General features: G+C 56.3%; 17 protein-coding genes across 17 annotated transcripts; 8 read left to right on the top strand and 9 right to left on the bottom strand.

Moving 5' to 3' along the window:
* Nucleotides 1-3043: 3043 nt before the first annotated feature.
* MFIFM68171_06050 (Dihydrodipicolinate synthetase) lies at nucleotides 3044-4177 on the bottom strand (the record flags this gene model as incomplete). The annotated part of the gene is made up of 1 exon (XM_071061470.1): nucleotides 3044-4177. One exon carries the CDS (start codon nucleotides 4175-4177, stop codon nucleotides 3044-3046), a length of 1134 nt encoding a protein of 377 aa, XP_070917571.1.
* A 6838-nt stretch (nucleotides 4178-11015) lies between these two features.
* MFIFM68171_06051 (Molybdate-anion transporter) lies at nucleotides 11016-12721 on the bottom strand (the record flags this gene model as incomplete). The annotated part of the gene is made up of 2 exons (XM_071061471.1): nucleotides 11016-11657; nucleotides 11762-12721. 2 exons carry the CDS (start codon nucleotides 12719-12721, stop codon nucleotides 11016-11018), a joined length of 1602 nt encoding a protein of 533 aa, XP_070917572.1.
* A 759-nt stretch (nucleotides 12722-13480) lies between these two features.
* On the bottom strand, nucleotides 13481-14904 carry MFIFM68171_06052 (D-xylose 1-dehydrogenase (NADP(+), D-xylono-1,5-lactone-forming); the record flags this gene model as incomplete). The annotated part of the gene is made up of 4 exons (XM_071061472.1): nucleotides 13481-13795; nucleotides 13850-14550; nucleotides 14607-14740; nucleotides 14792-14904. 4 exons carry the CDS (start codon nucleotides 14902-14904, stop codon nucleotides 13481-13483), a joined length of 1263 nt encoding a protein of 420 aa, XP_070917573.1.
* Nucleotides 14905-16067: 1163 nt separating this feature from the next.
* Nucleotides 16068-18112, bottom strand: DBF4 (Cdc7p-Dbf4p kinase complex regulatory subunit; the record flags this gene model as incomplete). The annotated part of the gene is made up of 3 exons (XM_071061473.1): nucleotides 16068-16169; nucleotides 16224-17588; nucleotides 17654-18112. The coding sequence occupies 3 exons, from the start codon at nucleotides 18110-18112 to the stop codon at nucleotides 16068-16070; spliced, it is 1926 nt and encodes a 641-aa protein (XP_070917574.1).
* Nucleotides 18113-18981: 869 nt separating this feature from the next.
* ICP55 (aminopeptidase) lies at nucleotides 18982-20549 on the top strand (the record flags this gene model as incomplete). Its single annotated transcript, XM_071061474.1, has 2 exons — nucleotides 18982-19165; nucleotides 19228-20549. The coding sequence occupies 2 exons, from the start codon at nucleotides 18982-18984 to the stop codon at nucleotides 20547-20549; spliced, it is 1506 nt and encodes a 501-aa protein (XP_070917575.1).
* A 660-nt stretch (nucleotides 20550-21209) lies between these two features.
* On the bottom strand, nucleotides 21210-22736 carry MFIFM68171_06055 (BHLH domain-containing protein; the record flags this gene model as incomplete). The annotated part of the gene is made up of 4 exons (XM_071061475.1): nucleotides 21210-21401; nucleotides 21455-22148; nucleotides 22204-22631; nucleotides 22683-22736. The coding sequence occupies 4 exons, from the start codon at nucleotides 22734-22736 to the stop codon at nucleotides 21210-21212; spliced, it is 1368 nt and encodes a 455-aa protein (XP_070917576.1).
* A 2137-nt stretch (nucleotides 22737-24873) lies between these two features.
* On the top strand, nucleotides 24874-25395 carry ATG12_2 (Ubiquitin-like protein; the record flags this gene model as incomplete). The annotated part of the gene is made up of 2 exons (XM_071061476.1): nucleotides 24874-25278; nucleotides 25333-25395. 2 exons carry the CDS (start codon nucleotides 24874-24876, stop codon nucleotides 25393-25395), a joined length of 468 nt encoding a protein of 155 aa, XP_070917577.1.
* A 170-nt stretch (nucleotides 25396-25565) lies between these two features.
* ECM31 (cell wall bioproteinsis and architecture protein) lies at nucleotides 25566-26502 on the bottom strand (the record flags this gene model as incomplete). The annotated part of the gene is made up of 2 exons (XM_071061477.1): nucleotides 25566-26177; nucleotides 26236-26502. The coding sequence occupies 2 exons, from the start codon at nucleotides 26500-26502 to the stop codon at nucleotides 25566-25568; spliced, it is 879 nt and encodes a 292-aa protein (XP_070917578.1).
* Nucleotides 26503-28314: 1812 nt separating this feature from the next.
* On the top strand, nucleotides 28315-29480 carry ubc8 (ubiquitin-conjugating enzyme E2 H; the record flags this gene model as incomplete). Its single annotated transcript, XM_071061478.1, has 7 exons — nucleotides 28315-28347; nucleotides 28427-28437; nucleotides 28503-28547; nucleotides 28675-28712; nucleotides 28797-28911; nucleotides 29087-29268; nucleotides 29335-29480. 7 exons carry the CDS (start codon nucleotides 28315-28317, stop codon nucleotides 29478-29480), a joined length of 570 nt encoding a protein of 189 aa, XP_070917579.1.
* A 766-nt stretch (nucleotides 29481-30246) lies between these two features.
* saf4 lies at nucleotides 30247-31383 on the bottom strand (the record flags this gene model as incomplete). The annotated part of the gene is made up of 1 exon (XM_071061479.1): nucleotides 30247-31383. The coding sequence occupies one exon, from the start codon at nucleotides 31381-31383 to the stop codon at nucleotides 30247-30249; it is 1137 nt and encodes a 378-aa protein (XP_070917580.1).
* A 927-nt stretch (nucleotides 31384-32310) lies between these two features.
* MFIFM68171_06060 (uncharacterized protein) lies at nucleotides 32311-33919 on the top strand (the record flags this gene model as incomplete). Its single annotated transcript, XM_071061480.1, has 3 exons — nucleotides 32311-32810; nucleotides 32863-32952; nucleotides 33022-33919. The coding sequence occupies 3 exons, from the start codon at nucleotides 32311-32313 to the stop codon at nucleotides 33917-33919; spliced, it is 1488 nt and encodes a 495-aa protein (XP_070917581.1).
* A 287-nt stretch (nucleotides 33920-34206) lies between these two features.
* MFIFM68171_06061 (uncharacterized protein) lies at nucleotides 34207-35183 on the top strand (the record flags this gene model as incomplete). Its single annotated transcript, XM_071061481.1, has 2 exons — nucleotides 34207-34340; nucleotides 34502-35183. 2 exons carry the CDS (start codon nucleotides 34207-34209, stop codon nucleotides 35181-35183), a joined length of 816 nt encoding a protein of 271 aa, XP_070917582.1.
* Nucleotides 35184-35817: 634 nt separating this feature from the next.
* Nucleotides 35818-38157, top strand: MFIFM68171_06062 (uncharacterized protein; the record flags this gene model as incomplete). Its single annotated transcript, XM_071061482.1, has 10 exons — nucleotides 35818-36110; nucleotides 36166-36271; nucleotides 36326-36468; nucleotides 36526-36610; nucleotides 36670-36730; nucleotides 36788-36901; nucleotides 36959-37007; nucleotides 37068-37247; nucleotides 37337-37962; nucleotides 38054-38157. 10 exons carry the CDS (start codon nucleotides 35818-35820, stop codon nucleotides 38155-38157), a joined length of 1761 nt encoding a protein of 586 aa, XP_070917583.1.
* Nucleotides 38158-38442: 285 nt separating this feature from the next.
* Nucleotides 38443-40224, bottom strand: MFIFM68171_06063 (Cytochrome P450 monooxygenase gloP; the record flags this gene model as incomplete). Its single annotated transcript, XM_071061483.1, has 3 exons — nucleotides 38443-38614; nucleotides 38683-39917; nucleotides 39994-40224. 3 exons carry the CDS (start codon nucleotides 40222-40224, stop codon nucleotides 38443-38445), a joined length of 1638 nt encoding a protein of 545 aa, XP_070917584.1.
* An 870-nt stretch (nucleotides 40225-41094) lies between these two features.
* On the top strand, nucleotides 41095-43421 carry MFIFM68171_06064 (DNA repair metallo-beta-lactamase domain-containing protein; the record flags this gene model as incomplete). The annotated part of the gene is made up of 9 exons (XM_071061484.1): nucleotides 41095-41140; nucleotides 41190-41295; nucleotides 41358-41484; nucleotides 41535-41640; nucleotides 41698-41956; nucleotides 42017-42062; nucleotides 42117-42484; nucleotides 42530-42876; nucleotides 42931-43421. 9 exons carry the CDS (start codon nucleotides 41095-41097, stop codon nucleotides 43419-43421), a joined length of 1896 nt encoding a protein of 631 aa, XP_070917585.1.
* A 761-nt stretch (nucleotides 43422-44182) lies between these two features.
* MFIFM68171_06065 (Arabinosidase) lies at nucleotides 44183-45450 on the top strand (the record flags this gene model as incomplete). The annotated part of the gene is made up of 4 exons (XM_071061485.1): nucleotides 44183-44566; nucleotides 44623-44779; nucleotides 44836-44867; nucleotides 44935-45450. 4 exons carry the CDS (start codon nucleotides 44183-44185, stop codon nucleotides 45448-45450), a joined length of 1089 nt encoding a protein of 362 aa, XP_070917586.1.
* Nucleotides 45451-48999: 3549 nt separating this feature from the next.
* MFIFM68171_06066 (Velvet domain-containing protein) lies at nucleotides 49000-50471 on the bottom strand (the record flags this gene model as incomplete). The annotated part of the gene is made up of 2 exons (XM_071061486.1): nucleotides 49000-50315; nucleotides 50384-50471. The coding sequence occupies 2 exons, from the start codon at nucleotides 50469-50471 to the stop codon at nucleotides 49000-49002; spliced, it is 1404 nt and encodes a 467-aa protein (XP_070917587.1).
* Nucleotides 50472-62645: the final 12174 nt, after the last annotated feature.

The following is a 62645-nucleotide window of genomic DNA, read 5'->3' on the forward strand; positions in this document are numbered from 1 at the left end:
ACCCGCCGCAAGGAGCCTCAGTCGAATGAGGTGGTGGGTCTCGAGAGTGAGTGCTTTTTCGAACTTCAAGAGCGCTCCATAAACCGGTGCCATAGAAGGACCTGCCGGATAAGGCAATCAACCAAATCTTGCCAGAATCGATTGGTCAGGCATACACACGCCGTCAGGACAGGATGGCCACAGCTACATGACCAACACCGTCCCACGCACTGTGAAAAAGCCTGTGGATTTCCATAGGAATTGGCAATGGCCGATTAACCAGTTTGGGAAACCGTGATTTTCCTGGGGCTGCACCAATACCTGCTAGCGGAGTCAGAAGGCTCGCCATTTTCGTTGACGGCCTGGCCCGAAATAAGGCTAAGAGAACGAGATCCTTTGGAAGCGAATCAGGTAGGATCCTCCGTCGAGTTTCTTCGGTAGATGTCACCACGTAGCCAACCCTACGCCCCGTGGATAACTGATGTTTAGCCTCGCCGGGGGTCCGTTCCGTGGCCTTGCCGGTACCGGTTTCGACGCCACCGCCCAAAAATGCGTAGCTATAGGGGCTCAGATGGCTGACTGAGCCGCAGTCCACGAGTGCCGCGCAAGGCAGATTGCAGATCTCGGCCTGCAGATACCAAGGCCAAAAACAAACTTTGTTGGGCATGAATTACCGCAGCAGGACGAGGGAGCGGGGATTCACAGCTTCACCGCCCAGCCACTGGGGGCTATGTTTGTCTCGTCGTTTGATCAAGGCAACAAGTTTAGGAAGTCGATGTTGTTTCACAAGACCCTGCCTTGCTAACGTGGGCTTCACTCCGTGAGACGACATCTGTGATCTCTGAGCACGGGCTTCCCAATCACTGAGCGAACACGGAAACGGTGAGGAATAACAGGCCGTGACATACCCGGCTCTCTCGAGCAACTGTTATTTCCGGGCCATGTCTGAAGCTTTGCGCTGGTGTTGCCGCCGTGATGGCAGAGAGCTGCAGCTTCGGTGGGGGCAAAGTTGCAGTGGCCAACCCGCAGCAGCTCGCGTGCTTTGCGCGTCGAAGAGGTATGCACGTCGTCGACGTCGTGCGGTTGGCCGCCGTTAAGACGGCCAGGGCGGGGAGGTTGAGCAGTCCCGGCCGTGGTTGCCGCCGCGGATCCAGACAGTCGGGCTCTGACCGGGTCTGACTTTTCTTCTTTCTCTGCCGGTAGCGCCCTGTCGCTGATTGTCGGTAGCGTGGGGGTTGCAAATGCGCTCCTTGCTGCGTCTCGGTCATCAGTTCATCGGTTGCATGCAGGCGGGAGATGGCATGACTAAAACTTGAGAACGGAGGATAAGAAATAGGAAAGGAACGGAGCCCAACGAGGCTCCTGCACCACCGTGCCCGACGGCAACGGTGGCTTGCGCCTTACACTAGCCAAGGATTTCTCGAAAACGCCGCCGTATCTCTGACAGTCGCTCTTGCATGCTACCCTACACTTGGCATTGAATGCATCCTGCGTGTGTTCTGGCGATGGCGGCCGTGTTTTCTCCTCCCTCCCCCCCCCCCCCCTTCCCCTATCTTACCGAGAAAAGCGCGAGTGCTGCTTCCAGCTGTGCTACGACCCGCGACGGCCTTCCATGCTTTATGAAACCCCCACCTGTTCTCCTCATGGGAAATGCTTGGCCATTTTGACGGAAATGCCCTCCTGAGTGACTCCCTTGTCGTGATGTTAAGGTGGCATGCCGCCGCAGCCAAGACTGAAAAAAAAAAGGGGGGGGGGAAGGAAGGGGGGCGGACGGGGCGTTTCCCACCGATACGGGGCAAGTTCCGCCCTGCCACCTATCGCGCCTAGCCCGGTTGAGCGGTTCCTCTTTTACCTAAGCCCACTTCGGTTGCATGGCTTTTGATTCTCGCTGTGCACCGCCCGAACCCGATTCCTGGGGCCGCAAACTTGCGCAGACTAAGAGTCAGACTGGGCCGCCCGCCGAATCAGTGCAGAGTGGCTGAATCCCGCGGAGGCAGCAGCTTGCAGCCAGTTGGATGAGAGCTTGGTGGCTTCGTACTTACACCGGGGGTTCCAGGGGGCGGGACTCCAGGCTTTCAATGCCGAAGCCGGCGGCGAATCAATTGGCGATTGATCGCCTGCGGTGAGTGCCAGTTGTGCGCTTGTCCACCATCTGCAAAGTGTTACCCCATCCCTCCTACCCTCCCTTCTCCTGTCGTGTAAAGAGGGGTAACTAGAAACAAAGCAACTATCGTCGTCGAGGGGAGAAGCTGAGATAGAGAGTAACCCTCCTTCAAGACGCTGGCTGGCTGATGGGGGTGGGCCGGCGATCGGGCCCGGGCCTGTGATGCTACCCAAAAGCTGCCGCTGTTTGGTTTGGGCCCAATGCCATGAGGGGAAATAGCGAGAGGGTGGGAAAGGGGGGCTGTTTGATGCTAGGTTTTCTGCATTCGTCTCCTGCCTGTGTGGCTAGTTGCAGGCCACGTCTACGACGGTTCAGTCCGGCATACTGCGCATCTTTGATAGATCTCGCTAGCAACCGAGATCGACCTGGTTTACGTGGTTACCTTGGCTATCTTGACCGGCACCGGATTTGGTATTAGAACTGGCTAGAACTATGTTGCAGGAGGATAAACACTAAGAGCGGAGGCAACAATGGGGGGGAAAAAAATGGTGGAAATAAAACGCAAACAAAACTTTTGGCTGGGCCGTGTCCAATGCCCATTATCATCGCAAAACTAGGCGAAAATGTTATCAAAAGAGCAAGCGAAATTCGGAAGAAACCCATTCAGAACCCTTCGTTTTCCCAACGCCGAGAGACAATCATCTCTATCTCGCTTTTTCCAGGCCTCTTTCCCCTTGCCCGCTTCCCGAAAGAACACCGTCAATAACGCCGAGATGTGTTTGTGTACCCCGCCCAAACGGGGAAGCTCCTCTATGCCATCTCCCATTCCCAAAGAAAAACCTGGCTGGAAACGCCATGATCTCTGCTCCATTTGACAAGACATTAATAATGCATCGGGGGTGTCTGATGGCAGCCCAAAGTTACCTGCGCTTTCGCGCTGCTGCTGCGGGCTTACGGCCGTTAAAGGGATTTCTCCAACATGAATAAGTCTCTGAACCCTTCCCTCCAGCTCTTCTCCTGATCGCTGGTTGGTTTGGGCAAGGGGCTCCTGGCATAGCCGCCATAGCCCATCCAGCTCTGCAGTCCGGACTTGACTCCGACAACGCCGCCTTGGATGGCCGTCCAGTCGCCCTGGGCAACGATCTCCTGCATTTCCTGAGCCGCGGCGTATTCGCCTTGGTTGTAGAGCTCCATCGTCTTGATGCACGCCTTGGGCGCGATGTTGGCCAGGCCGGCGAGGATGCCATGGCCGCCGCCGGCCAACGACTGAATGGTGAAGTCGGCCGAGCCCGCGAGAACCAGAAATTCAGGGCGCTTCGGGTCGTGCGTCTTGGACATTTTCCGGGTGGCCGCGGCCACGCGGTTCAGCTTGCCCGTGTTGCCGCACGTGAGCTTCACGCCCACGATGTTGGGGTGCTCAGCAAGCCGGACAATGACGTCCGAGGAGAGGTCAAGTCCGCCCACGGCGCCCGGGAAGTTGTAGATGATGATGGGGATGGGCGACGCGTCTGCGACGGCCGTGAAGTACTCAATGACGGTCTCGGATGCCGGAGAAAACAGCGGAGCGTAGTAGGACGGCGGCAGCACGAGCGCGTAGTCGCCGCCCACCTCCCACGCCTCACGGCAGTATTGGATAGTTTCCCGTGTGCTCTGAGAGCCGCAGCCAACAATGACGGGCACATGTGAGAAGCCCGAATCATTGAGCGCCTTGCGTGTGGTTGCTGTGACCAGCTGTCTCTCCGCGTGGGTGAGATGGACGGCCTCCCCGTTGGAGCCTTGCGTGGCTAGGCCGGTAACGCCAGCGCGAGCCAGCCGGATAGCATGCCGCGCAATCGTGTCTGTGTCCACGTCCTCGGTTCTCTCATCGAAGAAACACATGGTCGGCACGTAGACGCCGGGCGCTAGCGGCCGCGTCATGTGGAAATCTGACGCCTCAGAAGCGCTGCTGTATGAGCTGCTTAGCGGCGAGTGAGGCTCCACTGCGTCCAGGTTGCCGGGCATGAGACCCGATGAGGCCATGGAACGGAATGGGATTCTGTTGAAACCGGCAGTGAAGCTGCCGCTGGGGGAGGGAGCGTCATTGTGAGGAGACATGGCGTAGGGAGAGGTCAGATGAGAAGATTGGAAGTGGCGGTTCGCTGAGTGGAAATGGACAGGGAACGATCTGAGAACGTGTAGGGAGGCTTGCAATATGAACGAGATACAAGGAGTGTCCGCCGTCCAACTCCGGGGGGAGCAGACGGTATTTGTATACACGAGAGGATCGTAGAAGAGGAACGGCTGGTGGAACGAAGGGGCAATGTCGAGGACACGGGGGACCAAGACAGGGGATGGGTGCCCATGGCAAGGAGCCGATGGATGGGTCGATGCCCGAAGTGAGTGATGAAGTGGGTTTCTTTTTCTTTTGTCATGCTAGACACCCTAGCCCTCGGTCGGCAGCGTTCGATGAGTAGGCTCGCTGGAGACTGGGCCGAGGATGGCGCGAGGTACCGGGCATGTCAAACTGAATGCTGGCCAGAGGGCAGCTGTACCTATCCGTACATTCGGAGTAAGAATGACGGGAGGGTGAGAAAGCTGCCATGATTTGCGCATAAGGCAAAAGCACCACCTCGTCGACGACAGGGATAGGCCCCCTCCCTCTTCTTGGCATGCCCAGGAGGACCTGCGCACAGTGCGCATTCCAGACCTCGCGCACAAATCTGGGGTTCGCTGTCTGGAGCCGGAGAGACAGGGGCAGGATCCAGGATCAGTACAAGGAAATGTGGACACTGGTGTGTGGGGGTTCAACTCGCCCGGATTGAAAGGAACCACAAAGACAAGGCTGTCTTCAGCGCTAAACTCGACAGGGGAATGCTTCCCTTGGGAGCATGCTCTAGTGTATCCATCGAGAGCATCCGAAGAACAAGGCGGCAGGCAACCCAAACTGCGAGCCTTACACATTGCAGCTTATACCCGACCGATACCTGTTAGAGGCAGCCAGGTGTGTACTTGTCTGCTCACAAGCACAAGCATTGAGGGATTCGCCGAGATGATGTCAAGTCCGGGGTACGCGCTCCTGCCGACCTTTGCGTATTGGTGGACCCCCAGCGTCCTGAATGACGCCGGTGACGCTCCCGCTGTTGATCAGGTGACATGTGTGCACACTGTCAACGTTATGCTGCGAGCCACGTATGTGCTGGTGAATCGTGAAGGAGATTGGGCGAAAGAACCTCTCCATTGGCCGACTTCAAAATTGGCTACTCTCGCGGACGGATCTTACCGAAGCATTGTCTGTACTGAACGGCGAGAAAATGTGGCGGAAATATCTGTCAAGTGGCTTAGAAGAATGCTGCGGAAGACACGGGCGGTCAATGGTCCTGTCGTTTCGCCCTGCGGGAACATGTTGTGCATATGTTTCCCAAAGAAAAAGGAATTCATGGAAGCGTCCGTTGCCGGAACTGGGAATTTTCAAACGCCACAAGGATTGACCTACGTGATTGATTGGATGGCGGCGTCAGCCTGGACTGGCCGCGCGGTGTTGCATCACCATTGTTTTTCTTTTTCTTTTTTTTTATTCTTTTTAATTTTTTTTTTTTTTTTTACACTCCATTTTCTTTTTTCGCCCGTCTACCCTCGGCCCTAAAATCTGAAGAGGCTCAGCGGCGGATACGGCGACCGACTCCTTGCAGATTGGCGGCCTTCGCCCTGGCATTCTCGGAATAGCAACCAAAGCTCATGAAATTCGCCCGGAACGCTCGATTAGGAACAGGCGACTGATGGCTGAGCAGGATACCAGCAGAAAAAGGTCTGCTGATAGCTTTGCTTTGCCAACCAGTAAGGGTGATGGTCATCAGGACATGCCCGCAGCTGCCAGCGATGTGGGCTTTGACTTCCGGAGTAATTGGCCCAGTTGGTGGCTCGACAGCCGGCCGACGGACATCTTCGGATGAGACGGTAACATGCGATGGCGGCCCACGACGAGCGGTCCGTCTGCACTGGCGATGTTTACGCCTTTGGCCACCACGTCGATAGGTGTCATTGCGCCAACAACAACGTCAACAATCCGCCAGCGAGTAGAGCGGACGCAGACCTGTATCCGTTTCGTTGTCTGCGACTGGCTGTTTCGGGGTCAATTGGGGAGCAACGATGCGCACGGAGGGGTAGTGAGGGGTTGCCGGAGGGGCACCTGACACGGTCTCGACACGGTTTCCGACCATTCAGACCCACTCCCAAGGCTTCCTCCCGAGTGCTCCTGCATCTGGATCCAGTCTGGCTGACGAGACGCAGTACTTCTGCCCGACTCGCTGCAAGATGACTTGTGAGTTGGTGAACCTCTCTCTAGAGCTTGCCGAGTCAGCTCTAACACTGCATTGGGCGGAGATGGAAACGGGCGCCTTAGACAGACGACTCGGGCGGCCGAAACCTTCCATTCGCGGAACCAACAATACTTCGACCAGAGGTGACACGGCAGTGAGCGAGTCTTGATTTTGGAGAACTTCCAAGTCTTGTCATCTGAAGTTCGCCCGCTGGTCAGTGCGCCATCCCGCACAAGCCCTGGTCTGAAATCCCGGGTTCCAGCAACTCGGTTCTGGGTCGGGAGACGGTAAATCGGTTGGCCAAGTCTGTCTTGACCCTCGTCTCGTATTCTGGCTCCCAGTCGTCAATACCTTGTCTTCGGCCAGACCAAGCGATTCCAGACTAGCGAGGATGGAATTGCCCGAGTGAATAGTTCCGACTTGCTTCTTGCCAGGCGCCAATGACTAGCAGAGAGACTTGTTTTTTCTGGTGAAATTGAGTTAATCCTTGTCGGCGTTCCCCAAACTAGGGAATGTGCATACCGTGCTATACACTGTGTCGTCTGCAGATCTGTGGAGTTCCAATAACCGAGCTCATTCGCGGGGAAGTGCGTCGTAGAGATCGCGTGACCAGCCCCGGGTTCAGGTACCGGATCAGATCAAGAACGATGCTGGCATACGGCACTGTAGCTCCGTTCCCCGCGAATCAATGGCGTTGCCGATCTCAGTCGATGGATTGAGTCTTCGGCCAGGGAGTGGATATGCTGTGCCTCAACCCTTCCTTTTCGTGTCCGATAATTGAGATGCACATGGTCCCATGCTCGATGAAACTACTCCAGTACGGATACCCGCTCTGGGCCCCAATGGTTTTGTTGACCCCCACGTTCTTTTAATAAGCTCCGTATGAAGCGAGGTTCTCGATACAGTACGCGTCGTCCGGGCGGTCTCCTGATTCTTTCCTCCATCCGGCGGCCATAGAGCGCAAGTCGAACCGACCGACGTCTATTCGGCTTTGCTTCCATATACACGAGACAGTGTAGGATTCATAACATCTCGTGTTGGTTTCTGCCTCCAATTCCACCAACTGGATTTGTAAACACATCTTACGCATCAAGGACGAGAATCCAATACTAACCCACCCCAGCACCCATGCACTTTTCACTTGTGCTTCTATCTCGATTTCCTTTAATCACTCCATCAAACACCCATCATGGAACTCGCGTTCGACTCCATCACCTACGACGACGCCCGAACCAGCCCCGCGACCTTATCCCCTTACGATCCTATAACTCAGAAAAAGTCTTGAGCCACCTACGTCAAGCCGTAGGCGGAGGTTGTGACGCCCTGACCCTCCAATATAAGACAGGCCACTTCCACCCTGACTTCATCACAATTATTCCCTGGCTGGCTTTGCTCACGCGACGATAACCCGGATCCTCTTCTGGGGCTAGCCAATGGGAGAATAGAACGATGTCATACATCTGTTCCGGCATGCGGGCCCCGTGGCTCTGGATCCATCAGCCCTCCGACCGAGCCTCGGTGCCTGCCGAGAACCGTGTCCCGTGCTTAGCCGCATGCGCCAGACCAGATCTACGACCTGCCGCAGCAAGAGGAATGCTCGCATTCTAGACGCAACGCTTAGTAGACACGAACCACTCTAGTACTGAGGTTGGCGGGGATCTCTTTGAACCTAAGCACCCCAACCCCTCCTCTTGAAGCCCTACTGCCCCATTGGTTGCGTCCGTCCCGGGAGGCTGTCCCCATTCCTGCGCCGAAAGGACTCAGCATCCCAGCTGGCGTCTACCTGACGGAAAAGGGATGTCATACTGCTAGATTCTCTGCAAGCCCAAGTTAAACTCGTACGGGGCAGCGACCTGCTTGGCTAGACGTTTAACCAAATAGCAGAGATGTTTGACCACAACGGTCCGCTTCCCTACCCGATCGAATGCCTTGAACTACGCTAGACCAGAGGATTGAATGTGCTCGACATGGCCGGGGTCCAATGCGTTTCCAAGGGACAAGGGACAAGAGCGGCTCTACGTTCTTCTGCTCTTCGGCAGCCACCATATCCTGATCGAACCCCGGCGCTTAGTGGACGTAGACAAGTCGCTAGCGTCTCTTACCTAAACTAAAATCAGTGACTGCTTTTAGAAGATCGTGATGAGCCGAAACAGGGGCTAGTCTAGCTTCGACCAATTATCCCCGAGCGAAACCAGCAAACTGAAAGACCTCCCATTTCTTTCATCGCATTGATCGAGTTAGTCGACAACTGAGACGGACAATCCTTTGACCAGATTGACAAGGCCAATATCATCATTTCGATATCAGACTTACTCCATCCGTCCGAGGTTCTTATTTGCGCCGAAACAAAGCTGGTGCTTCTGTAGGTATCAAGTATCAAAAGTGTAGGGCGTTATGTAAGGGTTTGCTAACAGAACATGCTGTGGCTCCAAGTTGGCGTTCCACTGTGCCACCGAGTGCCTCTACTAGTAGTTGCTCGCATGTCAAGTGCCCCCGCACGCGCCCAACAGACCGGCACCTGCAAGGTGGCAGTCGATCGGATACATGCACAGTGTGTGCACTCGTTTTCGATGAACGGCTCAGGTCGGATGGAGCCCAGGGCTGGCATGGATGACTTGGCGACGGTGCTGTCCGATCGTCCCATGGGACCCCCCACGGGCAAACTCCAAAGGAGGCGAGCTTTGGTGGGGGCGGGGGCTGCGATCTCAGTTAGGTAATGCCCTATAATTGTCGTAGTCATATAAGCAGCTGGTTCAGGGAGGCCCAGTACCGTCGGATTCACCGCCAGTTTTACGAGACAGCCGTCGTTAGCGGCTCGACACACAAGACTCGACTCAGGTCAGCCGAATGCAGCTGCAATGGAGCTGCAGCAGGCTGTCACGAGTTGCGCAAAAAACGCTACATATTCGCAGGACTCCACTGTCTCACAGGGGCCACTCTGCCAGACAGCAGCGCATAGCTATGCCCGACTACTGCAGAGCGCTGCATAACAACGCACATGTCACGAGCGGGAACGCGGGAGCTAAACACAAAGCGGAAACAACTTTGTCATAGCCACCTACGCAGCGCGAGCGGGGAAGGGGCTGGACTCAGGCGGCATGCTTCGACTCCTCCCCTAGAACTGTAGTAGGTGGAGCGGGGCCAGGGCGTTTTGCCTCTTGTTGGTGCCCCTGACTGATTGGACCGTCGAGGATTTCCGCGGATGATCGCGATTCGCTAGATATTATTCATCGCCGTTACCCCTTCCTCTCGGCCCTTAATGTTCCACAGACCGGGCTGGCTGTGAGCACTTTGTTCGGGTTCCACGCGGGGACGACCTGGGGACCTTTGGGCTCGGGCCAGGATTCGGGCCCCGCGCCGGGCCGGGTCCATCCCCACTCTGGCAGAACACATCCGGAGCGGGGCAGCTAGTAAAAGAAGATGGCGATTCGGCTCGGCAGTCGTCGGGCCAACGACGCGCGGCGCATCTTAAGCAGGATGGGCTGATGCTTTTTCATGATTCACATGTGTGCGACAGCTGGGGCTTCCGACAACACGGAGTACTATACTCCATGTTCCGCCGACGCACGGCTGCCAGGAGACCCGGGCTCGAGGTGGGGGCTTCGGGGCCGGCTGCCAATGTGCTGCTTGACAACATTCCTAGCTTGGGCGTTGTGTTGGGCGGCGTGTCCTACAACTGCATGGCCGCCGAGAGACCGCCCGCGTAGCTTGTACTGTACGAAAATCCTCGGTCGAATTCCCGACCTTGGTCAAACCCCTGATTAATATGTAAGACGCGAGCAACAACGACCCCCACGGCAATGGGCGCGCCGACGTCATGCCGCGTTTTCTAAGCAGGGGACGGGGCGAAATCGGACCCGAATTTTCGAGCTCAGCTGGTCTCGTTTGACGCTCCAACCCCCGAAAGCAGGGTTTTCATCACAGTGATCAGTTCCCAGCTAGACGAGTCGGAGAATGGGCACTGTTGAGAAATGCCGGCATTTGGCCCTCCGTCCGCGGTCCTTACCCCTTTCCGCACACTGGCGTCCCTGGCATACCAATGAGACGATTCGAATTGTCAATCAGACTTTGCATACCGGCTAGAGACACGAGAAGGCGGGCGTAGGTGGTGCATGGTCCGAAGCTGCAGGTCCCGGATGCCGCATTCGCGCGGGACGGAACAGACAGGGAAGCTCTGGCTCGACTGGGTGGGCGTGGGCAGGCACCGTGGCTCGTCCGGACGGCCCGCATATCACGCCCGGCCGTGCACACCGCTATTACAAGGGTGCAAATGACGGTGGTGATTCGTGACTCCGGGATGTTTTCACCACCAGCCGCGGAGCTGGTTGTCCGATTGCTCTGTAGCTCCTCCACCACAATGGGTTAGATTACCACGGACTGGACAGCAGGTCGAAGCGAGCGTGAACTAGCTAAAGGTCATATACCCATTCCAACCAGAGAAAACCCGACAGATATACTCGACGAGGCGATGCAAAGGCAGCTTTGCTCACTGTAGCAACATGTCCAAACAAACACGCGAGAAAAGGGGCAGGAACTGTCGTAGGGGAGGACCCCCATTTTGCTGGCGACGACGAAGGAGGATATTAATACATCACGGTTTTTAGCCTCTAACTTGCCCGTACCCCCTTCACTCTCATCTACAGTGGGCCTTGCCTCGCCATCATAATCCACAATGCCCCAGACGACGCCAATAACAATGCGGCGCAGACCGAGAACACCCTCCCATGGGCGTCACCGTCTCCCGTAAACAGTAACGAGACCACCACAAAGACGTTCAGGGGGATCCGCAACATCCCATAAACCTGCGCGCGCACGCCATCGTCAATGAGTTTCCCCTTCAGGAAACCCATACACGGCCAGTACATGCCCACGGCGGCCTCGAACAGGCAGAACACCCAAAACGCGGACTGCTCAGACCGGGGATTCGCCGACAGGAAGAAGCAGCCGGCCGACGCACCCAGGATGGCCACAAGCAGACTGACATGACCCATCAGCCGCTTCTCAGTGATAATGTTGAAGGCCAGAGACGAGGCGAGCGTCGCAGCCATGAAGCTGGAAAAGATGACGCCGTACGGGAGGTCACCCTGGGAGGACTGGACCGACTTGAGGGCGGGCGTCCAGAAGAAGACAAAGAGGTACATGGATCCTTCGAAGACAGTTGACGCAGCGCCCAGAGCGAGCACACGGGGGTTAGACAGGACCGTCCGGAAGTTGGACTTTGTCGTGCTGTCTTTTTTCTCCTTGGTCTTGTCCCCACCTGTCTGGCCGTAGTTTTCTTGCTGCTAGCCGTCAGCCATTCCTCCTCCTTTCCCGAACCAAACCCTCTTTTATCCCACCACAGAAGGGGAGAGAAAACGAAATGAAAGTGTTCAGGACAACTCACCCAACTCGCCGCGATGACGACCGCAGTCAGACCCAACACCGCTGCCGCCGCCCAAAACGGCGCCTTCCTCGTCCCCGCGCGCGCAACCAACCACTCGCTCCCCACCCCACAAGCAATCGCCACGATGCTATTCAAGCTACTCATAATCCCAAACACCTTCCCCATCTCCTCCTCCGCCCCTACCTCTTCCTCCCCCTCCTCGTCCTCCTCTTCCCTTTCCCGCTCCGCCACATGATCACCATCCCCGTTCCCAGCCCTCCTTCTACTCCTCCCCCTACTAGTAGTACCAGTAGCAGCAGCAGCAGCAGCAGTAGTAACAGCAGCAGCAGTAACAGCAGCATCAGCATCAGCATCAGCATCGGCCGCCGCCACCGCCGCCGCCGCCGCGGCAGAAAAGTCGCCGACGAACCAGCTCTCGAACGCGCAGAACAACAGGCCGGTGCCGACGCCGCCGAGCACGCGGCCGAGCACCCAGCCGATCGCCCAGGGGCTGGCGGCGGTCAGGGCGCACGAGAGGGCGTAGACGGCGCAGAAGGCGAGGCAGGCGGCGCGGCGGCCGCGGCGGTCGGCCCAGGCGCCGACGACGAAGCCGCTCGCGGCCGACGCCACGAAGCCCGTCGCGAACAGCAGCGGCACCGCCGCCGGCGGCACCCCGTGCTCGTCCCGGTACAGCGGGTACAGGAACGGCCCCTGCAGCCAGTCCGACGTCATGGCGAGCGCGTAGGCCGTCAGGAACGGGACCGCGTTATACCCGGCTTTCTTGCGCGGCTTCTTAGTGGCTCCATGATTGTTATTGTTATTAGTGCTGCTGCTGTTATGATTCTGCTTGGGAGGATTTTCTTGGGGTCCTGCTTGGGGTGGGGGTTTGTTGTTGCGCCGGCGGCGCTGGATGGAAAAGAGGACTGCGCAGAGGGCGAGCAGGAAAGAGAGGTTGAGGGTGTAGATATCTATGGTGATCATGGTTTGGTTGTGGTTAGGATGGTTGTTGGTGTTGGCAGTGCTGAGCGGGTTGCTGCGCCTCAAAATGAAACGGGTTGAAGTTGATAAACGGAGAAAAGGTGGGTGAGTAAGAGTCGGCCACTAAGAAAAAAAAAAACCCAAAAAACAAAACAAAGTCTGTATGGTGGAGCAAAAAGAAAGAAAGTGCCAAAAGAGAAAAGAAAACAAGTAATGAGAAACGAAACAAGTGGCCTTTATCTGATCTCTCAATTACCCGGCTTGGAGGCGGCAAGGATGGGCAGGATCGCAGCTGTGTGCGACGTTCCGTGTTTGGAGTTTGGCTACGAACGGGGCACGGCTTGCGCCTCTCAGCACTTAGCATCAGAATATCTATAAAAAGTGTCCAAGTGAGAGATTCTGGAGGATTTCAGCTCCGAGCTTGATAATTCCAAAGACCAGGTTCTCTCAATGGGGTCTCTCGCCTACACGCAACACTAACATGGGTACGGATAAGGTTGTCGATGCATATACAAGCCTGAAAACTTGAGACAGATTCGCTCCATACCTCCGGGTCCCTGCCAATTGACAACCGAGACATCACGCCTCACAACACAATCACTATTGAGGACAAGAGTGGTTAATTAATGCTACTAGAGTAACGTTAAGGCTCTGAGCCCAAGGAGTTCCAGTGACACTACAGTGTACTCGATACTCGATGATAACTTAACAATGCCATCCCAATCACCGCACCATCGAAACACAAGACGACCGTAGCCCATCTCACACCTCCTCCTCCAGCCTAAAGTTGCTCGTCGGCCGACGCGGCAGTCCCGCCTTCTCGTACGCCATATCGGTCATTCTCATCTGGTTGATACCGTCCGCGCTGCTGAACCCAACCCCCGTGCCCTCGCGCCCACGCACATGGTTGACAAACTCGTCCAGCTGGTACTTGTACGGCGTCCAGTAGGGCGCTGAAACCCGGTCGATACCCGCCGCTTGCAACGTGTAGGCCTCCTTGGTTCTCTTCTCAGTCCATTTCCGGACCACCATGCCATCCGTCTTGTTGCGCACGACGAACTCATCCTTGACCTCGATCTGATGCGAGATACACCCCTAGACGTTACCAGACATCTTCACTTCCCGGGTCACCAGCTTCTCCTGTCCCTCCGGTAGCGTCTCGTCTGGTATTACCACGGCCCGGTGCGTGACCAAGGCCGTTGCGGACGGCGACTTGCCACCCTCGGAGTCATTCGGGGCCTCGTCGAGCCAGTGACGTTCATCCATCACAGTCACCCGAAGTGCCAACCCTGTGCTGCCCACGAGATCCGCCTTCGCCTCTCCCACACCCCCGTTCGGAAACCGCCAGAAACTGTCGTAGCTGCGATCGCAGAGCGGGTCATTCGGTCGCGCCATCGTTGCAACCTCGCAGCGCGTGCACTCTTCCGGCTCCGCGCCGAATATGTCCCGCAGAAGGACCATTGAGTACGGCATGTCCATTAGCGCGCCGCCAGCCAGGCGATAGACGAACCTCAAATCCTTTTTGACAAAGGGGTTCTGGAGGACCGTCAGAGTTACCTTGGCGTGAATGATATTGGGCTTGTCTAGCAAGGCTAGGAAGGCAATATAGCACGGCTGGAATCTATAGTGGTAGGCCCCCAGGAGGACGGGAGGACTTGGGCTTTGAAGCAATGGTGACTGAAAGAGCAGCTCTGCTTCCGTGGTATTGGAGGCGGGTGGCTTCTCGAGAAGGACATGCTTTCCCGCCGAGAGAGCCTTCAACGCCCATTCTATGTGGACGTTGTTTGGGAGGGGGATGTAGACTACGTCGATAGAGGGGTCGAATACGAGGTCTAGACGCGTTAGTTGAGGCCTTCGATGTTGTCAGGGGTCCATTGCCGCAACATACCCAGGTAGCAGCCAAATACCTTGGGAATGCCATGTTTCTTGGCGAATTCTTCGGCCTTCTCCCTATCGCGGGAAGCAATGCCTTCGACGATTACTTCCGGGTGAAGGTTTGCCGGGGCGATCAGGGACATCGCTCTTCATAACGAGTGAGTGTGGTGTGCCACCGGCAGACCCATAGAGACTTACACGATGTCGCCCACCCCCAGAACACCAAACTTGAGCGCATCACATGTCTTGGGAGGCCCTTGCGGTGGGAACGAGATCAGCCAGCTGCGTTCGACGTACTCGAAGAATCCCATGATTGCGGTGTATAAATGGAGGGCAAGGAGCCGGGTTTAGCAGTGGCCACCAGGCGCAGCAGAGTGAAAAGAATCCGAGGCGTCTCCGTTAAGCAACAATGCCGTGGTGATGGATCTGGGCAGCAGGAAAAGCGGCAATTACGAAAAGTGATACTGGATCCCGAGTTGCAAACGAATGCTGGCGTGCTGTTTGCAGGACTGAGAGGCAGAAGATCAATCCGGTTGAAGAAGTGATGTATGACGGGAAGAAACTGCTCGGCTGTCAGCACGGAAGTCAACACCGAATGACCATGATGAGTGGCACTGTATTGTGCCTGCTGTGCTCGCCCCAACCCCGCGCAAAAAGGGATCCCCAGGGCAGGAGCAATTTCCGGTGCCAGAAGCTGCTGAAGCAGGCGTGAGTCTCACCGCTGCCGCAGGAACACTCGGCACGCCAGTCCAGCCAAGGACGGCAAGAGACCCAGGGGGAACCATGTAGTCTTCTCATAATCCTAACATACAATATACACATGCATAAAGCATAATATAGTCTGCGGTAGGTACACCGGCCACGCATCACCGTGGCCTCCTCCGGCGCAACATCTCCATCCCTACACGTCTAGAGCCCCAGGATACACCCTATCCATCGCCAGCTCGCCGCACGTGTCCGCTCCCCTACTCCGCCGCCCTCGTCCACGCGCTTGATCCTGCAAACCGCTCTTCGTCCTCCCTAAGTTTGAACCTTGCCTCTAACCCCATACCGTCTGCTTAAAAGGGCTGCCAAAAAAAAAAAAAAAAAAAAAAAAGCACACACGGACCGTCCAACCCAACCGCTAAAACCGGCACCCAAAAATAATGCATGGCATATGTACTGTTGTGGCCGAGATCAAACCCCCCCCCCTTCTCCCCCAAACAACTAACGTTATGCCAGATGATGCCGCACGATGCAAATGCTGGTCCTTGGTGCGGAGCAATGAGAGGATGAGAGGAAAGAAAAATGGGAGGCTATAATTAAGGCTAGCCCCAACCCATTAGAGGAGCAAAGCAGATCGGCCGGATCGCTCAAATCGAAGCGGAGAAGCCCAAGCATCGCGGAAAGAGGTATCGAGCAAGACGAGACCACCATGAGCGAATGCGGCAGAACGGATGCGTCATTGCCAGATAGGCGTCTCTTCAGCGTCGCGTCAGTATCGGGGTACGCGCTTGAGCTGGGCTAAGAGGACATCAAGCTGCGTCCAGTTGTCATCGTCATCTGCAAATCTGCGGTGTCTACGGGATACGATGTGCTACAGCCAGTTAGAATAAGACAAAGAGATCAGAGCAGGGAGAGTCAAACTGACCTCGTCAAAGTCTGCGAACTTGTCCTGGCAGTTTTCGCAGTAGCCGGGCTTGGGATCACGCTTCTGCTTGGGCTGAGCGGCTGGGACGCTCGCCGTCCGTCGTAGCGTTTCCCGCTTCCTGGCAGTCTCCTCCTCGTCAACTGTGTCAAGTTTCCGATGCGTGGCCATGCTGGCACTGGCAGATCGGGTAAACGTGTTATTGTCGTGGCTCATCTCGGCCATCCGGCGAGAACTGAGATCTTGCGAGAGCGCAGGCGTGCTGGCCTTCTGCAGAACAACCTTCCGCTGGAGCCCATGGATCTCTTTGCTCGTTCCCGCCTTCGCTCCTAGACCGCCCGTGGTGGACGAGATCATCTGGGACCGGATCGCCGATGTCACATTGGACGGCTGCACTCCGGATGCGACGGGCTCACCGGCCAGGAAACGGCCTACCTTTGCATGGCTCATAAACGCGTTCTGGGAGCGGAAGTCTAGAGATGGGGGGTTCGAGACTCTAGACCGGTCGAAGCACTCGGTAGCGCGCAGACTTGCGACTCCTCGGTTATGGCCATCTTCCATCTCAGCGAGAGTGCGTTTGCCTGCGGTAGGCTTCGGCTTCGCTTGAGTAACCTCGGCCGGCTTGGCGACCGTCGCGGCCGTCTCGGTAACGACTTTGGCAACTCGCCCCTTGGCTCGCGCCTCCTCCCGGTTTCCCCTCTCATGGTGCTCATAGTCGTCCTGGACAAAGGGGCACCGCCCCTGAGATGCGCTACGGAACTGCGGCCAATCCCCGTCCTTCGAGTCTGTCACCTTCTGGTATTCCCTGGCCATGATGGGCTTCGTCTTTTCATCGATATCGTATACATAGATGTACGGGCCTTTGGGTTGATATAGGTCCTTATTCGAAACCGTCGGGTCTCTATCGGAAGGCCCGTGGATGCGCTCGTATTCTATGAGCTGGAGAAGGTTTGACTTCTCGCTAGCCTTGTGTACGCTTTGTACACGTTCACGACCAAGACCCTGCAACACGCGTGGGTTTGGCTTCGGATCCAACGCCATATATAGGATCTTCTGCAGCTTTTCCAGCGACCATATCTTTTTGCCCATATCGCGAGCGCGGTGCAAGACGTCGGTGTTGCGTGCCTTGGGCCGCTTGATTTCCGGTTCCTGAATGAGCGGTCGTCGCTTCGGGGCTGTGTCGAACACCAGCTTTCGTCTGACGGGGTTCGTAGAATCTGTGGTGCGGTTCAGGAGGGAAGGGTCGATCGTCTGGGGCTGCTCGGCGTCGGCACCGGGCTCATTTTCATCCTGCGGCGCTTTCTCGGAGGGGATTGGCCGGGATGTGACAACATGGGTGATATCAATGGAGAAGAACTTCTCCTCGCGCTGTGAGAAGTGATCAGTGAGCTCCCGAACCACGCCAGAGCCGCAATAGCCTGGACAGTACTCACCGCACCAAGACGGCCAACCTTCTTGGCAAGTTTTGAGCGAACATCATCGGGGATGCTCTCAAAGTAAAACACCATCTTCGGGAAGCGGGCACGGATAGTGGTGCGCCATTGCCGCAGGGTTTTGATCTCCTCCTCGGTTAGCTGAGGCTCCGTGGCCTCGGACGTCCGCTGTGTTGTGCTGGTGCTGGTGCCGGTGCCGGTGCCGGTGCCTACCGTGGCTCGGGAAGCGGCCCGATGGACGATGATTCGAGTGGTTTGCGATCGGCTGGGCGAGGCGACAGAACGTTCGATCATCTGACGCTTGGCCGGTGGAGGCTGACCGTATGACTCCTCCCGCAGCAGCTCAGCGTGAGAGCGGCCCTTCTTGGCGCCATGGAGGGCAGCCGTAGAGGCTCGCATGGGCGAATTGGCGACATTGGGGTTGCTGGACAGAGGTATTCTCCGAGTAGACGTAGACATGGCAGAGGGCGATGCTGGGGCTGGAGATAGAGATACTGCTGCCGTACGAACACCCAGTCAACATACTACGGCCAACTTCCGGTAAACCGCTCAAGTGGTGCGACGTGAATGGTGGGTTGGTCGTGAATGGCGCTGGCGGAGGAGCGAGGAGGGGCGGGGAGGTGGCAGCAACGACCGGCCACAAGAGACACGCGAGTGGATGCACACCACAAACGCGTCTGCTGCGGGAGCGTTTTCGCGGCGCAGAGCACCGAGAAGAAGAATGGATGAAATGTCAGGTTAGGTGCGCACAATGCTCAATCCCTCGCCGCACTCATCAGACAGATCCTGGGCCCACTGGAAAAGGAAATCTCACGGAGGCGTGTTTGGCAAAGCGAAGGGGCTCCTCGGTCCCACGAAGGGCTTTTTGGTGGGCGGGTCGCGCAATGTCAAAAGAGGCAATGGTGGTGTCCGAGCTCCGGCGAAGCTAAGCCTGCTTTGAGGGGAGCACAACAAACTGGGCTCCACCGACGCGGGTGCCTGAGCTCGCCAGGCTCCTGATCTTGTCGCTCACAGCAACGCACCCCCAATCGGGAGCCTCGGCACCTGGTGGCACTGGCAGCAGCCTTGGCGGTTACACAGCTTCCAACGACATGCAATTATTGGGCTGCTGTGAATGACAATGTTCATCGAGTGAGACCCAAAAAAAGGTCGTTGAGGACAATTTGACGGGATTTGATTTTCTTTACTCTTTGCACTGCATAGCAGGCCATGGTATAAACATTAACGGCAACCGGCGAATTCAAGCTCTGGAAGTGGAGACTCTACAGCGATGTGCTAGAGCGGGATGTTTCAACCCCAAACTCTCTTCTTCTTCACTACCTCGCAAGATGAGGGTCTCACGAGCCACCCTGCGGCAAATACATCGGCATCTACAAGCGTCTACAAGATCAATTCCAACGAGGACATGGACTAGGAGCTATGCCGCCGCAACACCATCAATCTCAGCGGCCGAGCTGGAGTTTGGTCAGCCAGTCCATGAGACTCATCCTCACATCCTCAAAGCTGGTGAAAGTATGCCGACATCCTCGACTACAATGAGATGAGACGGACACCGGGCTGAACGGGAACTCTAGTAACCCCCGGCATCACCGCCCAAGAATATGCCGACCGTCGCGCCAAGCTCGCCTTCAGCATGCCCACCGGCGCAGTCGCTGTGCTGGCTTCCGCAGAGGTCAAATACCGCTCGGGCGCTGTCTTCTACCCCTTCCGCCAAGAATCCAACTTTCTCTACTTAACCGGCTTCTGCGAGCCGAGCTCGCTCGCCGTGATCCGCAAGACGGGTCCTTCGCTGGGCGACTACAGCTTCCATCTCTTCTGCCGTCCCAAAGACGCCTTCGCTGAGCAGTGGTCGGGCCCCTGGAGCGGCCTTCGCGCAGCCGAGGACGTCTTCAACGCCGACGAGGCAGGTGACATCCACAAGATCACCTCCCTCCTCCCGCGCCTCCTCCGCGATGCCAGCCGCGTTTACACCGACATCCCCCTCTCCCGCGACGGCACCAGCATCGCCAGCAGCACCCACAACCCCTCCTCGGCGCTCAGCTTCGTCCTCCGCTCCCTACCCATCTCGCTCTCCACCACCCCGCTCCAGCCCCTCGTCAACACGCTCCGCGCCATCAAGTCACCCGCCGAAATCGCCGCCATGCGGCACGCGGGGCGCGTCTCCGGGCGCGGCCTCACCTCGGCCATGCGGCGGCAGTGGGACTCGGAGTCGTCCTTGCACGCCTACCTCTCGCACGCCTTCACGCAGGACGGCTGCTCGGGCGAGGCGTACGTGCCCGTCGTCGCGGGCGGGCGCAGGGGCCGCATGATCCACTACGTGCACAACACGGCGCTGCTCCGGGACGGCGAGACGGTCCTCGTCGACGCGGGCGGCGAGTACGGCTTCTACGTGACCGACATCACGCGCACCTGGCCCGTGAGCGGCAAGTTCGACCCGGCGCAGCGGGACCTCTACGCGGCTGTGCTGCGCGTGCAGCGCACCTGCGTCTCGCTCTGCCGCGCCAGCGCGGGCCTCTCGCTTGACGAGATCCACCGCGCCGCCGAGGCCGCGCTGGCCAAGGAGCTGGCCGCCCTCGGCTTCGACGGCGGCCTCGTTGGCGGCGGCAAGAGCGGCTACAACGACGTCATGGGCGCCCTGTTCCCGCACCACGTCGGGCATTATGTGGGGCTGGACGTGCATGACGTGCCCGGCTACGGACGGGGCGTACCGCTGCGGACCGGGCACTGCGTGACCATCGAGCCGGGCGTGTACGTGCCCGACGACGAGCGGTTCCCGGTCCATTTCCGGGGCATGGCAGTGAGGATAGAGGACAGCGTCTGCGTGGATGATGATGGGCCGATTATCTTGACCACCGAGGCGGTCAAGGATGTGGAGGATATCGAGGCCCTAAGATAGGACCCTAATGTATCCTCCCGGTACAAGTCACCGTGTAAAATATGTAATAAAATGGGCCAGTATCAACCGATGGATTGATGGGTATCTAAATGTTCTCTTCCCCTGATCGCCGTTGCCGCCTTCACGGTTTTTTTAACTGCTTCCCGCTTTGCTCAACCCCCCACCTCTATCAACCTTTAAAAATCGAGCCGAGTACCGCCATCAAGAACCAATCCGTGCCTTTCCTTCGTTCTTTCTGTGATCCCATCAACCCTGGCAGAATTGTAAAAAATTCCCAGTAAATAAATGGAGATGTGCGATGTGGTTCCTCCCTACCGTAAATGACGTCAACGCGCCCCTCCATAGAACGCACGCTTGCTTTAACGCGCCGCGACACGACAAAAAATGAGACAGGAACTCAGCGCTGGTAAGACATGCAAAACATATGCCCGGGAAAGCTATGGCGAGCGTAAGTCATCCCCGTCCCTCCCCTGCTATTTACAGCCGCTGTTTTTCGGACGATACGCTCCGGGGAAATTCAAACACGGACCTAGAGCGTAGGCAGATGCTCAAGCCGTTTTCATCCCCCGAACCATAGAAACATTGGAATGTCTCAAGAAGAAAAGAAATGGAATAGAGAATATATACCAGAGCAGTTCCGGGGCGACAGAACCCCAGAAGCTAGCAGAACCCTCTGGGATCGAATAATGTTCTGCTGTATGTTGGCATTGTGTATTGTGCCCGTGCCGTCGCATGGAGCAACTGCTCGAATGCCTGCAGCCTCCGCGAGAGCTCACGGTGCTCCTGCGCGATCTGCTTGTTTCGTCGCTCGAGCCAGTGTATATACTCGGTGGCCTTTGTGAGAACAGTGCCCTAGGGACTCTTTAGCTGATTTCCTTGTCCGGGAGCCCTCGTCAATAACGAACCTTGCTGACTTTCGGTGCCCTCGACGGCTGTGTTGCGTCATCGTCGCCACCTTCCTCCGATATTGTCCGGAGCGACGGCACCGCATCCCGCAACTCAGATATCTTGTCTTTCAAGTTTGTCCGGTACTTCCGCTCGATATCGTTGTGCGCCGTCCGATCTCCTGTTTTCGGCTTCTCCTTGCCTTTCTCGCTTAGGCTTCCTTGCTTCTTTGGTACATTGGGTGGCGCCGGACGGTGCTGAGCCCCGGGCGGTTGCGGTGGGGATACGGGCTTTGGCCCTTGACTCGTACTGCTGCCCCCGAAGCCGGCTCCGAATGTCGCCGTCACGCCAGGATTCAGCCCACCAAAATTCATACTAATATTCGACCCAAGTCCTCCCATGCTCGGTCCGGGATTCATAGCGATGGCAATCAGCCTTCTCTGCTCGGCCTCGTTCAAGGTTGGACTGTGAAGACCGATTAACGAGTCCATCCGCAGTCCTGGCTGTGGCCTCTCCCAGCTCAACGGTGTCGAATAAAGCCCTTCGCGTGGTGGAATCTCCTGGGGCGGTGCCGAGTCGATTTTAGAAAGATGGTCCCCAAGATTGAGGGACGAGAAGCCCTCGTCGTTGTCTGATAACGCATTGTCGAGCGCACTGTCGTCAACAAATTCTTCCCCTTTTACTGTTGAAGAGGGAGGACCAGGGTCGGTGTGCCTTGAAACATGTCAGCCAGGCCGTGAAGACGGTCTTTCCCGCCACCTGTACTCACTGGCGCGTTACAGGGGCTTTTCCTTTCCTGTCCACATTTGGCCTGGAAGCCTCAAAGCCCTCCGGTATGCTGCTGAGATTCTCGTCCTTGTCGAAATCAATCCAATAATCGACCGAGTCCAAGGGGGTTGTATCTATGCTTAGTCGAGACCGCTTCCTCTCGTGTCCATCCCTCGTTCTTGGCGCCCGAGCGGGCAGGACAGGCCTGATCTGGCTTCCAGGGCGTGATGCTGAAGACAGATTGGGCGACATGCTTGCTAGTCCAGTCAGAGGAGATGGTTGCGTACCCGAATCCAGGGACAGCGATGTGGGAGCCGTGGACGGTGACAAGGCGAGGCTGCCGTCGGTGTTTACCCCTGCTGTATCCCATATTGAGGGCGCTTGGGTCGAACTCCTGGCCAAGTAGGGCTGATCAACGGGGTTGACAGTCTACATAATGTGAGCTATGGCACAAGGCCGGTCAAGTCGAGAACATCATACCTGGCTATTGGGCATCGAGAAGAATTCAAGATGTCTGAGTGTGTCTGGATCCATTATCGCCCCTGTGCATGCCCCTTGGTGTTGCTTGGACAATAGGGGGTATTGGTGATGGAAAGAATTGGGACTATAGAGTTTCTCCTGCCCTCGGGTCCGCGAAGCATTCAAAAATCGAAGAAGGTGAGAGTGCAGGAAGGAATTCGATCAGCCTGCGGTTCTCTGGTCTGAGCCGATCCGATTCAACTCGCTCCGATTGATGTCCCAGGGTAACGTGCCCTAGGTTGTCAAAGTGCGGATGCTCGAGCGGCCACAATCCAGTCCTGGCTGTCTAGCCCTAATGTTTTGACTGAGAAGTACCAAGTAGGAAGCGTTGACGGCGATTTGTTGACAGGCAGCAGCGTGAGATGGTTTAGCAGTAAGGTTCCGGGGCGGGGTGCGCTCGAGTCGGTGGTGACGTCCGAGGCGGAGATCAGGAGCCCATAGCAGGTGGCGTCCGGTCAATGCTCGTGAGCCGGTCGTTGCACACCGTAGAATACGACGGGGATCGAAAGCCGGCAAGCGTGAGATGCAGGAGAAGACCGAAAACTGCCTGATTGGGCAGCCTCAAGACCGTCGAGAAGCTGCAGAGTATGGCGCACAGCGTTGTGCCTCGACCTCGTTGGATACCCGAAGATGTTCACAACCGGAAAAGCTAGGATGGCTAGGTGGCGGGGTGCGGGATATTATCGTGGGACAATGCAGGCATGTACTGCCATGCTCGAGCAAGACCCAAAAAGGGGGGGAAGAGGCGTGATACACAAACGAATGCGAAGAGGGTGGGGTATAGTGAGACGAGAGGGTGAGAGTGAATGAATGAAAAAAGGGTTGGCGAGCTGCCGCGGGCGCCGTGATGATGAGTACCGGAATCCCGAGGGTAGGCTTCAGGACGGTCAGGTGTACGGACAGCCGAGAATGGAGGAGAGATACAGAATAGACACGGAGGATCGGGAGCGGATGATGATGAGCAGGACACCCACGCCGGGCGACCTGCTGGGGACAGCGGCTCTGGCCGGGTAACGGCAATAGGCTGAGGGCTAGCAGCAGACCCCCGAAATAATTCAGGCTCCCTGGGAATTGAGGAGGCAAGGTCAGGTAAGGTAGGATAGGCCGATTATGGAAGGGACACTCCTTGTGCTGGAAACGGGAGACAAGACAACGCGGCGGAAAGCTCGATAAGGTCACACGCGGTCCCGTCCACAGACAAGTGGCTCTTTTTTTTTTTTTTTTTTACCCTCGTTTCTTGTCACCCCGTCGAGGCTACTTAGGACGGGCGCCCGAAAGAGCGAGCGGGACGAGACCTCGAGGCAAGCCGATTGGACTAGGTGCTGTTCAGAAATTGTCGTTGTGGCCTGACTTTCGCCATGGAAGATGCATTCAGAAAATCACCCTCTGGGGAGCTGCCGCGCGAGGCCAATCAGGATGTTCGGTGCTCTGACGCAAAGCTTTTGATTTTGGGCCCATTTGCCCTGGAAATCATGCCACTTTTTTCATGGGGAAAGGCTGCGAGGGGCGCCAGCTCCGCAGCCAAGGCGGCAGTGGCTGCAAGGATTTCTCACTGTGATTGGGCAGAGGCCCTTCCGGTGGCTGTCAGCCTTACCGTTGCGTGCAATCCGCGAGGTCTGGACCCTTTTGAGGTCAGCAGCTCCAAGATTGCTCCCCTGCGGATCTGGTCCAACTGGATCCACTGCGGGTTTTCTGGATTTCCCGCCGCTAAAACACACGCGACCCCCACAGCAGATTCTATTCTGCGACTTTTGCGGAAGCAGACAGTGCCAACGGTTTGCATCGAAGCCACAGCTTGGGCTGGCTCACAGGCGCCGCGGTATTGCGTGAAAGCCCTTGTTTATCGATCCAAAAAGCCCTCATAAAGGACGGTAGGTTTTGTTGACGAGTGGACAAAACGTATGCCATTGACAATGTGGAGGATGTGGACCCTAACCCTAGATTAGCATCGCCTGAGGCAGATCTCCAGCTGGCAATCGTGGGGCTCCGAGCTTCACGGACGGGACGGGAGTCCGGGCTTCAAGCGACGAGCAACAACCTTAATCCGAGGACCACAGAGACGGCGGGGGTTTACGATTCTTTTAAGGGCAAGCCCTGACGCAAGGTTAACGGTCTCTGTCTTTGGAAAGAGTATCACGCAAGTTGCAATAGAATGGCATCTTCACCGCCGCCAAATCACGCCGCACCGAGTGGGCCGATGACCTTGTCGGACAGTTCCCCGCCTGCATCTCCTGACCTCGAAGGACGAGATTCTCCGGATCTCCCTCTTACGATGCACGCATCCACAGTACTGATGACGCTCCCGCGAGACGCTAGGGCCGCCCTCGCCGCTGCGGGGAGCTTCCCACAGGAGAAGATCGTGGTTCGATTCAAACCGGTCGGCTCAGCGCCCCCAATACGTCACGAGCTGGTCAGGGTTGCTAGCGAGCACAAGTTTGAATTCGTTGTAGCTTGTCTCAGAAAAACCCTCAAAGTTAATGAGACTGGAAGCGTGTTCCTATATGTGAACAGCACCTTTGCGCCGGCACTCGATGAGGTGGTCGGCAATTTATGGAGGGTACGTTACTCCTCGCTGTTGGGGCGGAGGGCCTTGCGTATTAACATATTCCAGTGCTTCAAAGACTCGAACAATCGGCTCAACGTCTCGTATTCGGTCACGCCCGCGTTTGGGTAACCAGGTCAAAAGTCCATGTTGTCATTTGCGAGGCCGAGGAAACGATCCAGATGGTATCCGCTAAGATGCTATCAAATTGCAGCCGCCAAAGCCGCTGCGTGCTCAGTTATCACAACGCTTAACCCATATGCATATGCCTGAAAATGCAGCCGAGGACCCGTTGGCCACGCCTACACGCCCTTGACCGTGCTGACGAACGCCTCTAACTCCTCCTTTGGAATAGGATATGTGTGCTCAGGCGCAGGATACTCCCGGCTCTTCACCTCGTCCCGGTAAGCCTCGATAGCCCTGAGGCTTTCCGACCAGACATCGCCATACTTCTTGACGAATTTGGGAAGAAACCTGCCGGGCGGGAAGTTGCCCGTCATGTCGATCTGCACCAGGACCTGGCCGGAACAGCCATTGCCGGCGCCTATCCCGATGGTCGGGATGGACAATTTCTGGGTGATAATGGCGGCGACCTCGGCTGGAACGGCTTCTAGGACCACGGCGAAGCAGCCGGCTTCCTGGACTGCGAGGGCATCCTCGAGCACTTTCACCGCGTTGAGAGCTGTTTTCCCCTGGACGCGGAACCCCCCGAGGGCATTCTGCCGCTGCGGGGTCAAGCCTACATGGCCAAGGACAGGAATGCCGGCAGTGGTGATCCTCTCAACGGTGGGAGCCATCTCCTTACCCCCTTCCAACTTGACGCCCTGCACGCGGCCCTCCTTGATGAAACGGATTGCCGTCTCTAGCGCTTGTGCAGGGGATATCTCATATGATCCCATGGGGAGGTCGCCAATCTAGAGGGAGACTTGTGGTTGGCGAATGAAGACAAGGAATGGGGAGAGACGGACATACGGTGAAAGCAGCTTTCGTTGCGCGTGCGACAGACCGGCAGTGAAGCAGCATCTCTTCCACTAATACTTCGCTTGTATCCTCCATCCCCAGGGCGACCATGGCCAGACTATCTCCAACTAAGATCGTGTCCATGCCGGCAGCATCGGCGACATGTGCACTGGGAAAGTCGTGTGCCGTCATCATGGTTATAGGCTCACCCCTCTTGTGCATCGCCCGGAGAGTGCCGACGGTAACCTTCTTCCTAGGATTGGTTAAAGGCGTGCCCATCGGCGAGTGCGAGCTCTGTCTGGCGTGTTGGCGGCTCAAGAGCAGAGGTCTGAGGGTAGTGTGCGACGGTCGCGTGCTCCTCCACATGGAAGCACACGACCTTGCGAGCGGGTATAGGTACATTGGTACTTGTGCTGCACAATAACGCCTAGGGGTGTTAGGGCGATGAAAATAATTACAAGGAACTTGGCATAAAAATTCCGAAGCGACGATGCAAAGTGTAAGAATGAAAGGGAAGAAAGCAAATGGGGCCCGCCCTTGGGGCGACTTTGCGCCGTTTTTATCACCAGGTCATGATGGTTTTTGCTGCGTAGAATTGAGTATCACCGAGATTCGGCTGGAGTTGTCCCAGGTCGGCGGCCCCCTTTCTCAAGGTTCAGGCCGGCTTGCATTCGGCCGGGTCTACACTCATCGATTTGATTGGTTGCTCGCCGGGTTTGGGGGGCGATGTTGGAGCCGAGGCACTGGTTCGTGAGGCTTCCTGTTCTTTCAGCACCGAGTGGAATCGAGCAGCACAGCTTTCCTATGATTTCCGGATGCGCGTCTCTGACCACTTGCATCAGATAAGATTGCCAGAATACCTGAGCCGGCTAAGGCCCTAGCCTTACCCTGCGGTCTCTCAGCTAGCCTCATCTGATTTCGGGGTGTGGCGAAAATCCAGAGGTGTCAGCAGGCAACGGTTTAACCGTCGAGTTTGTTGGCCACTAACAGAGGTCGACCGCGTTTAACCCCCAAGTTCTACCGTCGAGGGGATTAGAGTCAAGACACCACCGGTCCTAGGTCTTCCAGCAAAACGTGCGTGTGACCTGCTCGCATCACTGCTCTGCTGGGGGTTCACTTATCCGAACTAGCCGTCCCACATTGCTCCCAGATTGCCCCGCTCGGGCAGTCAAGGGGTTCAAGTTCCCTAATCTTCTCTTGTAAACGGTTTCACAGAGTAATTTCGATCTCCGTCTCTTAGTTTCTGCATCAGATAACTTCAAGGGACTTGGTCTTGCTCTTGCATTAATAACCTGAAGCGGTGTGACTGTTTGGATTTAGCAAGAGACAAAGAGCAAATACCGCGCCGTTTACCTCCAATAGGATTGCGTCACTGCACCTGCCCCGCACTGCCTTACCCCTGTCGTTCTTGCACAGTGGGATCGTTGGGCCGCTTGTCATGGCCCTGCAATTGCCCAAAGCAGGAGAAATCAAGTAAAAGACTGTTTCATTTGACAGGTCCAGATTCGGCTGACTGGGCCGGTTTGCATGTTGCCCTGAAAACGCACTAATCCAGTTGTCCCCGGCTGAGTGGCTGGCAGCTGGTCTTGCCACGGCGGCCACGGCGGCCCCTTTATCGGCAACGGTTCTGAATGCTCCAGCACCTTATCGTTCTCGGTGGCGCCCCTCCCTCCACTGCCCGTCCTGACGTCGTGGCCCGTAGACTTGGTCAAATGGTCAAATCGCTTGCCTTCCTTCGCCCCCTTGCTTTCCCAGAACTCTCAAGTGCATACTAAGGCGCAAACAGACGCCCATCAGGTACGAGCTTTGGACACCCACCTGTAGATCACGCTGAGTCAACGGATCAACCCCTCGCCCTTCGGTATAAGGCTATCAATTTGCCCAATTTACACTCCCTTCGTTCCGTGCATTCCATTTGTCCTCCGCATTCCGCTTGCATCTCACTCGCCGCTTGCCCGTCTAACACCCGCCAACCCAGTTACCTACTGCCCCGATAACGATTCACACATCCAATCTGCCAGCGTCGCCAACTCGATCCAAGACCTCCCGAAGCGCAGTGCAGAAGCTTGGATACCAGCGACCACCGTCAAGATGGCGTCCCCGCGCCGCAGGATCGAGACAGATGTGAGTTGCCTGGTCTCGAAGCGGCCTGATGAGCCTGTGACATTACTGACTTTGGGCCACGTTGACGCCCGGTCTCTAGGTCATGAAGATGTATGGTTTTTCCGCCTCGCGGATCTCCAGATAATGTTCCCCACCAGACGCTGAACGCAGTGCAGGCTCATGAGCGACTACGAAGTGACTTTGGTCAACGATAACAGTATGTTGAGATCTCCTAGTTTTCGTCCGGCGCCTGTCGGTGACTGACGCGTGATATTCCTGCAGTGTAAGCCGAACCGATGTCGCGCATCGACTGCGGCTTTTGGGCTAATCCGGGGCGACTCGACACAGGCAAGAGTTCTACGTGCGGTTTAAGGGTCCCGCAGAAAGTCAGTCGGCCCTCGACACCTCCCCCATCCCGAACCCAATCCCGGCGATGATATCCTGCTGACATGGCTCCGCAAACAATACAGCTCCCTTCGAAGGCGGCATCTGGAAGGTCCACGTCGAGTTGCCGGACCAGTACCCCTACAAGTCCCCGAGTATCGGCTTTGTCAACCGGATTTTCCACCCGAATATCGATGAACTGTAAGTAGGAGGAAGAGGAGGAGCAGGAGGAAGTGCGAAAGAGGAAGCCACGGTCCCACGATTCATACCTATACATGCCCGGCGCACTCGCTATCCCATGAAGAGATGCGGCCGAGGGCTGGAGCATGGAGATCCGGGGAAAAGGAAAGAACGAATGGCTAAGAAGCTGGACTAGGTCGGGATCGGTTTGCCTGGACGTCATCAACCAGACGTGGTCGCCCATGTACGACATGATCAACATCTTCGAGGTGTTTCTTCCGCAACTGCTGCGCTATCCGAACCCGTCGGACCCGCTGAACGGAGAGGCAGCGGCTTTGTTGATGAGGGAGCCTAAGAGCTATGACAGCAAGGTCAAGGGTGCGTTTATCTTGAGGCAATGTGGGGTTAGCATGACGCCTCTCTGACCGATTCCATTCAATGCAGAATACGTCCAAAAGTATGCCAGCAAGGAGGCTGCGGACGAGGCCGGTGCCGAGAGCGAAGAAGATGATGATTTGTCCTCGGTAGGTAGCTTTGGGGATGATGACGACGAGGAACAGCAAGCCGCGGGGCAGATGGACGACGTATGATGCCGTAGGCAGGGCTTGAAGCGCATTTTTATGGTCAAGGCATGAAAAGCGGTTGGGATTCATCATACCCTCAGTTTTTAACGCTGGACTGCATTATGTTTTTTGGAGTTGAATATGGTTTGGCTTTGGTCTTACGTTTGGCTTCGACAACTCGCCCCTTACTCTCTTAGTCTAACATGAATTACCGGACGGAGTGCACAGGCTGGAGCGGTAGATTGGCGTGGGTTAGGTTATCTCTGGGTAGCTAGGGGACGTCTTGTGATGGAGTCCGAATTAAGAGATTGGACAGACTTTCTTGGACTAGGAAATGTGTCGGGTTCTGTTCGAATATCTCGCGTGTGGTTTTGATGATCCGAAGAAAAACAGCGGTCGCGTAAAATGTGACGGGATAAGGGCGGGAGAGGCTTGCTGCTGTCCATGGACGCTGCCTCCCCCAGCCAACCCCCCCGGGAGCTCCTCACAAAGGCAACCGTTATCAAACTAATTCTGGGGTTACCACCTAGCATCAACCACTGAAATAGTATAATCTCAATTTAAAGATGGCAAGCGGCCGCTATGATTCCGTGGACAACCCCACAGTGCCCTATCCCGAAGCTTTAATCCGGCAACACTCCGTTCATGACCACTGTGAAAAAGACGTACCTGGACAAAATACCCGAACACCCAAACTCCAAATATGCATCCCAGGGTATCACTATCCTAATCGTAAACCCATGGTCACAGTCGTGAGATCATTAACACCCGGAGCTCGGAGCGCCCAGCCGGTTCAGTCCGAGTCCGAGTCGTAGCTCACCAAAGCAGTTGTTGTGCCAGCTAGCACTTTTGGCGTGTCGCTCCCGTCTGCAACAAACGGTGGAGGATCAGGGGCCTCCTCGGTCACTCTCTTCCTCTTGAGGCCGGGCAGCCGGGCAGGTCCCTTGGGTGTGTTTTCCCTGCTGCTGAAGTCGAGGAACGGATCTCTCGCAGCCCGCGTATTCCCCACGATTTCTGAGACCAGGTTCTCTCGCGTCCGAGATGCAGCAATCTCCGACTTCAGTTTCCGCTGTCCCTTGGCCGACGAGCCTCTCCCCGCCTCACTCCTTCTTGTCTCGACCTTGCCCGACTCACACCCGAACAACGGCCGCACCAGCGCCTTCTCCACACCGCGATCTCCCCCCGCATCCACACTTCCATAATCCACCAGCGCCGCCCTCCTCGAGTCCTCCTCCGTCTCCGGCAGCAGCTCAATTCCCAAGCTCATCCTATCCTTCAAATCCTCCGCCCTAGCCGCCTCCTTCTCCCTTGCGTGCCTCCCAACCCGAAACGCCTTCCTCAACCTCTGGTTCTGTGCATACGGATCATCCCACTGCCGATCCACCGCATCCTGCAGCTCACCTATCCTCCGCCCAGCCATCTCCAGCCGTTCGCGGTCGGCGATCGTTTTCTCGAGTTTCCCAAACGCGCTCTCCCTCTGCTCCGCCCTCTCCCTCTCCGTGGTGATCACGAACCCGGCCATCCCGCTCCCGACCAGACTGTCGCCCTCCGCTTCCCCCGCGCCGGTATCCCTCCTCCGCGCCCCGGAGACGACGACGAAGTCGGAGTTCTTGGGGTCGGTCCGCATCTCGATCTCGCCGCCGCACGCGCCGTGCCGCAGCCGGAACGACCAGATCGGCGTCGTGTAGTAGCTGCCCGCGCGCCGCTTCTCGGCGTTGAAGCGCACCCCCTGCCCGATCAGCGTCGGCTGCGGGCAGGTCGCGCACCACACGGCGAAGGGCATCTCGAAGCGCACGACCAGGATCCCCTGGGCCCGCAGCTTGGACGCGCGCGACCCCAGCGGGTGCTTGTGGTGCAGGGCGTTGCCCGAGGCCGCTACTAGGCCTTCCTGGTCGGGAGGGACGTAGCGTCCCATATTGAAGCCCTGCATCTTAGCGGGTGGGTTTTGGTGTTGGTGGGCTGTCGAGATGGGCGGTTAATAGGGATATAGGTGGGTGTTGCTTTCTGGTGGACTTTTCGGTGGTTCTTTGGCGCGGGCGTGCTTGTTTGTTGGCGCGGTTCCACGATGGGTTCAGGTGTGCTGGGATATTGAAAGAGAGAAGAGGACTCTGCCTGATCTCAAGAACCAAGATGTTTAGGTTCGTCGTCGTGTGTGAGCTGGTCGGTAGTTGACTATGTCACTAGGCAGAGCAATGACCAGCTGTCGCGAATGGTGGCATGTGGTTCCAACCCTAACCCTACACTATCCCCTGGCTGTTTGCTGGAGCACACGGGCCGCGGCGGGGCCATCTTTGCCCAGGGCCGAGCCTGCAAACCCACAAACCCTCGGCCCATCAGCTAGTTATGGCATGCTATCGAGTCTCCTGATCTCCATTCCGCCCAACGACACTAACAGATGCTTCAATTTTGATGCCTTGCATCTGTCCCCCGGATCAATCTCCTAATCCAATACCCGCTCACTAGCGGCGCCTCATTATTAGAGGTGGTCATCTCGGATCGTTAAAAACGTCTCACTATGCCGCTTGCTCCGTGTTGCATCTCGACTCCATACTCTGTTATACTGCGGTAGGACTAGCACATATAGATCCTTTCCAGTGCTGGAGGATGGAGGTTTGACATGGAGATATGACATGGACTGCGGCTATTGTGAGACGTTTCCTATCCTCCGAAAAGACGCCCCCTTATTTGGTTGATTCGAGGGCAAAAAGACGCATTTCATTCGCTAGCACCTCTGGGTGGCTTTGAGTGGTTGTGATGAAGCCGTGGCCCACAACTCACGCCAGCCTTGCTGCCCAGCTGAACTGTTTTCACCTCTTCGCTCCCCAGCAACCTTCGGCTACTTGGCGTACCCGATGATATGGACCCGCTCAGCATTATCGGCGTGGCCGCCGCGGCTGTCCAGTTCCTCGACTTCGGGACCCGTCTGCTTGCTGAGACGATAGGCGTCTACCAAGGCGCGTCGGCTGCCAATGCAAGACTGCTCGACATAGCCAAGGTATCCGGTGAACTAGCAGCGTTTACCCGCCAAGTCCGGGAGAAGATGAGCCCTCTGGCCAGGCCAAACCATGCTCTGACAATCTCTGAGATAGCCCTGCTTGACGCATGCCAAGCTTGCGAGTCCGCCAGCCAGGGCGTTATGGAGTTCATCTCCAAGATCAGCAGTCGTGTTGTAACGCTAGAAGAGAAGGGGAACAAGAAGAACAAGCATAGCGACCCGTCGAGCCAAAACACATCAAAGCTGGAGAGTTTGAGGATGGCGGTGAAGCTTGTGTCCAAAAAGAGCCAGATCTGCGACATGGAGATGACGTTGAGAGATATCAAGTCCCGCTTGATGCTGGCAATGATTTCGAATCTATGGTATGATACTTGCATTCGATCATTGGATGTCTCGTATGCTAATCAAGCCCAGGGAGCGTTCTGGGGGTCAGAGAGATCATCCTGCCGATGACAGTCAGGCCGCCTCCCGCCATTGTAGACTCATCGAACAACTCAACCCTCGGTAGAGAGAAACCGCGACTACTCCTACTACCCACTCAACCTCTATCTTCACCTACAACGTGCCGGTTAGCCCAATTAATACGGGGGACGCCGCCAGCATGCAAGCCCTGCTGAGCAACCTGCGTTTCCCATCGCAGGACAACCGCGTCCAGACCATTCCCAAGGCCTACGAGCGCACATTTGACTGGATATTTCAGGAGCCGTGCCAGTTGAAGGAAGATGCACCCATGTGGTCCAGTTTCCCCAACTGGCTTGAACACGACGCGGAGAACGTGTTCTGGATCACGGGCAAGCCCGGCTCGGGCAAGTCGACCATGATGAAGTACTTGGCCCAAGAGACCCGGACAACGTCGTATCTCAACAAGTGGTCATCTCCGTGGCCAGCCCTAGTCGTGGCCTTTTATTCTTGGAATGCGGGAACCGAACTACAAAAGTCTCAAGGACTCCTTCGGACCTTGTTGTATCAGGTCATTGAGAAAGCACCAAATCTCGGGCCGAAACTGCTTCCCGGACGTTGGGCGGCGATCAAAATCTTTGGAGAAACTGCCGCCGACCAGTTGCCGTCATGGACATGGCAAGAGCTCTTCGAGAGCCTCACTTTGTTGTCCTCGTTGAATGACCGGCCCTTCAACTTGGCTGTTTTTGTCGACGGGCTGGACGAATTCGACGGGGACCACGTCCGGCTCATAGATGTCATCAAGCTGTTCCACAGCCGCCCAGGCATAAAGGTCTGTGTCAGCAGCCGGCCATGGAACGATTTCCGAGACGCCTTCGCCGATTGCCCACAGGTTCGGATGGAGATGCTTACCAAGCAAGACATGGAGTCGTTCGTACGGGGAAAGTTTGAAATGAATCGGGCATTCACCGAGCTCCAGGCTGTGCTCCCGACCGACGCCCAAGAGTTGCTATTGGGTATCGTGGAGAAAGCTAAGGGGGTTTTCCTCTGGGTCTCGGTCGTGACATCCTAAACGGTCTGACCGAAGGGGATACGCTAACAGCGCTGAAAGCAATGCTAAACCAACTCCCCAGCGACCTTGGTTCACTGTACGAAAGCCTCTGGCGGCGGATCAAGCCGGCATACCAGAGCGAAGGCGCTCGACTCCTTTTAATATTTCAGGCGTGGACTCAACTGCCGCGCGCCGAATTAGAGTTATATCGTCTTCAAAAAGCTATGCTGTCGGCCGGCATACCAGCGCGAATGTTATGGATTGCAGATGGCGAATCGACAAAAACTTCAGACATCTATATCATCCAAATGTTGACAAGGAGACTCAACAGCCGCACACGCGGCTTGTTGGAGATAACCCCGGCTGGCGTTGTTGACTACTTGCACAGGACCGTAAAGGACTGGATGGGCGTTGAGGGCACGCTTTGGTTGGAAATCAAGGAGTCAGCACCAAAGGACTTTGATGTTCACCTCGCAATCCTAGAGGCTATATCATCCGAAACAGCCGACATGATGATCCAGCCCATACGCTATATCAATCGCATATACAGAGGTGTGACTTGGGCCTGGGTCATGATTTGCTTTCATCATGCGTCCATGGTAGTGACAAGCCCGAGAATTATGGCCGAGTCGCCAGCATTTTGGATAAGCTAGCGACCGCCCTTAAAACAGCCCACAAAAACGGTGGGAGTCGCCAAATCCTGCCTGCCTGGGTCAATCTCGAACTGCCGCCGGCGCAGGACTATGGGTTTGTCGCTCTCGCGGCCGAATTCGGCATCGCTACATATGTGAGAGCAAAAGTTGATTCGGATCCCAACTACTTGCTATTCCGGGGCGACGAAACCGATCTTATCTGGCGTATCGTGCTTGGGCCGGGCCCGGCCGCGCTACCGCAACGTGAACTCGACATCCTTAGCAAATCCAAGGGTGATATAGATGACTGGAACGATTATCTTTCTGAAATGAGGCGATTCAGGGTTAAATATATAGACTTCAACCCCGCTGGGCGGTACCGGCTTGCTTGCGACCTCATACGTACAACCTCGGAGAGGGTTAAGGACCCAACAGCGCTGCGGAAACTGCTGATTCCGCTGCGGCGCGAGGTTGTCCAGGCGGGAGACGGTCGCAAGAAACAAGACGATTTTGGCATCCTGGTTCCAGTAAGCGATAGTGGCAGCAGGGAACTACCGTATTGGGCTGCAGTAGTTGAGCTGCTTGAGAGTTACGGCGGGAAGGACTCGCTCGGGAGGCGGATAGGCAACACTGTGGCTTCCTGGCTTCGCTAGCTTGGGAATTTGTTGAAAGAGTGTTTGATAATGAGAGCGTATCTTTGGACTGTAGGAAACGTCTCACGATGCTGTATCTTACAAAGATCTCTTATCCCACACATATACCAACAGCATCCGTACAAGTTTCATCTGGGTATAGTTATAGTTATTCTTAGCCTTTTCTGTTTCTACTATGGTTCCCCTTCCGTTCCCTTCCTCCATTAAGCTTGGGACTAGGCTCCATAGAGTACAGTAAGCATCGAGAGCTACGGTACAGTACGGTGAAACGTTTCTTAGGCCCGAAGGATAGAGGCTCTCCTAAATAATAACCACTAAAAAAGCTACCGTTACAACCCGGTGGAGCCGGTATCTGTATAAGCGGCCAAGACCATGCTTGGACAATCCAAGATCGGCAGCAGGGTACGCCTGTGCGCTTAACCAGATGCCTAAAGCTTCGGTCTATTTCATCCCGGGCGGTCAGCGATTTCGGTTTGTTTATCCCGCTTTACCCGGCAATGTGACGTCTTCACCCTGTTTGCGGGGCCAACTACCAGGCCCGCGGTGATGGTTCACTTACATATTGCGAGGGCGAGCCTCTCTGTTGCCAACGGTTCTTTGCGGCAGAGAGGCAGAGATCGACCAAGTCCACACCATGTTTCTCACTCGTCTGCTACTGGGGCTCTCGGCCTGCATGCTTGTCCCCGTAGGACATGCAGCCAATTCCACCTACTATAATCCCATATTTCCCGGCTTCTACCCGGACCCGAGCTGCATATATGTTCCAGAGCGCGACAATACCTTCTTCTGTGCCTCTTCGAGCTTCAATGCATTCCCCGGTATCCCTATCCATGCTAGCAAGGATCTGCAGAACTGGAAGTTGATCGGCCATGTACTGAACCGAAGGGAGCAGCTGCCCCGATTGGCCGAGACCAACCGGTCAACAAGGTGACCAACTGATAAGCAAGTTCCCTGTGGATCACCATGGCTAACTTCTTCAAAGTGGCATATGGGCACCAACGCTTCGCTTTCATGATGAGACCTTCTGGCTAGTCACTACCCTTGTGGATGATGACCGCCCCCAAGCGGACTCTTCTAGATGGGATAATGTGCGAAATCGGTGGTGAATTCTTGTGTTTCTCCGTACTGACTTGTTGCCACAGATCATCTTCAAGGGCAAGGACCCCTACGATCCGGCCTCATGGTCCAATGCTGTCCACTTCAACTTCACCGGATACGATCCGGAGCCCTTCTGGGATGTGGACGGGAAAACTTACATCAATGGTGCGCATGCCTGGCAGGTTGGGTAAGCTCTTCTCCGTTTTTGCTCGTATTTCCATTTAAGGCTTACCCTCCATATAAGACCCTACATTGAGCAAGCCGAGGCGAACCTTGATACGGGTGAGGTTGGCGAGTGGCATATCATTTGGAATGGAACCGGTGGCTTGGTGTGTTTTTTTTCCTTCTCCGGTTTTAAGCTGACTTCATCTGACCGTCGCCGGCTCAGGCCCCTGAAGGACCGCATATCTATCACAAGGATGGCTGGTATTACCTCTTAGCTGCGGAGGGTAGGTGGATGTCTTGTCGGGACTTTCTAGCACGGAGTAGAGCTGACGGGAATGCAGGGGGTACTGGCATCAACCACATGGTGACCATGGCCCGATCGAAGAACGTGTCCGGACCCTATGAGTCTTACGCTGGAAACCCAGTGTTGACTAATGCCAACACTACGAGCTACTGTAAGAGATATCACTCTCCTGAACGACACTTTAAGGATGCTGATGATTCGTGGGCAGTCCAAACCATTGGTCATGCCGATTTATTCCAAGATGGCAACGGCAACTGGTGAGAGGCAGCACAACCCCTATGATATGAGTGGAAGGGATACTAACAGGAGCATCGTAGGTGGGCCGTCGCTCTCTCGACTCGCTCCGGGCCAGACTACCTCCACTTCCCCATGGGCAGAGAGACCATCATGACCCCAGTGAGCTGGCCAGAGGGGGAATTCCCAACATTCACCCCCGTCACTGGCAGGGTGAGCGGTTGGCCGATGCCTCCCACAGCCACCGATATCCGCGGGGTCGGGTAAGTCCAGTAATCCCTTCCCTCCCTAACTAAAGAGAGGGAAAAAAGAAGAAAAGAAAATCTCACTAACCTTCTTAACCCAACCCCAGCCCCTTCGTCAACCACGCCGAACCCGAGATCCTCATCTTTTCCGCCGACACCACCCTCCCCCCGCACCTCACACACTGGCGTTTTCCCATCCCCTCCTCCTTCACCCCCTCCCCGCCCGAAAAGCCCAACACCCTCCGCCTGACCCCGTCCACCCTCAACTTGACGGCGCTCAACGGCAACTACGCCGGCCCTTCCGGGCAGACCTTCATCTCGCGCCGGCAGCAGCACACGCTCTTCACCTTCAGCGTGGACCTCGACTTCTCGCCGAGCGCCCTGGAGGAGGAGGCCGGCGTGACGGCCTTCCTGACGCAGAACCACCACCTCGACATGGGCATCGTCATGCTCCCTCCCAACGCTAGCACGGCTACTCTGCCGGGCCATTCGGCGGAGGAAGAGGAGGGAGCACTGATCCCCCACGTGCGCTTTCGCGGGGAATCGTACGTGCCGGTGCCGGCGCCCCTGGTGGTCCCCGTGCCGGAGGCCTGGAGGGGCAAGCCGCTGAGGCTGGAGATCAAGGCGGCGAATATGACGCATTACACATTCAGCGTGGGGCCAGCGGAGGCGAGGTCGCTGATGCAGACTTTGTTGTACGCTTCGAACGAGCCGGTTAGTTGGGGGTTTACTGGTGAGTTAATATTTTTTTTATTTTTTTTTTTTTTTTTGCCCTCCTAATATTTATGCCTCGAGATGGAGAGATTGCTGACTGCGTTTTACAGGCGTGCTGCTTGGTATTTACAGCACGAGCAACGGTGGAAATGGGACGACACCGGCGTACTTTTCGAACTGGCAGTACCTCCCACAGGGGCAGTTCAGAGATTGATGACTTAATATGAGGGGTGGATATACCTTTGGTGTTTTCTAATTTCCAGGGACGGATATATTCATGTACCAAAATGGTTATGTAACTGATGATGTGCGGAAAACCCAAACAACCACGCTCTATGCTGATGCGCCGGGTATTTGATTACCATGCACCGCTTGGGCATCCCCAACAAGCCACAATCATGCCTAGGCCAACTTGATTCTAGGACAGATTCAACTCCTTTCTATTTTGCCCTTCTATTTCTTGTGATAAATGGCGGAGAGCACGGGTGGACACGGCGGCTTAAACTGTACCTTTCCGTCTCCTGACCTCGATCTTGACCTGCACCGGGGGGATAATAGTACCTCCGATCCATAGGTTCTTCGGCTTCTCGGGTAGAGGTTTAAGTTCATAATTCTCTAGCAAATAAGCCAGTATGATCTTGAGTTCGTGCGCGACGAAGAAGCGCCCAGGACTGAGGCCTATTGTCAGTATTTCCATGCATCACTCCATTTAGAGGCGGAAGACAAAGGGGCAACTCACCAGGCATGCCGCCCATGGCTGAAAGGGAGGTACTCAGCGCTTGTCGTCACCATCCCCAGCCTCATCACGGCCATCGCCTCGTCCGCGTCCCGCTTCTCCTCGGCCGGCCGCGCCTCGTAGGCCTCTCGCGCGCGCGAGAACCGCCAGGGGTCGTATCGGTCCGGGTCCTCATACAACTCCGGGTCGCGGTGCGTCCCGGCCATGTCGAGCATCAGAGACGCACCGTACGGCGCGTGCCATCCCTCGACCGTGTTCGTCACCCCCTCGGGGGCGACAACCTTGCGGTGGGTGAGCGCCGTGGCAAAGTTGCTGAAGCGCATGCTCTCCTTGATGGCGCTATCGGTGCGGTGGAGGCGTGCCAGGCCCTGCTTGGTCCAGGCGCCGTTTTCCTCGGCGAAGACGCGGGCGGTTTCCTCCCGGATGGTGTCGAGGCAGTTAAGGGAGGGGTCGGAGGAGAGGAGGTCGAGAACCAGGTTGAAACCCGTCAGGACGGTCGTGTGGATGGCGGCAAACTCTACGGGAAGCAGTCGCTTCGAGAGCATTTCCGGATTGAGTTCATGCCCGAGGCCCTCGGTTTTCGCCTGACGGATCAGCCAGGTCAGCATGTCTTCTGGCGGCCGCCAGTCGTCGTAGGCTGGGTCAACGCCCGAGGCCTTGCGCGTCATGTCATACAAGCGTTGCTCAATGAGCGGCTTGGCCTTGAGGTACGACTTGCGCCAGTGCCACCGGTTGGAAAGGGCGCAGATAGGGCCCACGAGGGGTTGGAATATGCGGGGAAACATCTGGAGAATGAAGCTATTGCGGACGACATCGTCGGCAAAGGCGACCTGGCCGTCGAGGAATTCCTGATCCCGACATAGAGGAGCGCCAACTAGGATCCGGTTGGTCACGCGCGGGACAATGCCCAGCCAAGCTTCCCAGAGGTTTAGGGACTTCCAGTTTTCCGTATCTTTGCCAAAGGCGGCGTCTATTGCTCCATGCACCTCGTCCTGTAGGCCGGGGATAAGGCCGACAAGATTGCGGGCAAGGTGCTTGTGGATGGTCTGGATGGGGAACTGGTCATCGATACCAAAGAACTGGTAGTCGTTGTGCAGGGCGTCTCGGTGGGCTTCCTTGGTGGACAGCACTCGGTCGGGGAGTTCGAGCATCCAGGCCGTCTGTGATCGGGGGACGACGATCTCCTGCGGGCGGCTCGGGGCCGAGGGGACTACGAAAGCGCGGCCATGCTTCGAGTACTATCAATAGCTAGCGGGTTAGAACCTGCGGAGGCGGCCGAGAGGAGCGGTCATGGCGAAATGGACGCTGGTATACCTTGTCATAGCCCTCGGCAACCCACATGTTGTAGCGGGTTACAAAATACAGCCAGTTCTTGACGGTGCCCAGGAAGCCGTCGGCAAAACCGACCCTGGGCAGCGACTTGGGATACCGGGGCTTCCATGTGAAGTCGACGATAAAGGAGCCGATTGTAAAGACAACGATGAGAGCGGCGATGCGACCTGGCGTTATCGATTCGAGCAGTTGGGAGCTCAGTCCCGGGGCCATGGCTGATACAGTCCAGGGTTCGGTGGGCGATGAATTGCGGTGAAATCAGTCGGGTCGGCTCTTTGTTGAAGGAGCAGCCGGCGGTATTTGGATGCTATACAGCAGCGTGCATTGCTGGCTCTCCATGTCGCCGCCGTCTCCGTCAGCATGACTTGGACGTTGGCGTGCGCAGCGGGTGAAACAGAGGGCCGAGCCGCTGACAAGCCTTGTTGGGGGCTCCCCTGAGATCGCCAGGGGTTGAGCTGCGCCTTGCCGGGCTGGCGTTAGCCCACTTTAATCCGCTCTAGGCTACGCTACAGTGCTCGGCCGGTCATCTGGGGCACCCCGTTCATCGAACGCACACCCCGACGATCTCGCCCCAGTCGACCCAACCTCCACAGAAGCCTGCCGCATCAGCCGCATCGTCGGGTTTCACAATTTCGATGGGCTGAGCTCAACCCGTTCATGACCGCGCAAAGCGTGCGTCTGATTTGCTGTAACGGTTAGACGCATTCGGCATTCGCATTCGCATTCGCATGGAATTCCATAAGGTATCAACAGGCTTTCGCCAGCTGCGCAACCCAGGCAGATTGATACTACTGCCGAGCGGACAGTCCGCCACGGCGTTGATGTAAACAAGAGTTTCTTTGTCTCGAGACCTTACCCAAGTTTAAGTTTAAGGTTATATTAGTACCACGAGCACTCCGCATATGTGTGGGGTGAGGTGGAGATGACGAACGGCGCCCACTCTTGTCTTCAGCGAAACGGACCTGCTGCCTGGAGCTGTTCCGCCAGCCTGAGTTCGTGCGACTTGGACGCCTCCCGCTCGCTTTTCTGGTATTTTACCCGACGCTGCCTCCCTCGGACGACGTGGTAGAGTCCAGGCCCGCCATGTCCACCTTCAACGGCCTTGTGGCTGAGTTCCCGGACATCAGAGGCAAGCACTGCTCCTTGTGTGCAGTTGACGTCAGCTCACCGATTTGCAGTCGACTACTTCCGCTCCCACGCAGACCTTGGGCCGCCATTAGCATGTTTCTTGAGCCATATCCATAGTGACCATCTCGCTGGTTTGGAGACGCTCCGGTCACCGTTGTATGAGGCCCAACCTGGATCCAGCAATCCCTTTTCTGGGATTTCTGACGCGCGATGCCTAGTGTCTACTGCTCCGCCGCCACAAGAGAAATGCTTCTCCGCCTAGAGAGGTTTCCGTGTCGCATCAACTATGCGAATGGCATCTTGGAGGCACGTATACAGCGATATCGCCATCTCAGGAACCTGCTCGTAAGACTAACCCTGTCACTGTGTTTTCCTGCCTAACCGTCCTTCTCAAGAAACCTCTACCCCTGGAGACACCAACAACCCTCGAGCTCTCGCCCGGAAACAACATTCAGGTTACTCTCTTCGACGCCAACCACTGCCCCGGCGCCGTCATGTTCTGTGAGTGCCAACCAAGCTGAAGCCGTCTCGACCTTGTACTGAGATTGGGCCCTGGAGTGCTCGAGGGTCAGGGCAAGGCTGTTCTCTATACTGGAGATATCAGGAGCGAGCCGTGGTTCGTGAATGCTATAGCTAGGTCTCCGCCGCTGATCGAGTATTCCTCTGGCCTTAAGACGCTTGACACAATCTATCTCGACACATCCTTCGTTGACGATGTGGAGTTTCCAACCAAATCGGAGGGCATTAGCGAGCTGCTTCAGAAAGTCTCGAGATACCCTGCCGATACCATCTTTCATTTTCAAGCTTGGACTTATGGGTACGTCCCCATCTTGAAGAGTAAAACTCCTGCAAAAATCGCTTTCCAACCTTTCTCTAGATACGAGGACGTATGGATTGCTCTTTCAAAAGCCCTAGGATCCAGGGTATGCGGCCTTCTCTGCGTTCACGATGAGCATCCGCTGACCCCAACTGCGTAGATCCATGTCGACGAATACAAAATGTTGATGTTCCGTTCGCTAGTGTCCAAACACCCCGATAATCAGTTCGCCCCCCAGTTACATCTCGCCCCAGAAGCCCCTGGGTTGGTGGGCTTCATGTGCGGCAACACATACCATCCAGGTTGTCTGACTCTCGATGAGACAGTTCGTCTCCATAGTTGCGAGAAGGGGAACTACTGCCAGACGGTACAGAAATCGCCGGTTGTGTGGATTCGTCCCATCATCGCCCGACTTCCGGACGGCCTATATATAGCTGAGGTTGGCGTAGGAGGAGGCGGAGATGACTTGGAGCGGGAGGCGGAGCTCGATTATCTCTCGGTAGCGGACATTGAGTCCTTCCTTGAGGTGTAAGTCTCACTTTCCCTGACTAGTAATATTCTCTAACTATGTAGGCTCCGTGATGCCGATTATGTTGCCCATGAACTCGAAGAAATTCGTCAGTTTCTACTCAGCGCCGTGGCTAATGGCAGGAAAGTCCCACTCGATTTGGAACGAGCTGCCTTTAAAGAAGACAACAAGACAGACCTCGTCCACGGCATCCAAGCAATAACCAACAGGTTGAAGCTGCGCAATAAGCAGCTTCCACCCAACGGCGCCGATGCCCGGGCTCTACCCAACGTCATTACGTTTCCGTATTCACGGCATTCATCTTACACCGAGCTTTGCAACCTTGTAAATACATTCAGGCCTGGGGACGTGTGGCCGTGTACCGTCGACGTGCCCAGATGGCTCCTCGAAGGTTTGGATCGCCCCGATGTTCTGTTGATATCAGCTACTAAGGCGGACTGTTTAGACATCACGGTCAACAATCTCTTTTCAGAACAGTGTTCTGGGAATAAGTTCCGGCACGATGAGATGATGCGGGAGCGGTTTGGAGATCAACAGAACCGCACAATGGGCGAGGTTGATAGCCAGGTTTCCGTCGCCTCTGCTGTCACTCTACTCTATCATTCGCCAGCCCCCCTGGACGAACCTGTACCAACTCGTTGCGATCAACGATCCCCGATAGCAGAGACTTCGGCTGAGGACGTGATCATCGACACTAGAACACCTGATTCCGATGATTGCATGCACACGTACGAGTCAACAGGCCTCAACGACGTTGATCCAACAAGACTTCGGGATTCGCAGGAATCGACCATTTCGGCTCAGGCTCTTGAGATTCGCTTAACTGCATTTCAAGCAGTTTTGGCCAATGCCCAAGGCCGGGCCGGCGTGGAAATAGGCTTGCTGTCTACAACAGACAACCACTCTAAGCTGGACGAAGACCTTACTTTTACATAAACCTGGGCTTGAATACCTTGCAGGCTTTTAGCATAATATTAGCATTACGATGAGCATTCTCTTAGCGAGCACTAGCTTGGGTGGCGGGGGGTCAACGGTAACTTCGGTCTGGCCCGGGCATCATGCCCTGTTGGGTGCTCGCGCCGCCTCACCTAGAGATTTGAAGGGGGGTCAACAAGACCTCACTTTTTGATATCCAACTGCCGATCCCCCATACCGTCCTAACGCAGGCCTGAAACGTGGAACCAATACAACCTTCTCCCGGCCGGAAAACGAATTATTCCACAAATCCGTTGCCATTCCGGCCTTGCCAAGGCTGGTGAAGCTGGATCATGAGAACCATACTCGATTCGGACGCTGCCGCAGAATATTAATTCCAGCAGTCGCAAAGACGACCGCACGCTTGGGTAACTTCCGATCGATTATCACCGGTGCACACCACATAATATGGGGAGATTTAGCCACAACCATGCAGCAGACATTCTGGGATACTTTGAGCCTAAATGCAACCTAACCTTCCACAAGCGAGCATGGGGAAGCCGTTTTGCGACGACAGGAGCTGTCTTTGCGCGGGGAGGGCGGGTGGAGCGGGTGATGGCCGTTGGCGAGATATAAGAATGCCGCGCTCCAACAACAACCCGGTTCCTGCAGCCACACCTTCCTTCTCCCCGGTATCTGGGTTCCTCGACCGGGGCTTGCCAAGTCGATCAGCTGCACGGGTCGTAACCAGGCGCATCAGGTGGCCACCTCATAGCTTCAAAATGAGGTGGATAAAGCCCGGGACGGTCCTCAGCCTCGCCGCTCTCCTATCATCGTGGTGCTGCCATGCACTTAGTATTGGCAGATCCGGTTCGGCTGGGCTTACGATCGACACCGCGGGGGTTAGCGGTCAAGTGACGAGGCGTGCCGATCCGAGTCTGGCCGGGTACTTGGGAGTGTTCTTCCTCGGGGCTGACCCTTATGTTTACTTCTACCTCAGCAATGGCAACGACCCTCTGTCCTTCAGGGCCCTCAACCGGGGAGCCGCCATCATGAGACCGACGAAGGGGACCGGGGGTGTTCGGGATCCTACCATCATCGCAGGTGGTGGCAGCGAAGCTGGAAAGAAGTGGTATATAATAGGGACAGACCTGCACATTGGGAGGGTAGGTTGGACTCGGGGTTCACCCTGAATTATTTATTGGTCCTGACGCCAGGATAGACAACATGGGATGCGGCACAGCGAACTGGATCAAGGGGGATTTTCGTTTGGGAAAGTACAGACCTCGTCAATTGGGTGAATGAGAGGCTGGTTGTTGTCGAGGATGGTACTGCCGGCATGGTCTGGGCACCCGAGGCGATCTGGGATCCCGCGAAAGGCATAGTATCCCACCATCACGAGGGGGCCGGTTCTTAAGACTGACTTGATAACCAGGCCAGTATCTGGTCCATTGGGCGTCAAAATTCGTGAGGAAACACCCCATCCCTGGGCAATGGGTTGTGTCTGGAAGTTCATCACTCACTTATCTTGCAGTACCCTACATCTGATCCGAGACACACGGGCGCGCCGTCAAATATCCGCATCCGCTACGCCTACACCAGCGACTTTACAACATTCACGGCACCCCAAACTCTCATCGACAAATCGCCCACCAACATTATCGACTTGAACTTCCTTCCCCTAAACGGAAGCGACGGACAGTCCTTCCTGCGGTTCATGAAGGATGAAACCCAAAAGAACGTTTTTGTCGAGGTGTCTAACACGGGGCTGTTCGGCACTTGGACCCGGCCGGGCGGCGGCTCGGCGATTATAGAGCGGAACGTGGAAGGCCCCGCAGCGTACTTGGACAACCAAAACCCCAGCAAGGTGCATCTGCTCCTGGACTTTTACGGTGGGGACGGGTACCGGCCGTACGAGAGCACAAATCCGGCGAGTAACAGCGGGTGGGCGGCGAGCAACAGGGGGAATTTCCCGAGGAACTTGAGACATGGCAGCGTGTTGCCTGTGAACCAAACCCTGTATGAGGCGTTGAGGGCGAGGTGGGGGTAGATGGAAGAAAACAGGACGGTGTTGTGAGATGCTTAACCGCTGTTGGGGTGCAGTGAAATCTCCGGAGTGGGACGGCCTCGACGCTCCCGAAACAACTCAAATTTTTTGGGGTACACTGGTTCACAATGAGATGCATCTCGCCTTCGGCCGGCGGCCGCTTTCCTCTCTTCCGGTTGGCCATCCGAAAGCCGAGTGGCCGCGAGACAAAGATGCACTTACACTGATGCACTTACACTGATGCACTTACACTGATGCACTTACACTGATGCACTTACACCCGGCCGGGGTTTCGGTTTAACACAATATCCCGCCGAGGAGACTGAGAACCGGACAAACTTGACTGCCTTTCCTCAGTCCTGCTGTCAATCGACTCCGCCTTTCGGTCCCCATTCGTGTATGAATCGCATACCATCTGGCCATCGCCCCTGATGTCGCAAACCCACGCTTCACTCCTCCCGTGGTGGGTGGCTCTGTAAGCGTCCCTGTCTAGCGGCACACACTCCGTCTCACAGCCCTATCTTTTCTCGCCGTCTGTTTCCTGCATCGCCACCTTTGCTACGCTCTCAGGCCCCTATCGTGGCGCCACAATGCATCGCTGTGGCACGTCCACTCAATGCTGGATAAAACTTCCCGAAAGCCTCCAGGATGTCTAAAAATGACCTTTTAGGTGGGACGTCAGAACCATGCATAGTTGCAAAACTATCAGAGCGCGCGGGTTCTCGAGAGACTATTTTTAACATAAAGACGGAGTCTTGCTGCGCCAATACCGATATGAAGGGCGCATCTCTACCTAGGTGTCCGCTCGTCTCACAACCTCGCAGCATTTCTAGTCAGAGATCTATATCCAACTCATAATACTCTCTCGTCACGGTTCCTGTTCTGATTCTCGATCCTGGCCACCAGCTGGACTGTTCACTCCTATAGTTTTGGGGACACCGGTCCCGGCAGGGTGACCAGAGAGTACTGGGGAGCGTCATTCGCCTAACCCAATGCGACGGGCAGCGCGAGCTTCCCAGGGCTCAACGTCAGCTCGCCGTATCCGGGCTCCAGATCCGATAATTGGACACTCACCATCAAGTCAGGGACGGCTTGCCGCTGCACAACTCCGGTAACATGATTACGACTAGGATATGGATCCAGCTCGAGGCGCCACAGAATCAGCTCGTCGACACGAGGAACGAGAGCTGTGTGAACCAGCACCCGTCCTGAGGAATGTGCTAGGGGATATATGCAGTCCCGAAACTGAAGTCGGATCAGGAAGCGGTGGGCGCAGGGTGTGATGGGGTCATACTGGTTGAGTGTTTCAATGAATTGAAGAGATCCGTATCGGCGGGGTTCGGCATCAGAAAGTACCGTTGCCACGAATATTGCTCTGCCACCGGCTTGCGAAGAAGCTTTCAGCGAGAGCGAATCACCCGGCTATTCGGCGTTGACCGCAGGCAAGTACACGCTAACAACTAGCACCAACAAATCTGGGCATTTTGGTGTTCAGAGACATCGGCCACTAACTAGTACCCCATAGCCAACACATCCCCACACAAACTACAGCACGCCCGGCGAGAGTGCCATTTTTGACTTTGCGCAGTTCTCCTGTCCCTTGCCGCACCCAACTGTGCTCGAGTCCCACAGGCCTGACAGCTTCACCGCGTACGACTCGGCCATCCGCCAAGTTTACGTCCTCAGCCATATATGGGGTTGTTCCGAGGAAATGAAAGCCACAATAGCAATCCCTCCAGCGTCAGAGGGAGCGTTAGTGTGTCTTTGAGTCAACGATTTTCAGGAGGGAAGCCGTCGGCTGAGTGCCGGTGTGTTGCCGGACGTTAACTCATCTTTACTGTGGCTGGCGGCTGCACGAGTAGCTCTGCTTGGGTTCTTGTGATCATCGTGTGTTGCCCGTGAGTCTTTTGGCGCTACCAAATATATGAGATAGAACTGGCGCCGGTGTGCGGGAGCAACCAAGGGATATACATTTAGATGCGTATCTGTCTGTGTGACAAGTTTCGTCCGATGTCAACAGCTCCGACGCGGAGATATCCGTAGTGCCCCATTCCGCACCACACCATTCATCAAGCTTGATGTGTCAGACTAACCTTATCTTTAAAGAGACTTCAGTCCGTTCAGTGCTTGCGCATGTAAGCTCCAGGCATACCTACAAGCATGACGGGAAACCAAAAATTCATCATACGCAAGAATCTCCAAGCTGCGTGGGCCTGCCAACGAGTGAGCTCTTCGTTCAATTATGACTGTGGTAGCCCCTAAAGCTCTCCTAATCCAGGAGACAAAGTAAAATCAACATGCTATTAAGTTTTTAACGTGAAACGGAAGCGTTCCCAAGTCGCAATAAATTAGTACAACGCTGCAAGTCATCGGAATATCTTGTATCGCACGTTCACTCCGACCAAACAAACCTAGCCAATCACATTACACCGTTTTCCTATCCATCAGGGGCTGGTTGAGACCTGCTACCAACACAACAGGATTGAACGGTTTCACTCCACCACTAGTCTCCCGCGAACACCTACTACGTATGTTCTGAAGCAAAAGTTTATTCATGCACAAAAAGCGTTTCAGTTCAGTGTAACAGGAATTATCACTACCTCACGCTACCTTACTCATCCTATTCCCAGCCCCAGCAAGCAATCCCAGCCGCAACCCCAACCCCAAAGCAAACCACCCCTTCCCCTCCGCAAAGGGTATCTTTTCCCGTTATCATGCCTACGTACGTCTTTTCTCTCACAAGCCCGTACTTGCACAACAGCCGAGAATAAAAATCGAGAGGGGAGAGAGAGTGGAAACGAGGTAGACGGAAAGAAAAGGAACGGAAAAAAAAGGAAAAGAGTCAAGAAGACTGAAAGAAAGAGAAGAAAACAAACAAAGACGGCAGACAGCCAGCCAACAATCCATCCAGTCCAGTCCATTTGGGAGGGGGGAATCATGGGTTACTAGTTTCGCTCTATGCCTTGCCTTGCCTTGCCTGCCTTCCAGACCCATGATATGATGAAATGAGACGAAAGGTGAAGAGGCGAGGATGGGATGGTAAACAAGAAAAAAAAGGGAAAAAGGGAAAAAAAGAGAACCGTAAAGTAAAAGAGGGAGAGATAGAGAAAGGAGAGAGAGAAGGGAGAGACAGAGTCCAAGAATCATCATCACCATCGGACAAAGAAAAGCGAAACACCCACACACCCAAGCCAGCAACCCTCAGTTTCCCTAGATCGAGGGTAGCATCGCAACAACCACAGCTGAAAATCCATGCCAAAAATTCCCTGGCTCCCTCCCTGTGGTATAATACGTACTGAGAGCGTTGAGAGAGATCCCATTTATTTTCTTTTCCTTCCCCATGCAGCAAACAAAAACAGGGATGAGAAAAAAACCAAAAACAAACCACCTGCCGCACCACACACACACACACACACACACACACAAGGCCCGAAAGAACCAGGTCATCAACAAACAGGCCTGGAAGGGGGAGAATCATCCAAGCAGTTCTTGGCCCGGCTTCCCGGAATTAACATCTCGCTATGACACCGCGCGGTCCAAACAAAAGTTCTTTTACATCCCCTGCGCCGCGGCAGATTGCGCCTGCTTCTCCACGCCATCCAGATCGAGGTTCGGCAGCGCGATGCCCAGCCCGTTCGACTGGTGCGACAGCTGCGAGCCGGCGGCCGCGTGGTGGTAGGGCAGCGTGGTGGGCGAGGTGAAGATGGCGGTGGTCTGGGGCGGGGGCTGGACGGGCGGGTAAGGGTAGGCGGAGCCGGGGGATCTCCTGGTGCCGGGGGAGAAGGAGGTAGAGGCGGCCGAGTTGGGCGCGGGCGAGTGCGGCGGTATTTGCGTGGTGTCGAGGCGGGGCATGGAGCCGTAGGCGGTCGGCATCGGGAGGCCCGTCGTCGCCAGCGCCGGCTGTGTCGGCACCGGGTAGCTGGTCGTCATGGTCGGGTACATGGACCCGAGCGTGTCGGGCACGGTGCGCGGCCCGGAGTGGTGGCCCGGGTGGTGGTGCGGGTGGTGCGGGTGGTGGTGGTGGTGCGTGTACGGGTGGTAATCGCTCTCGTAGCCGCCATGGCTGCCGTCGTCCCCGTCCATGCGCGCGCGCTTGCTGGGCTTGTCGTCGTACGGGCTGTAGCCGTACGACCCGGACCCGTACTCGCCCCCCCTCATCTGCGGTGAGTCCCCGTAGTAGCTGCCCTGAGAACCTAGAGAGCCCCGAGATCGGTCCAGCTGCCCGGGCTGCATGCCCGCGTCTTGGAGGCTGCTGAGGCGGCGGATGTGGTGGGGGGAGTGGCCGTTCGGGCTGAGGTCGTGGTTGCTGTCGTGCGGGAGATAGCCGTGAATCCCCTGCGATACCCGGATCTGGTCGGCCTGGGTGGCTACTCCGATGCTTCGCTTCTTGGTGGACACGGTGCGCGAGTCCTTGCGGAGGCGGAGACGCACGCCCTGATCGCTGAAAGACCGTGTCAAGAATGTGGATTCGGCTAAGCCGGGGAATGTCTTGGTCGCGTAGACGACAAAGGGGTCGGAAACTGTGCGGGAGAGCAGCCAGCACTCCTTTTCGGCCAGCTTGAGCTCGTAGAGGATGAAGGCGAGTCTGTACGTGCCCACCCTCCTGACAGACAAATCGCCAAAGACGAAAAACCCGCCTTGGCTGTTATCTGTGTCTTTGAGGCTGTAGAGGGATGACACGAGCGTGCCCGCTAGATCGCTCTCCTTCAACCCCTGCTGCTGCTCGTCTGATTCCTCATCGCCTTTGCGGATCAGCCTGGCCGTCAGGATCAAGTACGGATTTTGGAGAAACGTCTTGGCCGGATCTTTCCTCGGGCTGACCATGAGCTGGACAATCGGTGGCGGGTCGATTGGTTTCCTCTCTGTTGCTGCCGTGTCAGCCGGTTAAGCCCGGATGGGGGGAGCGAAGGCGGACTAGGGAATTGCAGAGGGATACCTTTACCCTTTCCGATGGCAACACACGCATATTTGGGCTGTTGGCGCACTGCCAATTCAAAATCGCCTCCTCCTAGCGAGGTCATCATGGTGAAAGGTTTTATGTGTTTGGGAGTCGCGAGTGACGCAGTAGATGGAGAGTGCCCTCCAGTAAAGGCAGGCAGAGCAGGACCCGCCGTCTCACGGATGCGGCGGGGGTCTGAACAGAGTGGGGGAAGCTCGAAGAGGATCCGCAAACGATGCTACCATGGACACCTGACAGACACAGGACAGGAAGTCCAATTTGGTCGACGCTCGCCTGAGAAGGAGCCGACGAAAGCTCAGGTTGTCTCGCCCTTTTGCCAATGTCAAGATTGGTGTCGCGCTCTTTCGTATGAACTCCTCACGCTGCCGTGGGAGAAGAGCGTGAATCCAAAAGTCACCCGGTTTCCCCGGTGCAAGCCAACGGTCCGGTAAAGGTGAGAGGAGATGGTGGTGTCACTTGTTGACGGCGAGCTCCGGGCAGGTCGGGGATAGATATGTCCGTCGCCTGCGGGCGTGTGACTGTTCAGGTAAACACCGACGGTCTCTTTGGAGGCTCAGATGTGAGAGGACGAGGGATGGTTTAAGCTTCGGCTTCGAACGAGGAGGGGGGAGTAATGGGCGTGGGCCGACAGGGCGTGAACGTATTGGTACCTAGCCCGAGTAAGCGACACTACACTGGAAGCGATGCAGGTCCGCAGAGGAGGGGTGCAGGGTGTGAGCTGCCGAAGGCTCGCGGTCGGGTATGTGCAGTGCAGCAGCCGGTTGTGGCTTGCACCGCGGTCGCCGGGAGCCTCGGTCTCAGCAGGCGGGGGATGCCGGAGGACCTACACTAAAGGGACGTGTCAGGGCGAGAATATGCAGAAGATGGCCAGTGGGGTGCTATGAGGGCCGCGGGAGCTGTGGGAGAACGAGATGCTGGAACGCTTCAGGTGGGTGCAATCTGCACAAGCTGCAGGCTCGCTGCTGCGTTGCTGCGTTGCTGCAGGCTGTGGGCCGCGGAGGGACGAAAGCGGCCGGAGTGGGTAGTGGATGGAGATGGGCAGGGAAGTAGGCCGATGTGTAAGTGCGAGGACCTCATGCCCTGCCAGGTACTTCCAAGCCTTGCCTCTCCAACTGTCTCTCTCGTTCTCTCCTCGTGCTTCCCCCCGCTCCCTGCGGTTCCAGACTCGAGCTCTTTCTCTTTCTCTCTCTCTCTCTCTCTCTTCGTCTGCCGAGGACGGCCTGGGACGGGGCGTTTGAGGGCTCACTCTGGCTGGACAAGAAGACCCAAGGGCGCCGGGTTGGTATTCCGAACCTTATAGTAGAACGTTCAAGGGGTTCATCCACGGCCTGGCCAAGGCGTGCTTGGCAGTCGTCAGGGTTGCCCGACCTTCTCGCAAAACAAGTGGTCTGGGTCCGTTCCCGGGTCGGCGAGGGCGGGGGGAGGATAGACTTTTGAAGACCGCTCACACGTGGGGAGAGAATGTAGAATGGCAAAAAAGACGGGCGCCAGAGGTAGGACGGGCTTCTGCTCCAACTTACAGATTGCAGAATGTAAATCCGGAGAACGGGGCAGGTCAAGCCAAGAGCGCAATGCCGTGTTTGATGCGAGTCGGCGGGCTGCGTCTGTGTCTCTCGTATGTATCTGGGCCGGTCGCAGGGGACGGTCCGGTCAAGATGTGGGATGATTTTCTGGAACCGGTTACACGGTGGAGGATGCGATGGGACGAAATGGGATGGGGAGGTAGGGGAGGTAGATGAGATATAGCTACAGCGAAATGCTAAGTTGCAGCGGAGGCGAAAGGGAGGACAAGGGACCAGGTGGGAATTCCATCCACTCAGGATCGGTCTCTTAAGAATCCGGAGTGGAGGTGGGCATCAATAATGGAACGAACGACCTGTTGATATGATTGACAACGAGGATGATGTCTGGAAGCTACGGGAGGGCGGTTTCTTCGACACAGCACGAAGGGGCCCCAGGGATTCCCTAGGCGCTGCAGGGCTTAACCTTGACCGTTCGAGCGCTCAAGGCCTTGCTTCCTGTCATCCTGGCATTCCTAGGGTGAGGTCGGCGACGCGTGAGCACGGCGGGACAGGGTTGCTGGCTGCTCGGCTCTGCTAACTTGTCCCCCTGCCCTCTGCCCTGTGCCCTGTGCCCTGTGCCTTGAGCCCTGGACGGCAGACAGCTGCTAGCAGCTCACTTAGCCCGTCATCGCGGGCGGGCAGACCACCCGGCCAGAACAGGGGTTTGCAGACAAGCGCAGCCGTGAGCAGGGCAGGGCGAACCGGGGTGCTTGATAGGGTCGAGATGACAACGCCACGATGGTTGAGTACTATGTAACAGACGGGGGATTGCTTGGCAGCGTTTGCACAGTTCCTGAATCTCCTTCATTCCCCTCTGTGACCCTCTGTGATGATCTCCAGAGAACCTGTTCCCGCTTCCCGCACGCGTCAGGCCCACCTCTCGCCCGTCATTCTCGCAAACGCCGCGGGCTGCCCAACGAGAAAGAGCAAGCATGGGCTCCCCTCCCCCCAAAACGGCATATCAAAGCATCAAGCGGTGGGGAATCCTGCCAAGTTGGAGAAAAAACGAGCCCTGGCCGCCTGTCATGGAAGGCAGGTACCCGGTACGCGCCAAGCCGACAACGCCATTCTGGATAAATGTGCCGGGAAGACGCCAACGCTACGCCTAGCGCCACTTGCGAAGGCTCCTCTTCGCAATCCCCCGTCCGTCAATTTCCATCCTTGCCCTGGGATAGGGTCAGGGAAACCTCCGAACGGCGAGGTACCATGTACAGTACAGTGCCACGGACCAGCCTCCGCACCTCCCCGCGCTGCAGTTCCCCCCCCCCCCCAGAGGATGTGAGAGAGGAGCAGATGTCTTGCCACGGCGCAGTTCATGATCATCCCATGTATATTTGGACGCGGTCAAATTGCTGGGAGCGAGGTAGCATTAGACGGCCCTGGTCGAACTTGTCGGGACGGGCTGCTGTCGGGTGGAAGTGAACATAATCCCTTCTCTGCCGCCCACTCCCATCTGCTGCTCGTCATTCCACGCGCCCCATCCCCCTCCACAGCTTCCAAGATGCCCAGTAGCTCCTTGCGTGCTGGGGGGAGCGGTCAGCAAAGTCGGGTGGCCAACTAGGCCGCCGGGGGGTGTGGAAGGCAAAGGGCGCTAAGGTGCCTTCTCGAACACTGGCCTGCTCCGGCATTGAACGATCCAGCGTCCGACTGTTCCGTTCTGAGCTCTTCTTCTGTCTGTGCGCTGCATGCACGCATTAACACGGAGCTGCCTCTAAACCTTTTCCAGCCTTGTTACCTGGCCTCTTCCATCTCTTTTCGTCGAACAAGCTCTGCTCGATCCCTCGCTCACCCCGGAGACCCATTAGCCCGAACCTCAAGTGTAACACTGTCCGCCCTCCCCAGGTTCGTCACCCCTGCTCGGCTCGTCTCTAAGGCGTGTCCGAAGACAATTTTCACAGTTGCAGGAGCAGGACAGACACAACATTGCTCTTCAATGCTGGCGTCACGGAACCGCTTCTCCGAGAGCGTCGAAAACACATCCTACTTTTTGCAATCGCGCATACTGGTACGAAGTCGCGAGCCCGGCGTGCTTGGGCCAGCCAAGGGGGTATGTCTGTTAACCTCTTTCGTCCACCCCATTGTATTACTATCCAGGTCGGGAGCGCGGCGCGATGAAAGATATTTCCCGTGCAGGATGTGTGGTTCAACCACGAGTTTGTTGAGCAGATCTCCGGCGGATTAAGGAATGTCTGTGCCTCCAGCTGCCTGCCCAGCCTTCCAGAAGGCCAGAGAAATTCTTATCGCTGTCTCTCACCCTCACAGCTTCTCTGTCAAAGCGTATGCATGGAACCTGACAGTGGGCACATGGCGGATATTCAGGAACAGACCAGCACACTCCGCTAATGCAGGAGCGGCACTGAGAGGGCCGAAGGGTGCGTTTCGCCTCGACGCGCATTGCATCGACGACACCTCCAAGTCGGCCTCATCTTGTCATTGTCGGAGAGGCTCTCATCTTCCCGCCCGCTGGGAGTTTAGCTTTGTCCCCTCATCTCTGAGCGCTGCTGGTGGGGAGGGTTGATACAACATGACAGCTGCGCCATCGGAACAGCGACATTCCCACAGAGCACCTTGCGCTGCCCTATCCCCCTTCTGTGCGCTTGTCGCAGTAAATCGTAGATTAATTGGCGCCGGTGCGGAGCAGGATGCATGCGCTTGGCAACTTGGGTCCAGCAATGTATTACATGCTTTGATGTGAATGCAAAGTGCGAACCGCCCTCGCGTGGCTGGAGGGCTCGCTCTTTGGTCTGCTGACTCGGAGAAACAAGCGAGCCGCCAGGGCTCCGTAATAGTGGCTTGATGATGGAATCATATGTCATCAATACCACCAAAACGTCGAGGCGGCAGGATTCGAGAAACTTTTGGCGTGTCTGCACCAACACTAGCCAATTGTCGATGATTGGCGTTTTCGAAGTCGAAAAGAATCTTCGAAAAAGAGGTCAAAGCGACGGAGACACCGTCTGCGATCCGGCTTCTTTGCAAGGGGGCCATGGGACTGGAGACCAGGGACTAAGCTTGACGCGCATGACCCCTGTTCGAGCAAGTCGTCGCCGCAGTAGCATGCGCAGACAGCGACAGCGGAGAACTCCACTTGGGAAGAGAAAGAAGGCGAGAGAGGGTCTCTGCCTCAGCTCGACTCCGGGAAGTGGGTTCAATCCTGGACGGCGCCTGGGCATGGCTGCGAGTCTGTCGCGTCCAGCTGCCCGCGATGGTGAGCAACGCGATTTGGTGTGGGCGGCCGGCCGGCATCCGAGCCGGGATATACCCCGCCATCGACACTCAGCAGCAAAGTCCCGTGTAATCTCGATTCCCGGAGGACTCTGTTTGGCTGCCTAGTGCAACAGGGCTCCGGACGAGCGAATGTCGCGTGGCGTTTGTATCCAGTCCCCCGCCTCTACGTGTACCTCTACTACCTCCGGCAGCGGCTGACATTATCGATCGCAGATTCGCAAACGGGCATCGTTGCTGTCGCACGGCGGGTTTGAAGCTTTTGCTTTCCCCACTGATGCTGCCCGGGTCCCTATTGCGGTGGGCGCCGCTCGTGACAGAACCAGGGAACCTGTGCCAACGTTTCTTGGGGAAAGCTCTTGCTCGCGGTTCAACCCTTTGTTTGCAAATCTTGGTTGCCCATGTGCCAGGCCTGACACGGGCGGAATGCTGATCCGCCGCAGGTGTTTTTCTGCAGAGGCCAATCGCTAATTGCAACGCCTCGAACCGGCAGGGGAGCCGCTAAGTACTGTACAGTACGTTAGTGCGGTTTAAGTGGTGCTGTCAAGAACTGCATAGCACCTCGAAGTCACGGAGAGTGCAGTGGTGGGAAGCTCGATGAACGTGCCGAACCGAAAGGTTTCGGTCCTGCAATGGTGGACAAGATCTGTTAACAACCAGGATGGTTCATATAGTAATATTCCATCCCGTGTGCACAGTCACCAGGCGCGAGCAGAATCGGCCCTTCGACAAGCGATGAGTGTGCAAGCGGCCTTCTTAGCGGTGGGCGTGAAGGGGAGGGCAAGGGATCTCTGCAGCAGCTGTGCGGGGGGGCTGGCTGACTGGGCTCTGTCCGATGCCTCGACTCGCCTTGGCTGCATCTTGGACTGGAGATTGTCGACGTGGTTTTCTCCCTCCTCTCTGAATCTTTCTCCTTCTCTTTCGCTCTCTCCTCTCTCCTCTCTCCCTCGCATTCCTTTGCAGGTTACAACGAGGAGCAATGCTCCGGGCGAACAAGCTAGGGTCAAGAGCAGTTTGGCTTGAGCTTCGGTGCCCCACCAGTTGGCAGCTGACTAGTGTTAACTAACTTTATTTCCCCAACAAGTAGGTGCAGCACTTCCCGATCTGGATAGGATGACGGTGCAGTCTCCTCTCTTGAGCCCTCTCAATTGCCAGAGTTGCAACGGCAGTCTATTGCAGAAAAAGAAAATTGGGGAAATGCAATGCGATCAGCCTCCGTACTCACCACTTCCACCGTAGGAGGCTGGGGCTGTTGATTACCTACCGATGTAATGTACAGTACAGTGTTTGCTGTTGGACTAAGTGATTTACACCTCCCGTAACCAACGAGGCAATACTTTTCGTAGTGGTCAATCTAGCCGAGCCCGGTCCTCCCAATCGGCAGCCTCCCACTCCCTCCACGAGACGTGCCCGCCCTTCCGCCCGTCATGATTGAGCGGAAAAAAAAAGAAGACAACCAAAACCAACACCGAATCTAATCCCCATGCCACAATCCACGCTAATGGCTCCAACCGACGGCACCCTATCAATTGCGGGCGGGATGGGCATGCCTCGTTTGCATTGCTTGCAGCAATAGCAACAACAACAGCAGCAGCAGCAGCAGCAGCAGCAGCAACAACAACACAACATGCATGTCGCCAAGACGCGGTTATGATCTGCAGGTGCTTCATGCGTCAACCGATCTTTCATCACCGGCCGTCGCTTACCTGGCTCACAATATCCAGAGATGGCCTTGCGCATTTGCGCCGTGCGAGACGAGAAACCAACTCCCAGGTCGGCCAGCCCTCTCAATGGCAGTGTCTCTCGCCTCTTCCCGCCCGGTAGTTACCGCTGAGCCGTGAACCAGGACTGTCGAACCAGGTCTCCGTCAGCCGGCGACATCCAAGCCCATTCCTGCTTGGACAAGCAAAACAGCAAGGGCTCTCCCCGTCGTCGGTTTCCGAGTCAAACATGCCTCAATCCACCAGATCGAGCTCCTACTGTTCGCGGCACATGTTGAGTCTTTCGCGGCGCCTGACCCGCAGCCGCCCGTCCTCAACGCAGGGTCAGTTGCTCAAACAGGGAAGCGTCCATCCAGTTGTGGCGCAGCCTTGTCGGACACCTGCATGCTCTTTGGACCGATCGATCCTCGACTCTCAGGCCACCTCTAGTCTGGTCACTCACCATCCCATTTACTCCCCCCCATGTCACTCTGACATATCCTCCGATGTAGTGTAGCATGCCCAGGTCGGCTACTTGAACCGCGTACCCCAAATCCCCAAAGGCAATTTCCCTTATTGCCAAGAATCCTCTGTGAACCGTTGCCGATCAAGATATCTCGGCTGGTGTTCCCCTACCCTCCTCATGCCAATGGACGGCGGCCTGCAAGTGCATGTTCCGCACGGAGTCATCCGTATGACTTGTTGGGCAGGCAGGCTGACGAGCTGACTCGACAGCTGCATTTCTTGTCTTGAGTAGCTTGGCGCACTGCATTCCCGTCACTCCTGCCTCGCGGCCTGAAACCAGGGATCTGTCACGGCTTGAGCGGAACAGTAACCAGGTCATAAAGCCACTTTTATTACTGCATGAGCAACGTCCGCGTATGGCCGTCGGGAACGTGTCAACATGTGCGATCCGCCTCCCCACTCGCTGTAGGGAGCTGCGCGTAGGCGTTTCTCGATGGGATCAAATGGGATCGGATGAGATCCATGCCCCACGTCATCCACACATCCTCCTGGAATCGCCCCATGGAGCGTAAAAAGACGCCAGGGTACCTTCGTACTGTACAGTACAAGTGCAAGCGGGGTATTGGACCCAGCGGGCCCTCCGTACTCTGTAAGGAGAGTTCGAAGGTGGGTAATCTATCTGTCTGCCTTTCCTGTCACCCGCAGTGCGCTCTCGAGAGGGCCAGCCAGAAGCAGGTGGGATGATGCACACCCCTCCGTCAGCTACCAGTCTGGCCTTCAGAAAAGCTGCAGCCCATTGTCTCAATACGGATATTCGCAACGTTTGGCTTAGCCAAAAGCGGCCGTGGAAGCGGAGTAGCCGGCCAATGACTGGCGAGGCCGTTATCCCCCCCGGACCTATAACCGGCTGTCTTAAGCCCTCCTCGACTTTCCGCCCGCCTTTCCCAGACGTTCGATTCGGTGGACTCGACCATGCCGCCCTATCAAGCTTCCCCGGTTCGTGACCCCTCTCTCACCGTCTCTCTGCCGGCTCTAAAGAAGTGCAAAGTGGGTGATCGAGGCAGGCAAACACTCGGAGACGTGACTCCGGCTGATGAAACAACCATTTAGGAGCTTCACTAAGTCTTAGCAACTCGGCGCCCCGAAACCCAGCACGGATTGGGAATGTCGAACTAGACGCCTCTTCTTTCCCGGCCTGAGCGGGACTAGACCGATCTCGGACACGCTCGCCCGCCGGCCGTGAGCGGCAGACCGTAGCCACAGCTCTCCGCGCTTGCATTGGGCTTTGCTCTTCCCAACGTTTCAAGTCGCGGATCAGAAGACATCTGGAAGCCTCCCGTTCCCATTCTCTGCCTGTCATCCGCCTCGACCTTGTGATGGGTGTTCAAGCCTCCCATGGCCCCTGCTGCGACTGGGGATCTGTGGAGAACCAACACCCCTCCCCCCGCTGAATATATGGTGCCGGGATCGTCAACTCTCCGTTCCCGGTACAACTACATCAGACTAGCAGTTGGCGATGCCGCAAACGTGTTATTTCAAATCTTTTTGCAGCAGCACAGCATGCTGTGTCATGGGGCTGCCCCACGGGGCTCCCTTCGAGCCTGGCGCAGATGGGTCGTCGATTCGCTCCGAGACGACACCAGTAAATGCGACGGCAATCTCAAGAACCGGGGTTCAAAAGTGTCATGTTTTTTTTATTTATGGTCAGGACCTGGGCCCAGCGTGTTTGGTGTACCACGAGGCGCTTACCGCAGGCTTTGATCCCGCTCCGCATGCGACAGACACCGTGGCCATGGGTCGAGTCCTCACGGGCCACTCCATACTTGCTGCGCCCGCCTGGCCTCCGTCTTTCCCCGGTTCCCCCGGTTTCCCAAGACAAAGCAACTGCCCGAGTGTACATGCCGGCGTTTGTACCGTGCCGCTCCCAAAAAGCCCGCCAACCGGCATCCTCCTGGGTCGCATTTAGCGCAAACCTTCGCTTAATAGCGAGGCTTCTGCGTGATGGAGGCCCTTCGTCCCTTGATCCCCATTGAGAATTCCAAATGGCACTTGGCGCGCCACGGAGCAAGCTCAGATCACCCGGACAGCACGAGTCGGTGCCGAGCCGGACAATTGTGGCGCTCCGGGCCGTAACAAGGCCTGTGCCTCCCCCCCCCCCCTCCAATCTGCCTGGCATGCCGAGCAATTTCGGGTACCAAACTTTCTCTCGTTGAATTACCCTTCATGCTGCCTCTCATGTGGTCATCGAATCATCGAAATAGTCCGGTCCGTGGCAGGCAGCAAGCTGGTGGCAACCTTCTTCGGCTTGGGGGTTGTGCTGATGGAGGGTGCCAATTTGTGACCCGCGGACACCCGCCCGGAGCACACAACATGCCGGACTGGCCCCCCTTGCTCCACGAGCCAAAAATATCGCCACATAGATGAATTGCACGGCCGGGCTGCATTCAATATATCGTATATTTTGAGGCTCTTCGTTGATCGAGGCCGGGGCCTGACGGGCGACAGTCGAACAGATGGTCTTTCGAAGAAAGCGCACCCCCCCCCCCCCCCTTCCCAGCTGACGGCGCACGGCGCGTCGTGACACCAGGGTCCTTGCCCATCTCGCCGCGTAGGCCCTCTCGCTCTCAGGGCGCAAAGTTCAGTGTCTTTCTCTCTCCTCCTCCCCTCCGGCTCTGGATCAACAACAACCAACCGCAGGCACCGGACGGAATGGTCCTACCTTGGCCCCCCTGACAAGGCATCAGGATTCACTTCATCCATCCCCTTCCAAGCCCAGGCCAGCTGAAGGCTCAACCGCAGGCACTCGATCCTTTGGACCACTTTGGACGAGTCGGCACCGGGCGTCGAAAATGTCTGCTAAAGTAGGAAGGTCCGGTCGGCCATACACTGTCGGTCCATTTTCACCCGCCGCCCCGGCCCAGCTCATGGAAAGAGTCGCCCAGCGGCGTAATCTTGGGCCGAACGAAAGGGAATCCGCAAGTCTGTTCCCCAGTCGCTGTTCGGGTCGCCCCGGCCTGGCCCCCGCCCGTGGTTCACACACCGCCGGTGTTTTCACTCCCCGTGCATCGTCCCCAGAGACTTGAGCCATGCCTTTCCCCTCTGCGGATGGTGATGGCGAGTGGACAAGCCGACGCGCCTAGGTTAGGTTAGGGGGGGGTTCCCGCACTCGGTCCCTTCCCGTCGCGGAGGGACGGGTGAACCGGGTTCGGAGGGGAAAGGCGTACCGTACCGTAACCGTACCGCAACGCATCCTCTTGGGTTTCCTCGCGACGGGACTTTATGAGCCAGGTATCTCCCCCTCCCTTTCCCCTCCCGCCCCTTTTTACTCTCTCTCTCTCTCTCACCCCGGCAAGTGGTCATGAGTAAATATCCTTGCCTATAGGGCTGGTATTTTATCTCCCGATGGCTGCTAAGAAACACAGAGTCGGTCGGGTTGCGTGCTGTACTGCTACTCCTGCTGCTGCTGCTTCCAAGTGACTTCGCTCCACTTTGCAGCTCACGTCCTTCCCCCGGCGTCCAGTCTGCTTGCGCATTGCCGGCTAAGTTGGATAAGTCGTGGTTCCCCGCTCCTCGTGGACCAAAACCACAAGGCGGGTGGTTTCTGCACTCTGTTTTCTGCTGCTGTCGCCGCGGCTCTTGCCTGCTTCTGTCGAATCTTGCAGATGCGGGAAGGACAGGCGTACCTGAAATGCCCACGGAACGGCTCCCCGCGCTGGGTAAGTCTGTAAGTGCTATAAGTCGCGAGTTAATTGTTTTATCTGCTAGTGTTTGTGGTGTTATAAACCGGGTCAGGAGGCCTTATAAGTTGCCGCGTCCGCTATGGCCTCTTTTGGCGTTTGTTTGAAAATTGTTTGAAGTGTTTTGGGGGTTAGTCGCGCTTTGATGCCTCTGCTTCTGCAGGTAGAAGAAGTGGTTTGCTTGAGACATGGCAACACCCCTGTCAAAAGCCCTGTCATATTACTATTTCGACTACTACCTTTGCCTAGTACGTTGAGAGTTTCGTTGTTGTGTCTTTGGATTGCTAGCACAACTACTAGTCTATGCTAGTATTATCTATCAGATCCTCAATTGGGGTGGGAAACGGCTAAGATCGCGATGTCTCTGCCCAGCGGCATTAGCTGGCGGTATTAAGAGACTGGCATCAGGTGGCTCGAGCGGCCGGCCAGACCTGGGGGAACAGGGCAAGCGTTAGTTTCCACTTCACCCAGACTTGGGCGCTCTCTGGTGTCCCTCTCCCGCTTTCCCGGGGCTTCGGCAGGCAGCGCGCTCCCTCCCTCCGCAACATGGCTCCCTTTCCTAGAAACAGGCAACCATGGCACCACAGAGTGTTACCGCGATACTGTATGTACACCGCCGTCTCTGAGGTGGTGACCCGGATCTGGGCCTGGGGAATGCCTGACCTGGATCGAATACGATAGATTGGGTGATTAGTAGATCAGGGGAGCGGAGTTAGTTACGTAGTATCTTGCCCCGTACGAATCCGGGGTACTTTCCCTACTTCTTTTTCTCTCCGTATTTATTTTTTCTTTATTTCCCTTTTTGGTGTTATTTCCCTTTGATATTTGTTTTCATGTTTAGTATTTGCCTTCCAAGTTCCTTTCCCCTGACAGAAAGTCCTCATGATGGCATCATACTCTTTTTCCTTCGTCCCCCTCTCCCCCCCATTTACTTTATCCCGGACTGCTACTTACTAGCCCACAGATCTATTATGATATCGAGTTGCTGTTATAAGCACAGATTCGGACCAGTGCATCCCTCCAACAAACCGTCTCGCCGCCGACACGTTACGTTCGTAAGTACTACTTGCATTATGCATGTTTCAGGTGTCACGCTCCAAAGACGTATGCAGCGACAACTGCGACATTGTCGCTAACAGGACCACCTGAAGATGTAACATAGCCTATATGCAGACATACGAGTGCGTCCTTCGATTCCTACTACTACACGTGTCGTTGGCCCTCTCCCGATCTTGCTGTTTTAGGCCGGGTGCATTTTGCTTGGTATGCTCTTGGTATGCTCTTGTTCTTGCACCGAAGGGGAGCGGGGAGGGAGGGGAGCGGTTGATGGGGGCCTGTTTGTCTGGTTTTCTGTCCTGCCGCTTGCTCGATTCGGGCTGCCTCGCTACCGGCTTTTTTTATACCGTTCGACGGACGGCATTCCATGTGCCGGTGTGGTGTGGAGGGGCACACGCAGGAAGGGCCGCGCCGAAAATCGTGTCAAAAGCCAAGCAAAGCACACCCACGCACTGGCCCTTACGTTAATGTGCCCAACCCTCCCCACCGCCGA

Source organism: Madurella fahalii (genome assembly GCF_045866475.1).
Source record: "Madurella fahalii IFM 68171 DNA, scaffold_3, whole genome shotgun sequence".
Classification (NCBI taxonomy): Eukaryota; Fungi; Ascomycota; class Sordariomycetes; order Sordariales; genus Madurella; species Madurella fahalii.